General features: G+C 47.0%; 1 protein-coding gene and 2 pseudogenes across 1 annotated transcript; 2 read left to right on the top strand and 1 right to left on the bottom strand.

The window, feature by feature from the left end:
* Positions 1-2,953: 2,953 nt before the first annotated feature.
* LOC122677079 lies at positions 2,954-35,974 on the top strand (annotated as a pseudogene).
* Positions 35,975-37,262: 1,288 nt separating this feature from the next.
* LOC122676812 lies at positions 37,263-37,925 on the top strand (annotated as a pseudogene).
* A 1,916-nt stretch (positions 37,926-39,841) lies between these two features.
* On the bottom strand, positions 39,842-60,015 carry LOC122677837 (cytochrome P450 4B1). The gene is made up of 12 exons (XM_043878118.1): positions 59,799-60,015; positions 47,607-47,748; positions 47,381-47,425; positions 46,682-46,809; positions 45,737-45,861; positions 45,291-45,442; positions 45,030-45,136; positions 43,577-43,767; positions 41,710-41,843; positions 40,861-40,925; positions 40,677-40,759; positions 39,842-40,272 (listed from the first exon to the last, which is right to left on the bottom strand). The coding sequence occupies exons 1-12, from the start codon at positions 59,976-59,978 to the stop codon at positions 40,089-40,091; spliced, it is 1,536 nt and encodes a 511-aa protein (XP_043734053.1). The 5' UTR covers positions 59,979-60,015; the 3' UTR covers positions 39,842-40,088.
* Between the last annotated feature and the right edge of the window lie 11,285 nt (positions 60,016-71,300).

Genomic DNA, 71,300 nt, shown 5'->3' on the forward strand with positions numbered 1-71,300 from the left:
CTTCTCCTTTTCCAATCTGGATTCCTTTTATTTATTTATTTTTTCTTCTCTGATTGGTGTGTCTAAAACTTCCCAAACTATGTTGAATAGTAGTGGTGAGAGTGGGCGCCCTTGTTTTGTTCCTGACTTTAGGGGAAAGGCTTTCAATTTTTCACCATTGAGGATAATGTTTGCTGCGGGTTTATCATATGTGGCTTTTTATTATGTTGAGGTATGTTCCTTCTATGCCTGCTTTCTGGAGGGCTTTTTATCATAAATGGATGTTGAATTTTGTCAAAGGCTTTTTCTGCATCTATTGAGATAACCATATGGTTTTTATCTTTCAATTTGTTAATGTGGTGTATCACATTGATTGATTTGTGAATATTGAAGAATCCTTGCATTCCTGGGATAAAGCCCACTAGGTCATGATGTATGATCTTTTTAATATGTTGTTGGATTCAGTTTGCTAGAATTTTGTTAAGGATTTTTGCATCTATGTTCATCAGTGATATTGGCCTGTAATTTTCTTTCTTTCTTTTTTTGTTTTTTTGTGGCATCTTTGGTTTGGGTATTAGGATGATGGTGGCCTCATAGAATGAGTTTGGACGTTTACCTTCCTCTGGAAGAGTTTGAGTAGGATAGGTGTTAGCTTTTCTCTAAATATTTGGTAGAATTCACCTGTGAAGCCATCTGGTCCTGGGTTTTTATTTGTTGGAAGATTTTTGATTACAGTTTCTATTTCCATGTTTGTGATGGGTCTGTTAATATTTTCTATTTCTTCCTGGTTCAGTTTTGGAAGGTTATACTTTTCTAAGAATTCATCCATTTCTTCCAAGTTGTCCATTTTATTGGCATATAGTTGCTGATAGTAGTCTCTTATGAATCTTTGTATTTCTGTATTGTCTGTTGTGATTTCTCCTTTTTCATTTCTAATTTTGTTGATTTGATTCATCTCCCTTTTTTTCTTGATGAGTCTGGCTAATGTTTTGTCTGTCTATTTATCTTCTCAAATAACCAACTTTTAGTTTTGTTGATTTTAGCTATAGTCTCCTTTGTTTCTTTTTCATTTATTTCTTCCCTAATTATTATGATTTCTTTCCTTCTACTAACCCTGGGGTTCTTCATTTCTTCTTTTTCTAGTTTCTTTAGCTGTAAAGTTAGGGTATTTATTTGATTTTTCTCTTGTTTCTTGAGGTAAGCTTGTATTGCTATGAACCTTCCCCCAGCACTGCTTTTATTGAATCCCATAGGTTTTGGGTTGTCATGTTTTTGTTTGTTTCTATGCATATTTTGATTTCTTTTTTGATTTCTTCTGTGATTTGTTGGTTACTCAGAATCATGTTGTTTAGCCTCCATATGTTTGTATTTTTTATAGTTTTTTTTCCCCTGTAGTTGACATCTAATCTTACCACATTGTGATCAGAAAAAAAATGTTTGAAATCATTTCAATTTTTTTCAATTTACCAAGGCTAGATTTATGGCCCAGGATGTGATCTATCTTGGAGAATGTTCTGTGTGCACCTGAGAAAAAGGGGAAATTTATTGTTTTGGGGTGAAATGTCTATAGATATCAATTAAGCCTAACTGGTCCATTGTATCATTTAAAGTTTGTGTTTCCTTGCTAGTTTTCTGTTTAGTTGATCGATCCATAGGTGTGAGTGGGGCATTAAAGTCTCCCACTATTATTGTGTTACTGTTAATTTCCCCTTTCATACTTGTTAGTGTTTGCCTTACATATTTTGGTCCTCCTATGTTGGGTGCATATATATTTATAATTGTTATATTTTCTTCTTGGATTGATCCTTTGATCATTATGTAGTGTCCTTCTTTGTCTCTTTTCACGGCCTTTATTTCAAAGTCTATTTTATCTGACATGAGTATTGCTACTCCTGCTTTCTTTTGGTCTCCAGTTGCGTGAAATATCTTTTTCCAGTGCTTCATATTCAGTCTGAATGTGTCCCTTATTTTGAGGTGGGTCTCTTGTAGAGAGCATATATACAGGTCTTGTTTTTGTGTCCATTCAGCCAGTCTTTGTCTTTTGGTTGGGGCATTCAACCCATTTACATTTAGGGTAATTATTGATAAGTATGATCCCATTGCCATTTACTTTGCTTTGGGTTCAAGTTTACAAACCTTTTCTATGTTTCATATCTAGAGAAGATCCTTTAGCATTTGTTGAAGAGCTGGTTTGGTGTTGCTGAATTCTCTCAGCTTTTGCTTGTCTGTAAAGCTTTTGATTTCTCCTTCGTGACACTAGGTTTTCTTCATGTTCAGTTTCCACCATGGGAGCTTGCGCTGAGTTGGGCTTCTGCTGTGCTTGGCCTCCATCTCGCAGGAGCCAAGCTGAGGTCGTTTCAGCTAGGTTAAATTCAAGAAACAGCAACATAGATGTCAGAGGAGTGTGTAATATCCACGATTCTGTCTTGCTGCAGCAAAAATTTGAAGTGATGGATGGATTGGTGTTACAGCTCAGTTTTATTTGGAAAGCAAAGGAAAATACATCCTCAAGGAGTGAGGGCAGACTGATCCAAAAGACATGAAGAGAAGAGAAGCCAGAGGCTCAGTTTTGGCTCCTCTTTTTATATGTTTTTCCTCCTCCCCCTGAGCTTGCCCTGTGTAAACTGGGCTAGCCAGGAGGGCTGTTTTCTTCACCTGAGGTTCTCACTCCAGTCCTCGGAACTTCCTTTGTTCTATTTTCACCGGTTTTTTCCTTTCTTTGTCTTTTAGCCACTGCTATTTTGGACTCCTTTTTCCTATTCAAACTACTTAACACTTACATTTTGTGACAAAGGAGAGATGGTTTAAATTAAAAAAAAAAAAAGCCAACAACTACTCTGGAGGCCCAGGTCTGAGCTCTGCCTTCACCTTCACCCTCCCCTATGTGGGCGGGAGATCCTCCCAGACCAAGCTAGGTGCTCCAGGAAGGTCAGCCACAGTCAGCGACAGTCAACGATCCAGAAACCACTGCACCATGAGTGTCTGTACGCTGAGCCCCACCAGTGCCTTGGGCAGTGTCTCTGGGCTTCTGCAGGTGATCTCCCTGCTCAGCCTGGTTCTGCTTCTACTCAAGGCAGTACAGCTTTACCTATGCAGACAGTGGCTGCTCAAACCCCTTCATCAGTTCCCATCTCCTCCTTCCCACTGGCTCTATGGGCACAAGCAGGAGGTAGGATGGAGCTGGACTGGGGATTGGAAGGGCCACTAGGGGCAGGGATGTAGAGCATGGTTATGGTCAGTGAGTTCATACCTTGTCCTGTGCTTGTCTGGAAGCACTGACATCAATCTGATGGATCAGCCCTGTGGGTTCACTGCCCGGCAGACAACAGAGAGATATCTAAGACAGTGTCAGGTCACAGGACAATAGCTCACCTGCTGGGTAGTGTTATGTCAGCTATAAGACAAACCTGCTTGCCTTGATCAGACTGAGGGATTTTGCAACTTGTGATTTCAGTTGTTGGCACACAGGAGTAAGGTTTCCAGGATGGGGCCAGGTAAAGAGAACTGACATTCGAGTTTCACCATCAACAGGGTGAGTTTGCCTGCCTGGTGTCCTTTCTCTGGACTATGAAGGACTATGAACTCTTGGAACTGAGCCTGTAGTCCCCCTCACCCCCAGCACCGAGCACAGAGGGGTGTCAGTCCATTGTGTGGAGGGACAGAAGGAGGAAAAGGAGCAGCTTTCAGGCTGGGAGGGGCAGCATTGCCACACTCATTGGCAGCACTGGCCTGTGAGGTGGGGGATCTCTGAGCAAAGTCAGATGGAGAGGGGTCACCAAGGGTCTATGGCTTAAACAAGTGTTAGGTGACAATCACAGATTGCAGAGAGCTGAGGCCCCTCTTTCTTGGCTGCATGATTAGCGCAGAGTGGAGACAAAGACAAGAACTGGAAACATCTAAGTCCCATGTGGGCTGGCCCAGTATCTCTCTCTCTCCTTCCTAATTTCCTGCACCGCAGGTTACTCAGGGTCCACCCCACCTGCCTGTGCATTCCAGCCTCTGGGAGTTGGCTCCCATGGGCCCTCTCCTTGGAAGGACCTTGTCCCTCTTTTCTATCTACCAAGGCCCAACCCCAAGCCATCTCCTCTTAGGTACTTTTCTTGGTCACCCAGGAGTGAAGAGGAAAACTCTTTGTCTTTTGCAGATCCTTCTCATAAGGCAGAGCTGACTAGATTCAGCTATTTCTATCTGCAATGTCATAGCTATGAGCTCCTTCAGGGACAGCCTGCCTCTGGTTCATCTTTGTAACCCAAAAGCATCTTGGTAAATGATGACTTGATTAATGAGCAAGTTCAGGACAAAGCTTTCTAAGACTGGTCTGAGTTAAGCACCCTTCCCAAAGCTTCCCTGAGGCTTCATCTTCCCTCCATCACACATTCATGCTGCCCTCCTGTTATGGCCACTTGATCTCTCAGTCTGCTCCACTCCCCTGCAGGCTCCAAACAGACAAGCATCTAGAGCTGCATCCTAGTTCAGTGCCTTAAATCTGTGCCTGGCACACAGTAAATGCTCAATAAACACAAGCTTAGTGAAAGAACATGACCCACAGTAGACAAATTGCCTCAGAGCTCCTGAGTCCTGATGGGAGAAGGATGCAGGCAGAGATCAGATACAGAAGTCATTGAAATAAAGATGATTTGACTACAGAACATGCTGGGAACCAACCGTTGATGAGAAATCCAGACTTAACAAAACAAAGCTGAGTCTCCAAAGTTGAGGAGAAGCAGTTGCTCTGTGGCGAAGAGGACGGGCCACCAGCTAGAGGGAAGAACATAGGCAAAAGCCTTGAGAGTGAGCAGGTGGAGCCAGTGCAAGGAGCGCTGGCAGCAGCATCGTGGGGGCAGAGCAGTGGGTCCTGTGAAATTGCCAGCCCTACAAGGGCAACAATAGAGACAGTAAAACATAAAGGAAAGGGCTTTGTGGTCCACACTCAGGAGTGTACAAAGATTCCTCTAGGCAATGGGAAGTGCACAAATGTTTCTGAATATTAATAAATGATATGAGATTTAAAAATCCAACTATTTTCACAATCTTATTTCAAAACCATTTTCATATATATGCCCGGAATCTGTCCCACAACTATGCACACACTCAATATGTAAAATAATATTATACACACACATATAGTTTAACTTTTCTCACTTAGCCATATATATTCTAAATACCCTTTCATATTAACATTTACATGTATGCTGTGACAGTATTGAAGATATATAACAGTCAGTATGGCAAAATGAAAATAATCATAGCTTAATTTTTTAAATATAGTCTATTTTTTCTTCTTCAAATAAAAAATAAGACAAAACTGTTTACCAAGTGATATGAATTATCATTAATTGCTCATGCAAATTTTATCCAAATGACTTCCAAAAGTTTTGTGCACCAAGGAGTCAACCCCTGATGTAGGTATCTGTAAGCAGTTTGTAGTGGTGGCCTAGGTCTACCCAACAATGGGAGAGAATCTGGTCTAAGCATCAAAGATGGACAGCCAGCAAGGTCTGGATCAGAGCCCAAGTCATAAGAAATAGTTCTAAACTCTTAGTTCTGCTGATGGATCCAGAGTAATCTCCTGATACCCCATCCTAACCTTGACATGACTCCAACCCTGGCACTGAAAGAAGGGTTTTATTGATTAGTCTTTCCTTTGCTTACAGTTCCAAGATGACAGTGAGCTGCAAGCCCTACTGAAAAGGGTAGAGAAATACCTGAGTGCATGTGTTCGCTGGCTGTAGGGGACAATGGCCATAGTTCTGATCTATGACCCTGACTATATGAAGATGGTCCTGGGGAGATCAGGTGAGAGGGAAACCCTCAGCAGGAGAAAATCTTCCCTTGAGTACATGCCCCTGGGTGTGAAATTCCAGAAGAGACTGGCCCTTCAGACATCAAAGCCTGAACTCTTTCAAACATTCCTCAACCCACGGGCCAGACTAAAGACAACATTATTTACTATTTCTAAATGCTCAAACACCTGGGTGAGGCTGCTTTCTCTTTTATTTCTTACTTTTTATCTTATTACAGCCAGATTGAGATGATCCCAGATCTGAAAGACAATTCCCTATCCACGCTGATCAAGGTTGAGCACCTCTCACAGTTGCTTCTCCTTGGTCATGGGATGGACAAACCACCACAAATTATAGTACACCCACAGGTTCTGTCTTATTCTAAGGCATTGAAAAGAGCTAATGTTTCATGGCAATTCACCATTCTTGGTCCTGTGGATGTTCTGTTCCAAGAACACTGAGTCTGCTTTCCTGGGCTCACAGTGACTATCTGGACAGAGAGAGTCAGGGATGGGAGGCAAGTGGGGGGTATATTGAGACAGACTGCCATCTGACAAGCACCAGAAAGGGGAGGAAGCGCATGGCCTGGACCTCAGCTGCTCTGGGGGCTCTCTGACATTTTTGGTCCCCTCAACTTTTCTTCCTTACTTTTCAGGCCCAAAGTCTCATAGTATCTACAGATTCCTGATTCCCTGGATTGATAAGTACATTTAAATACAGCAGTGTTCCCCCTACTAGTTAGGTTAAAAAGAGCTTCCACTTTGCATAATGGAGAACTGCTGCCAGGCACCCAGTTACCACCTCCATCTCTGAATCAAACCTTATTTCTCTCCTTCCAATGCAACATTCATCCTTTGTAATGGTACTGAGAGCCCTCCTGAAGCTGAACCTCTTCATCTCTTCTCTGTTATTTCCAATGTTCTCAGCCTGACTTTTAGATAAGTACTTCTATCACCTGCCCCCCCCCCCCCCAACTACTGTTTATCCACTTCTATCTCACTGCTGTCATAATCATGTCAGCATGACTATGGGACAGAAATACTGGAAATTCACATCCCTGAAACGTACTGCCTTTCCAACTCTTGCTTTTCATGAGCCTTCTCCTGACATACTCGGTTCCTCCCAAGTTGGCCCCAGTGTCCCCGATGCCCATATACACCCATCTGTGGTCCAGGGAAAGGTTTGCTGCTGCTGGAGGGGCAGACGTGGTTCTAGCACTGGTGGATGCTGACCCCAGCCTTCCACAATGACATTCTGAAGCCCTACATGGGACTCATGGCCAACTCTGTCCAAAGGATGCTGGTGAGTTCAACCCTTGTTGCCAGTACCCACTCACATTCAATAAAATTGACAAAGTCTGCTCTCAGACACTTGTGTCCCTCAGACAACCATCAGATACAGTCCCCAGAATGATGAATTTAGAAATTCATAAGAGACAGTGCTCACCAAAACTGAATGGGACAGAGGAGCACTCAGGCACCAACTTGGATCCACAATTTGTTCCTCAACAAAGGAAAGGAGGTTATTCAGGGTGCACATTCCTCTCATCTCCAAGTCTTCAACACAACAGACTAGAACAAGGACAGCAGCACAAATTGGCCATGACTGGCTTGAGCAATGACAGATTCAATGGAAGAGTAGACATCCCAGAATGTTACTCAGGTGGGCTCTATGTGGGTTCAGGACTTCTTTGTAGCACTGAGCCACCCATGGGAGCAAATGAAGTCAGGTCTACACTCAAAGAGTTGGATCCTCACAAACGTCATCTCTGATCCAGACCAGGTACCACCTGGGCTCAGCTAATATTGGATAAATGAAAGGAACTGAAGTAAGTCAAGCCCATTCCTAGGAGCCCTAAGAGAGCTTCTTAGGCTTTTCCTTGCCCTTAAATATTTGCTTACTAGTGTTGGACATCGCCTGACCAACTGTCGATTTCAATTCCCCCTTCAATTCCCCGCAAGAAACTATGCTCTTTGCTCTGCCACAAGATATTTATCATCATAAGTTATTGCTAAAATTCAGAATTCAAATATTGTGAGAGAACATGTCAATTTATATAGTAAAATATTCATAGAAAACTGGCATCATATCACATACATACGTTATAGCCTCAGTTGCTAAAGCACATCTGCTTAGAGAGTGAGGAAATCTCAAGCAAATAAGTAGAGACAGAGAGGGACTGGCCTTGTCAGCACAGGCCTTCTGGGAGAGCAGAGCAGAGTCAATCCGCCTCCCTCCACAGGACAAGTGGGAGGAGCTCATCAGCCAGGACTCACATGTAGAGATCTTCAGACATGTCTCCTTGATGACCCTGGACACCACCATGAAGTGCACCTTCAGTCTCCAGGGCAGCATCAAGACTGACAGGTCAGTGACAGCACTTCAACGGCAGGGTCCCATTGTCACCAGTTGGGGAGGACTTATCTGAGAGCCAGTCAGGGCAGCAGGGATGTTTCTCAGCACAAAAATTAATGTAAAGAAACATGGACCATGGTCAAATACCACTCAGACTATTCTTGACTCAGTCACAGGTCCCTGATTCCTACACAGGGAAAAGCCTGGCCCCTCAGGACACTTGTAAATACTGAGGATTTTCAAGGGTAAGACAGAAATGACAATGCCTCAGTGTTGCCTGTCCCTACTGACTGAGGAATCCTCGACCCAGAGCCCTAATCCCTCTCCAGGTCAGAGGCCCCTCAACTCCAGTCTCTTCTGCATCCTCTCCCTTCAGGAACTCCCAGTCCTACTTCCAGGCCATCAGGGATCTCAACAGTCTGATATTTTGATATATATTGATCTCAACAGTTCTGATATTTCCCAAATGAAAAATATATTCCACCAAAACGACTTCATCTACAGGCTGACCCCTGAAAGCTGGAACCATCAGGTCTGCCAGCTCGCCCATCAACACACAGGTTCTTCTCCTTCTCATGGGCTGTTCCACACACCTTCATCAGGCACATGTGAAAGGGCCTGGCCTTGACCCCTCATGCAGAGCCCAGACTCCTGCTTCCTCTTCAGGAGCTGACACACACCTGCATGCTGCAGGGACCGGGAACCCAGAGGTCAGGGTGTCAGGTATTGAACAGGGAGTTACAGGAGTCACCATGTTGGTGATGACTGAGTGAGACCCCCTCCCAGCAGCATTCACACAGAGTCTCCATGGGCTGTGTTACTGCAGGGATTGCTGCCTGGAGTAGATGACACTTGAGTTCTCAGTCCTAACATACTCACCCAGTCCCACCCACATCCACATCCACCTGGCACCCAGACTGGGCCTGAGGGGCAGATAGGTCTATGGGGATGGCAGATGGCATATGGGCCCCCAGAGTCCTCAATTCTGGCTGGGAATCACTGTTCTGGGACAGACACAGTGATCAAGGAGAGGAAGGCTCACCTGCAGAAGGAGGGAGAGCTGGAGAAAGTGAGGAGCAGGAGGCATTTGGACTTCCTGGACATCCTCCTCTTTGCCAGAATGAGTGTGAGCAAGAGAGGCCTGAGCCTTTGGGCAGAAGTACACAGGAAGGGCAGACCCTGCACTCTGGCCCTGCCTCCACAGATAGAGAATCGGAGCAGCTTGTCTGATTAGGACCTCTGTGCCGAAGTGGACATGTTCATGTTCAAGGGTAACGACACCACAGCCAGTGGCATTTCTTGGATCCTCTATACACTGGCTTCCCACCCTGTGCATCAGCAGAGGTGCCAAGAAGAGATCCAGAGCCTCCTGGAGGATGGTGCTTCCATCACCTGGTGAGTGTCCAGGAGATGGAAGAACCCTGTCCCACCTGAGCTAGGGAGAATCCCTGGTTGTCCTATCCTGTCCACCCTTAGATGCATTTCTTTTCAGGGACCACCTGGACTAGATGCCCTATACCACCACGTGCATCAAGGAGGCACTGAGACTCTACCCACCAGTGCCCAGCACAGCCGGAGAGTTGAGCAAGCCCATCACCTTCCCTGATGGACGCTCTTTACCTGCAGGAATGGACGTCACCTCACCACTCACCTAAGGCCACTCCAAGACCACACAGGACCTCAGAGCCCCACATGGGCTCTTCCAGTTCTGGAATGGCATGACTATGTTTCTGTCTCAAGATAGTTAATATTTGCTTTGAAGTATGGACAACTTTTCAAAAGTGCTTGATGCAGAATCTGAAGCAGCAAATGCTCAATAAGCAACTGCTGGACTTTGAATGTGGTCTTGTAATGGAGTCCTAGAGTTCTAATTCCTTGAGCTGTAAAGGCTTGAAGCAAAAGTAGAGAGAAACAGGTGGAGATTGTTTTTTCCATATGGGGTCTAAGGAGGGAGCTCAGTGAAATCACTGCCAGGGTTCACACGGGGTCTTCTTTTTGAGGCCTTCCTGTGGATGGTAGAGAGCATCTGATGATCTGCCATGGCTGGAGGCCAACCATCAGCTCCCCTCCCAGTGGGCCTGAATCCCAGCCCTGCCACTTCCTAACTGTAAGATCATGGACACATCTGTTAACTTCTCAAGGCTCAGGTGCTTCTTCTCCACCTGGGGATAAGATGGCCTTCCTTGAGGGCTGTGTGAGTACTAAATGAGCTACTGCTCATTTCCAAAAGGTTGTGATGGCACTTGATAAATGTGACTTGTCATCTGAGTTGCTCCTGTGTATAAGCCTCCAATTCTTTAACTTCTCAGTCCTGGGCCCCAGTTACCTACTCCTAATCAGTGATCATGTGATTTGTCACGCCCAGCCCACCAGTCTTGCAAGAGCATCATTTCATTCAGAGTGATGGAGAGTGATCCCAGACACTTTGTGCCAGCACATGCCCGCTGTTCCATGGGGACCATCAGTTTCTCTCTCTCCTCCCTTCCCCACAGGATTCATACTGATCCTCTCCTTTCATCACAACCCAAAGATATAGTCAAACCTGGAGGTAAGATGGTAGAGGGAGGAGTGAATGGGATGCTCTCTCCACACCAACCCCTTCTCCTGCTCCTCCTCTGGGATTCTTGTCCCCTGGTAGACTGAGGCAAGGAGTTTGACCCCATCTGTCCTGGCCCCGGTGCTCTCTCTGCAGATGTTTGACCCATCCCGGTTTGCACCAGGTTCTACTTGACATAGCCATGCCTTCCTGTCCTTCTCAGGAGGATCCAGGTGAGGCCTCTGTACTTGGGGAAGCAGGTGTCACTGGTTGCTACCCAGTATGTGTGACTGTCTACATTCAGATGTGGTGCATGCAGTTTTGTCCTTGTATGTTGATGTGTTGAGAAGAAGGCATGGGTCTCCAGGTATAAGAAGGCTTTCAGGACCCGCCACAATGACTTTGATCTCCTGACTTCTGCAATGACTGGCCACATTTCCATGTCAGTGCTGTTTCAAAGTATTCTGGGGATTTCCTCACTTTAGGAGTATGACTTTTCAGCATCAGACGTTTTCATGAAACTTAATCTTCAGATGCTTATTTCTTTGCAATATCAGTTATCTTAAAAGGTAGATGACTCTTCTCTCTTCCCACATTCTTAGTCAGAGTACTACCTTTTCTGCTTAAATCACCAATCAGCCTCTCATTGTATATATTATGTTTCCATGGATTCAGACTCCCAGCTCTCTTCCTTCTTCCCAGCTGTCCTGGGGGTTCAAATCATATTAGTGATCAGTTACAATTGCCCTTTGAAGAAAGTTACACAGTCAGTGTGTTCTCTATTTCTGTGGGGGACCCTAACAAATCTTTGACTAAATATTCATATAAATGTGATACCTTTTCAAGTTTCCCAAATTCTTTATATGTATGGTGGGTTATACACTGCACTCCCAAATTATACAGTGTCTAATGTTGGCAAAAAAGTATAAAGTAGAGGACAAGCAAGTAATTGTGAGAGAAAAATCCACTATTTTGTATTTAACACAAGCATTTGAAAATTTTTTGCATGTAAATACAAAGCACGCTTTAAATGATAATTAAGTGAATGACACATCCAGAATAACTATGGTGAAAATTGTAATTTCATCCCCTGAAACAGTAACTTTCATAATGCAACTTCTTAGTAAGAACGTTTTTTCTTTTTTTCTGAATCTACAGTTCTGTGAAATTTTCAATTGGTGAATCAACCTTCACAGAACAGGTTTGAAGCCAACTGTCTTCCTGAATTGGTTCTAGGATTTTATTTAAACCAGGGTCCAGCCCTTCCTTGTAGACATGGCTGCATGTCATGCAGTTGCCACTAGAGGGCAGGAGGGACTCAGCAGCTTGATTCCTAGGTCAGAATTAATACATACCATACTGTCACTCCATTTAGGTTGTTTTCAATTCAATTCAGTTCAGTTCAGTTCAGTCACTCCGTCATGTCCGACTCTTTGCAACCCCATGCTTTGCAGCACGCCAGGCATCCCTGTCCATCACCAACTCTCTGAGCTTACCCAAACTCATCTCCATTGAGTCGGTGATGCCATCCAACCATCTCATCCTCTGTCATCCCCTTCTCCTCCTGCCTTCAATCTTTCCCAACATCAGGGTCTGTTCAAATGAGTCAGCTCTTTGCATCAGGTGGCCAAAATATTGGAGTTTCAGCTTCAACATCAGTCCTTCCAATGAACACCCAGGACTGATTTCCTTTAAATTTTGTTTAAATATGAAAGTATGTATTAAGCATGTCTCCATATGCCAAGACCTGTGCTAGGAGATGGGAACACAGAGATGATAACGCTGTCCTCCCTCAGAGCTCACTATTAACAAATCAACATGTCTACTCAAGAGAGACATCATTCACACATCCACTTTTTCACTCATTCATTCATTGAGCAGACTGTGGAAGGTTCGAAGATCTTGACACTGTGCTAGGCACCGATGTGATATGTCCTTGAGTTAACACTAACAGTGCCTTGAGGTGCCTTGAGGAGGGAAGAGGTGCAGTGAGCAGAGGTGATGAAGGTGGTGGTCACTGGATTGAGCCTTGAGCTTGTGGTCTGTGAAGGTGGGGGAAGGAACCACAAGAGAAGCTGAGTTGAGGAAGAGGAGCTGTGATAGCTTACAGTAAACTGTATTGGATTCATCATCTCTGAGGAAGAGAATTTCGCTTTGGGACCAGAGAGGTGGCTTTAGTCACTCAGAGCTTTGTGTGGCAGAAGTTTTATTACTCTCACAAGGGACAGAGAAAGCTTTTGACATAGACATCAGAAGAAGGCAGAGAGTGTTGCTAGTCTTAACAACGGATTTATATACTTTTTCAAAAGAATGTCTCAAGGTTGTAGAGGTCTTATCAGACCCACTTCCACAATATATATCTTAAGATAATAGGATTAGTCAGAAGGTTCCTGTTAAGAAGGAGAAACATGTCCTGGATCAAAATACATTGCTGTTATGCAATCATTAGTACAAGCTTAAGGAAAAACACCCTTGAGCAAGATTTGGCCACCTTGTGAAGAGCTGACTCATTGGAAAAGACCCTGATGCTGGGAGGGATTGGGGGCAGGAGGAAAAGGGGACGACAGAGGGTGAGATGGCTGGATGGCATCACCAACTCGATGGACATGAGTTTGAGTAAACTCCGGGAGTTGGTGATGGACAGGGAGGCCTGGCCTGCTGTGGTTCATGGGGTCGCAAAGAGTCTGACACGACTAAGCGACTAAACTGACTGACAACTGAGCAAGACGTGTTTTGCTTTGTTTTGTTTTCTGTAATCATTAGCTCTGGGCTTAAAGAAATTTAGTCTTAGGCAATTTAGATTGTTACCATAACAACTAAGAGCTTAAGAAAAAAATGTATTATGTGACTAAGATGAAGGAATGTAAGGGGAAAAAAGAGGTCTGTCCCTTTCTCCTCCTTAAGGGCCCTGGTATCCTTATCAACCTGCGTAAGAAGAAGTTCTCTCCGCTGGACAGGACCCAGATGAGTAAGGAGCAATCCAGAGAGAGCTGTGATGCAGCTGTGGCACTGGGTGGTGTCCTCCTTGTGATGGGGCACAGAACAGGCCTGGAGCTGCTGTGGCTTCAGTAGAGAGAAGGGATGCAGGGAGGCTGAAAAGGTCAGGTAAGGAGACCAAAGGATGGTTAGGGGGTCACTTCTAGGGTAGAATAGGAAGATTCCAGAACAGATTGACTGAAGGGCTGAGGGGAGACAGGAGACCAGTCCATTAATTAACTGGGAGGCAAATGGTCCAGCAGGTTCAGGGTCACTAATTCGTGTCCCAACAAGGAAGTTGTCTGTTGCCATTCTGATTCCTTGCACAATCCTCTCTTGTCCTCTCTGGAAATGGGAACCCCTATTTGTCTGCTATAGAAGATAAGGGCCTGAGCATGAAGCCCACCCAGCCCCATAGTGTCCTGGCCTGGCCTAAAACCAGAAACTGCCTGTGAACCAGTGAACAAAGTTCTGATTCACATTTCCTGACTTGCTTGACTTGATTATGTGCTTAGAGCACAGGTGCTCCCCAACAGGATTTCCTGCTGAGAGCAGAAGGAGGAGTTAGGAGCTAGTATTTAGAGAGGTGGGCTTTGTCAGAAGACAGGGGAAGAGTGTGGGCCAAGGCCTAGGTGGCAAGTTCAGTGTGACCTATAGGGAAGGTATCACGGCTTGGTCATGTGGAGGACAGCCCTGAATCCTTGTCTTCAGCAGGGGTCAGAAGCCTCTGCTCACTTCCTTTTCCCATCCTGACCCAGAAACTGCATCGGGAAGCAGTTTGCCACGAATGAGTTGAAGGTGGCTGTGGCCCTTTGATTTGAACTGGGACCAGATCCCTCAAGAGTCCCAGTGCCCATTCAAAAAACTTGTGTTGAAGTCTAAAAATGGGATCCACTTGTGGCTCAGGAAGATCCTCTGATCCTTTTGTGGACAGCACAAGCTCTGAGGGCCCTGCCTGCCAGCCTGCCTTGTTGTGTCTCTCTCCTGTCCTTGCCTCTTTGCCCACTTCCTGCTTCCATCTGCCCACCTACCAGCCCACCTCATCTCCTGTTTCCTGCCCAGAAGACTTTCTGCCCTTCTCCTCTCACTTTTCTGTAGGCTCCCTATCTGCTTATCTCTCCGTCTGTCTCTGACCCCCTGTATCTCTCACTGGCCACCTGAATCCCAATCATCAGCCCTCCTCCATTCTGTCTACTTTCTCCCTGCGTTTCTCCCCTTCAGCCTGCCTATCTGTCCCTGTATTCATTTCCTTTTGTTGATAAAATAATGTATCACTGCCTCGGGGAATAGGCTCTGACAGCTCTGGAGTGAGATATCTGAAATAGGTTGACCTTGAATAACCAAGATGTTGGCGGGCCCTCTCTCCAGGGATCTAGGACAGGGTCCCACTCTTTGCCTTTTCTGCATCGGGAGCTGTAATCCTTGCATTCCTTGGCTCCTGGGCCCTCCTCCACATTCAAATCCAGCAGCATCTTCAAATGTCCCTCTGCTTCTGTCTTCGCATCACGTTCTCTTTAATCATGACTTTGTGATTAGATGAACAATTCAGATAAGACAGGCTTGTTTTCCTGATCTGGGGTTGAGGACAAGGACACCTGGGCAGCTGTGGCTGGACCTGCAAAGTCCTGTGTGACTACCATCGGCCTGTCCCCCACTCTCTCCCATGTGTGATGAGTCTTCCCATGTATCACTCATATGGCTTCCCCTCTCTCGCCCTCCCTGGATAAAGTTCACAATGTCATATGGAGTGTGTGTGTCTTCTCTGAAAGGAGCTGGGAAGGGAGAGGGAAATGATAGGGAAAGGGAGGGAAAACAGCGGAGAGGATGAGGGGAGATAACACCTGCTCTGTGGGACTGGAACCCCAGCAGGGAGAGTATGTCCGACCCCCCTGCAGCCTCACACTCTGGGTTCCCTCATGCCCCCACACCCTGCCCAGCGTCTGAGGCTTCTGTGACAGCTGAGTCAGGAGGAAGTTCTCATCTCCAAAGGCTCAGAGGGAAGACGCTCACACCAGCACCTGTCGGGGAAGGAACCACCCTGCTCTTCTGTGGTAGCTTTCTCACCACATCTGTAGAGGGGCCCAGCCAGCACCCACCCTGTGCTGAGCAGGGAAGACTTTACAGACTTGTCCAGGCACAAAGGTCTCCACCCCAGAAGAGATTTGAAAAGAGCCCAGCCTGGCCATGTCACCAGCCCCCTGGCAGCCCTACCCCACAGGCAGAACCTCAGGCTCCTCAGAGGCCACAAGTGATGGGGGCATGTGTGTACTGGACGGCCTGGGAGGAACCAGGTGGGCACAAGTGTTAGCTGCTGGGAGAGGATGTCCGATCCAAATCCAGGACAGCTGGTGGTACCTCCCACACAGGACAGCACCTTGGGGTCTCTGGTCTTTCTCCTCAGCCACCATGATGGAGGAGGGGCTTCTTCAGCCCTGGTATTCCCAGAGACTGGGAGGGGGTAGTCCTCCTGACACGGGCACTGACCAGAACAAGGCCCGTGCACTCCTCCTCCAGCCTCTCTGCACCCAGCCCCGCTCTCTTCTGGCTCTGCACCCAGGTCCTCCTCCCACCCACCCCTGGCCTTCCTAACCCAGGGCCCTGGTGCCAGAGGAGACTTCCTGCAGCCCTGGGGCTGCGCTGCTATGGTGCCATGTGCCTCTTGAAGGGGCCTCTCCCCAGCCAGTGCCTGAAGCTGGAACCTTCAGACCAGTTTCCCTTTTCCCCCCACTCACCCCAGGCCCTAGGGCTCAGGGCTAGTTCATCTGCTGCAAGGATGGGCCAGATGGACATTCTGGGCTAGGTGGAGCGTAGGGCAGGAGAGTTGACTGGGAGGGTCCTAGACAAGAAGCTTCTCAGGCCCCCTGGTGTCAGGAGGCACAGAGGGGCTTTAGTTGGTCACACTGAGAGCACATGACAATGGACTCACTCTCCTTTCTGTTCTTAGGGCTGAATCAAGATGCTGAACCAATAAAGGAAAATCCAGTCACTCAGAGTGTGGGGAGGAAGAGCTTCAGAACCTTGAGAGGAACCCAGGACAAGGAGGGGATGGATGGGCTGGGAGGGGGTTGAGTGTAACTGGTTACCCGCCCCTGACCTTTAGTTTGGACAAGCCCCCAAAATGTGGCTCCATAGGTTGTACATGAACCACCTATCAGGAGATCAGGCATTCAAGGAGAGTGTTTGGGTCAGAGTTACATAGGGTGGAAGAGCAGGTCAAGAGGAATCTTAAGGCTCCTGAGAGAGCTGGCTTCCAAGTAGATTCATGGATATCTTTGGTGTTTTACTTGGAATTGTAGGCATTGGATTTGATCTTAACAGAGAGAATTATGAAATAGTGATATAAGTCACTAAAGATGAAACTTCCCTCACCCCTTCCTATTTTGATCTGATCTCCATCTCTTTTCAGTACCCACTGCTCTAAAAGCACTCTCTACTTGCTGAACTCTTATTCACCCTTAAATGCCCCATTCTTTTTTGGTCAGGGGAACAGGTCAGTGTTTATTCCTGGACCACAAGAATTATTTTTATTGTACTAGGGTAAGTTTCTACCTTTAATACAGCCTGTGAGCTCAAGAAATATTTGATGAATGAATGAATGACTGAAAGACCATTCCTGGGAGGTATGTAGGAAATAAATTATTATCCCACCTTTCAAAATAGAAGCTGAGGCTCAGAGAGGACAAGTCACTAGCTTCATAAGTAGTAAAATTGCCCTGGGGCTGGGCCTTCTGGATCCAAGGCCAGTGCTCCATCCACTGGCACAGTCATCCAGGACACACTCCATAGTGGATGGGACAAGCCCTGGGAAACTATTCAGAGGAGCTGAGGTGGGCAGTTCTGAGGTCCAACAGAGAAGGATTTCAATTTCACCGGGGTCTCTCAGAGTCTGTTTTCTGCTGACAACATCACTTTTCCTCTCTGAAGTTAGTTTTCCTCTCTGAAATGGGGATGATAATAAAACAAACCACATCTACTGAAAGTCTGTCAAACCAAACTGTGACTGACAAGTTTCAAGTCAGCTCTATTTGCAGCTGTGTCTCAGCACCAGACAGATAGCATGGCACATTGCAGCTTCTCATTAAATATTTGGTAAGAAATAAGGAGAAGGAAAAGTGGGGGTATGCCTGGCCATTGTCACTGTCAGCTAAGAAAGCTTTTCTCCCACTCTTCCTGAAAGTGTATCCTGCACAATCAACTCTGGAGTCCCAGGTCTGAGCTCTGCCTTCACCTTCACCCTCCCCCAGGTGGGCGGGGAGATTCTCCAGACTGGGTGCTCAGGGAAAATCAACCACAGTCAGGGAGAGTCAGCAATCCAGAGCCACTGCACCATGAGTGTCTCTGCACTGAGCCCCACCAGAGAAGCCTGGGCAGTGTCTCTGGGCTCCTGCAGGTGCTCTCCCTGCTCGGCCTAGTTCTGCTTCTGCTCAAGGCAACACAGTTCTACCTGCACAGACGGTGGCTACTCAAAGCCCTTCGTCAGTTCCCGTCTCCTTCTTCCCACTGGTTCTATAGGCACAAGCAGGAGGTAGGATGGAGCTGGACCAGGGATTGGGAGGGCCGGGAGGGGTGGGGCTCTAGGGCACGGTCATGGTCAGTTAGTCCATGGGACAGAGGCTTGCTGTGTGACCAGCACATGACTCCATGAAGTAACCCAGCTAACCTCTCAGGTCTTGGCTCCTCACCCAGTCCTGGGGACTCATTCCTCCCAGGCCCTGTGTTGGTGTCCACGTGTCTGTCAGACACTGCCTCCTCAGGGAGATCTCAGGCTGTCCTGGAAACCCTGCCCTTTGAGGACAACAGCTGTTCCTTCCTGAGTCTCCCCGTTCTCCAGGCTGAGCACCTTCAGGTGTTCTCACAGGCTTCCAGATACTTCTCTGCCCCATCCCTCAATCCCACCCTTCCTGCCTGGCCCTGAGCTTGCCTGGGAGCACAAATGTTAGTCTGACAGATCAGCCCTGTGGGTTCACTGTGTGTGGAGACAACAGACAGGAATCTAAGACAGTGTCATGTCTCAGGAAAAGAGGCTCACTTGCTGGGTGGGGAATTATATCAGCTGTAGAGACAAACCAGGTCAGTTTGTTCAGACTGAGGGATTATACGGTCTCATGATATCAGTGCCTAAACCCTGACATGTTCCTAGCACAGAAGAGTGAAGCTTCCCAGGATGGGGCCAGGTGAGAAGAAGTGAAATTTGAGTTGCCTGCCTGGTGTCCTGTCTCTGGACCATGAGCTCTTGGAACTGAGCCTGTAATCCCCCTCACCCTGAGCACTCAGCACAGAGCCTGCACAGAGGGGTGTCAGTCCATTGTGTGGAGGGACGGGAAGGAGGGAAAGCAGCAGCTTATAGGCTGCGAAGGCCAAGCAGCTCCCCACCCAGCACTGGCACCACTAGCCTGGGGGTTGGGAAGCTCAGAGCAAAGATAGAAGCCACGTGGAGAGGGGTCGCCAAGGGTGTGTGGCTTAAACAAGTGTTAGGAGACAGTCAGGAGTTGCAGAGAGCTGAGACCTCTCTTTCTCTGCAGCACGATTAGAACAGAGTGGAGCCAGAGACAGGAGCCCAAACCCCATGCGGCCTGGCCCAGTACCTCTCTCCTTCCTAATCTCCAGCACCCTAGGTTACTCAAGATCGTCCCCATCTGCCTATGCATTCCAGATTCTGGGACTCTGCTCTCATGGGCCCTCTCCCTGGAATGCTGTTGTCCCTTATGTCCATCTACCAAGGCCCAACCCCAAGCCATCTTCTCCAAGATGGGTCACTCACAAATGAAGAGGACAACTCTTTTTTTCCCTTGCACATCCTTCTCCTAAATCAGCAATAACCAGATTTAGTTATTTTAGTCTTCAGTCTTCTAAAGACTATTTTAATCTTTAGTCTTCAGTCTTCAATACTATGAGCTCCTTCTGGGAGAGCTTGCCTCTGGTTAAACTTTGTAACCCAAAAGCATCCTGGTAAATGATGAGTCAAAGAATGAGCAAGTGGAGGAAAAAGAGCTTTCTAATGTCCAAGTCTGAGTTGGGCCCCCTTCCCCAAAGCTTCCCCATAGGCTCTGTCTTCCTTCCATCACACATTCATGACCCCCCTCCTGTTATGACTGCTTAATTTCTCAGTCTCCTCCTCTAGCCTGCAGACTCCAAACAGATTAGCCACATCCTAATTCTGTGCCTTAAATTAGAGTCTGGCACAGAGTAAATGCTTGGTAAACACAAGCTTAGTGAAGGAACATGACCCACAGTAGACAGATTGCCTCAGAGCTCCTGAGTCCTGATGGGAGAAGGATGCAGGCAGAGATGAGATACCAAAGTGCAGAGGGTTGCTCTGAGTTACACAGAAAACACTGAAATAAAGATGATGTGACTACATGGAATATGCCTGGGACCAAATGTTGGTGAGAAATCCAGAGGTGACCAAATAAAGCTGAGTCTCCAAAGTTGAGGAGAGACAGTTGCTCTCTGGCAAAGAGGTGGGCCACCAGGTAGAGGGAAGAATGTGAGCAAAGACCTGGAAGATGAGCAGGTGAACCCAGTGCAAGAAGCGCTGGCAGCAGCATCTTGGGGGCAGAGCAATGGGTCCTACAGAATCGCCAGCCTGTCAGGGCAAGAATAGAGAGAGTAAAATCAGAAAGGAAAGGGCTTGGTGGTCAACATTCACGGGAGTACAAAGGTTCCACTATAAGATGGGAAGTGCACATAAATTTCTGGATATTAGTAAATTAAAATGAGGCAAAAAGTTCACATATCAAAATTTTAGTTCAATACAATTTTTATACGTGTACATCCAGAAACTGTCCTGCAACTGTGTACATACTCAATTAGCAAAATAACATTATATAGATACAATTTAGTACTTACTTTTTTTAAGCAGTCATATACATTCCAAACATTCTTTCATATTAACAAATGTTTACATACATACTGGGATAATAGTGAAGATATATAATAATCAATATTAAATTTAAATATGAATTTAAATCATAAGTTTAAGTTTGCCATTTCTTCCTCCACGGAATCATCCCAACCCAGGGATAGAATCCACGTCTCCTGTGTCTCCTACATTGCAGGCAGATTCATTACCTGCTGAACCATCAGGGAAGCCCTTTAAAATATAACCTATTTTATAATCTAAATAAAATTATATGACAAAACTGCTGACCAAGTGATATGTTTTATCATAAATTGCTCATGCAAATGTTGTAAAAATAACTTCCAAAAGTTTTGTACACCAGGGGTTTTCCTGGTGTAAGTTTCTGTAGGTAATTTGTTTTTTGTTTTTTTTTTTCTTTTTTTTTTTGGATGATTACACTCCAATTTTATTTTATTTTTTCATTTATTTTTATTAGTTGGAGGCTAATTACTTTACAATATTGTAGTGGTTTTTGCCATATATTGACATGAATCAGCCATGGATTTACATGTGTTCCCCATCCCGATCCCCCCTCCCACCTCCCTCCCCATCCCATCCCTCTGGGTCTTCCCAGTGCACCAGCCCTGAGCACTTGTCTCATGCATCCAACCTGGGCTGGTGGTCTGTTTCACCCTTGATAGTATACTTGTTTCAATGCTATTCTCTCTGAACATCCCACCCTCGCCTTCTCCCACAGAGTCCCAAAGTCTGTTCTGTACATCTGTGTCTCCTTTTTCTGTTTTGCATATTGGGTTATTGTTACCATCTTTTTAAATTCCATATATATGTGTTAGTATACTATATTGATCTTCATCTTTCTGGCTTACTTCACTCTGTATAATGGGCTCCAGTTTCATCCATCTCATTAGAACTGATTCAAATGAATTCTTTTTAATGGCTGAGTAATATTCCATGGTGTATATGTACCACAGCTTCCTTATCCATTTGTCTGCTGATGGGCATCTAGGTTGCTTCCATGTCCTGGCAATTATAATCAGTGCTGCAATGAACACTGGGGTGCACGTGTCTCTTTCAGATCTAGTTTCCTTGGTGTGTATGCCCAGGAGTGGGATTGCTGGGTCATACGGCAGTTCTATTTCCAGTTTTTTAAGGAATCTCCACACTGTTCTGCATAGTGGCTGTACTAGTTTGCATTCCCACCAACAGTGTAAGAGGGTTCCCTTTTCTCCACACCCTCTCCAGCATTTATTGCTTGTAGACTTTTTGATAGCAGCCATCCTGACTGGCGTGAAATGGTACCTCACTGTGGTTTTGATTTGCATTTCTCTGATAATGAGTGATGTTGAGCATCTTTTCATGTGTTTGTTAGCCATCTGTATGTCTTCTTTGGAGAAATGTCTGTTTAGTTCTTTGGCCAAATTTTTGATTGGGTCATTTATTTTTCTGGAATTGAGCTGCAGGAGCTGCTTATATATTTTTGAGATTAATCCTTTGTCTGTTGTTTCGTTTGCTATTATTTTCTCCCATTCTGAGGGCTGTCTTTTCACCTTGCTTATAGTTTCCTTTGTTGTGCAAAAGCTTTTAAGTTTCATTAGGTCCCATTTGTGTATTTTTGCTTTTATTTCCATTACTCTGGGAGGTGGGTCATAGAGGATCCTGCTGTGATTTATGTCAGAGAGTGTTTTGCCTATGTTCTCCTCTAGGAGTTTTATAGTTTCTGGTCTTACATTTAGATCTTTAATCCATTTTGAGTTTATCTTTGTGTATGGTGTTAGAAAGTGTTCTGGTTTCATTCTTTTACAAGTGGTTGACCAGTTTTCCCAGCACCACTTGTTAAAGAGGTTGTCTTTTCTCCATTGTATATTCTTGCCTCCTTTGTCAAAGATAAGGTGTCCATAGGTGTGTGGGTTTATCTATGGGCTTTCTATTCTGTTCCATTGATCTATATTTCTGTCTTTGTGCCAGTACCATACTGTCTTGATGACTGTGGCTTTGTAGTAGAGCCTGAAGTCAGGCAGGTTGATTCCTCCAGTTCCATTCTTCTTTCTCAAGATTACTTTGGCTATTCGAGGTTTTTTGTATTTCCATACAAATTGTGAAATTATTTGTTCTAGTTCTGTGAAAAATACCGTTGGTAGCTTGAGAGGGATTGCATTGAATCTATAGATTGCTTTGGGTAGTATAGCCATTTTCACAATATTGAGTCTTCCAATCCATGAACATGGCATATTTCTCCATCTATTTGTGTCCTCTTTGATTTCTTTCATCAGTGTTTTATAGTTTTCTATATATAGGTCTTTTGTTTCTTTAGGTAGATTTACTCCTAAGTATTTTATTCTTTTTGTTGCAATGGTGAATGGTATTGTTTCCTTAATTTTTCTTTCTATTTTCTCATTGTTAGCATATAGGAATGCAAGGGATTTCTGTGTGTTAATTTTATATCCTACAACATTACTATAATCATTGATTAGCTGTAGTAATTTTCTGGTAGAGTCTTTAGGGTTTTCTATGTAGAGGACCATGTCGTCTGCAAACAGTGAGAGTTTTACTTCTTCTTTTCCTATCTGGATTCCTTTTATTTCTTTTTCTGCTCTGATTACTGTGGCCAACACTTCCAAAACTGTGTTGAATAGTAGTGGTGAGAGTGGACACCTTTGTCTTGTTCCTGACTTTAAGGGAAATGCTTTCAATTTTTCACCATTGAGGATAATGTTTGCTGTGGGTTTGTCATATATAGCTTTTATTATGTTGAGGTATGTTCCTTCTATGCCTGATTTCTGGAGAGTTTTTACCATAAATAGATGTTGAATTTTGTCAAAGGTTTTTTCTGCATCTATTGAGATAATCATATGGTTTTTATCTTTCAATTTGTTAATGTGGTGTATTACATTGATTGATTTGCGGATATTAAAGAATCCTTGCATTCCTGGGATAAAGCCCACTTGGTCATGATGTATGATCTTTTTAATATGTTTTTGGATTCTGTTTGCTAGAATTTTGTTAAGGATTTTTGCATCTATGTTCATCAGTGATATTGGCCTGTAGTTTTCTTTTTTTGTGGCATCCTTGTTTGGTTTTGGTATTAGGGTGATGGTGGCCTCATAGAATGAGTTTGGACGTTTACCTTCTTCTGCAGTTTTCTGGAAGAGTTTGAGTAAGATAGGTGTTAGCTCTTCTCTAAATTTTTGGTAGAATTCAGCTGTGAAGCCATCTGGTCCTGGGCTTTTGTTTGCTGGAGGATTTCTGATTACAGTTTCGATTTCTGTGCTTGTGATGGGTCTGTTAAGATCTTCTGTTTCTTCCTGGTTCAGTTTTGGAAAGTTATACTGTTCTAAGAATTTGTCCATTTCTTCCAAGGTGTCCATTTTATTGGCATAGAGCTGCTGGTAGTAGTCTCTTATGATCCTTTGTATTTCAGAGTTGTCTGTTGTCATCTCTCCATTTTCATTTCTAATTTTGTTGATTTGGTTCTTCTCCCTTTGTTTCTTGATGAGTCTGGCTAACGGCTTGTCAATTTTATTTACCTTTTCAAAAAACCAACTTTTAGCTTTGTTGATTTTTGCTATGGTCTCTTTTGTTTCTTTTGCATTTATTTCTGCCCTAATTTTTAAGATTTCTTTCCTTCTACTAACCCTGGGGTTTTTCATTTCTTCCTTATCTACTTGCTTTAGGTGTAGAATTAGGTTATTTATTTGACTTTTTTCTTGTTTCTTGAGGTAAGCCTGTATTGCTATGAACCCTCCCCTTAGCACTGCTTTTACAGTGTCCCATAGGTTTTGGGTTGTTGTGTTTTCATCTTCATTCATTTATATGCATAGTTTGATTTCTTTTTTGATTCTTCTATGATTTGTTCATTATTCAGAAGCCTGTTATTTAGCCTCCATATGTTGGAATTTTTAATAATTTTTTTCCTGTAATTGAGATCTAATCTTACTGCATTGTGGTCAGAAAAAATGACTGGAATGATATCAATTTTTTTGAATTTACCAAGGCTAGATTTATGGCCCAAGATGTGATCTATTCTGGAGAAGGTTCCATGTGCACTTGAGAAAAAGGTGAAATTCATTGTTTTGTGGTGAAATGTCCTATAGATATCAATTATGTCTAGCTGGACCATTGTGTCATTTAAAGTTTTTGTTTCCTTGTTAATATTCTGTTTATTGATCTGTCCATAGGTGTGAGTGCGGTATTAAAGTCTCCCACTATTATTGTGTTTTTGTTGATTTCCCCCTTCATTCTTGTTAGCATTTGCCTTACATATTGTGGTGCTCCTATGTTGGGTGCATATATATTTATAATTGTTATATCTTCTTCTTGGATTGATCCTTTGATCATTATGTAGTGTCCTTCTTTGTCTCTTTTCACAGCCTTTATTTTGAAGTCTATTTTATCTGATATAAGTATTGCGACTCCTGCTTTCTTTTGGTCTCCATTTGCGTGGAATATTTTTTTCCAGCCTTTCACTTTCAGTCTGTATGTGTCCCTTGCTTGAGGTGGGTCTCTTGTAGACAGCATATATAGGGGTCTTGCTTTTGTATCCATTCAGCCAGTCTTTGTCTTTTGGTTGGGGCATTCAACCCATTTACATTTAAGGTAATTATTGATAAGAATGGTCCCGTTGCCATTTGCTTTGTTGTTTTGGGTTCACGTTCATACAACCTTTCTGTGTTTCCTGTCTAGGGAAGATCCTTTAGCATTTGTTGAAGAGCTGGTTTGGTGGTGCTGAATTCTCTCAGCTTTTACTTGTCTGTAAAGCTTTTGATTTCTCCATCATATCTGAATGAAATCCTTGCTGGGTATAGTAATCTGAGTTGTAGGTTATTCTCTTTCATAACTTTAAGTATGTCCTGCCATTCCCTTCTGGCCTGAAGAGTTTCTATTGAAAGATCAGCTGTTATCCTTATGGGAATCCCCTTGTGTGTTATTTGTTGTTTCTCCCTTGCTCCTTTTAATATTTGTTCTTTGTGTTTGATCTTTGTTAACTTGACTAATATGTGTCTTGGGGTGTTTTGCCTTGGGTTTATCTTGTTTGGGACTCTCTGGGTTTCTTGGATTTGGGTGGCTGTTTCCTTCCCCATTTTGGGGAAGTTTTCAGCTATTATCTCCTTGAGTATCTTCTTATGGCCTTTCTTTTTGTCTTCTTCTTCTGGGACTCCTATGATTCGAATGTTGGGGCGTTTCACATTGTCCCAGAGGTCCCTGAGGTTGTCCTCATTTCTTTTGATCCTTTTTTCTTTTTTCCTCTCTGCTTCATTTATTTCCACCATTTTATCTTCTACATCACTTATCCTATCTTCTGCCTCTGTTATTCTACTGTTGGTTCCCTCCAGAGTGTTTTTGATCTCACTTATTGCATTATTCATTTTTAATTGACTCTTTTTTATTTCTTCTAGGTCCTTGTTAAACATTTTTTGCATCTTCTCAATCCTTGTCTCCAGGTTATTTATCTGTAACTCCATTTTGTTTTCAAGATTTTGGATCATTTTTATTATCATTATTCTAAATTCTTTTTCAGGTAGATTCCTTATCTCCTCCTCTTTTGTTTGGCTTGGTGGGCATTTTTCATGTTCCTTTACCTGCTGGGTATTTCTCTGCCTTTTCATCTTATTTAGATTGCTGGGTTTGGGGTGGCCTTTTTGTATTCTGGTAGTCTGTGGTTCCTTTTTATTGTGGAGGTTTCTGCCAGTGGGTTGGGCTGGGTGTTTGGCTTGTCGAGGTTTGCTGGTTAGAGAAGTTTGTGTTGGTGTTCTGTTGGGTGGAGCTGGATTTCTTTTCTCTGGAGTGCAATGGAGTGTCCAGTAGTGAGTTTTGAGATGGGTCTATGTGTTTGGTGTGACTTTGGGCAGCCTGTATATTGACTCTCAGGGCTATGTTCCTATGTTGCTGGAGAATTTGCATGTTATATCTTGCTCTGGAACTTATTGGCTCTTGGGTGGTGGTTGGTTTCAGTGTAGGTATGGAGGTTTTTTTATGATCTCTTATTAATTAATGTTCCCTGTAGTCAGGAGTTCTCTGGTGTTCTCAGATTTTGAGCTTAAGCCTCTTGCCTCTGGATTTCAGTCTTACTCTTTCAGTAGCCTCAAGACTTCTCCCTCCATACAGCACTGATAATAAAACTTCTGGATTAATGGTGAAAAGACTCTCCACAGTGAGGGACACCCAGAGAGGTTCACAGAGTTACATGAAGAAGAGGAGAGGGAGGAAGGAGACAGAGGTGAGCAGGAGGAGAAAAAGGGGGATTCAAGAGAAGAGAGACAGATCTAGGCAGTACTCTGTTCCCTAAGTGTTCTCTGCAGCCCAGAATACTCACAGAGATTCACAGAATTGGGTTGAGAAGAGAAGGGGGAGGGAGGAGATAGAGGTGATCTGGGGGAGAAAAAGGAGTATCAAAAGGGGGAGAGAGTGATCAAACCAGTAATCACATTCCTGAGTAAAAATGGGTACTGAAGTTTGGATTCTTAAATGTCCAAAGTTGGTATCAAATACTGAAAAACAAAGATTAAAAATCTAGAGTAGAGGTTAGACTCTTAAAAATACAATAGTAAAAAAACACAAAAACATTTAAGAAATATATATGGAGTTCACTTTAAAAATAGGGTCCTTATTTTTTGGGGGGGCAGGTTATATTGGGTTATAAAAATGAAAATTGAGGAGTAATAGAGGACTTAAAAAAAAAGAAAGAGAAAAAAATTTTTTAATTAAAAATTAAAAAATAGTAGTAAAAATATACCTAGGAATTTCTCTGGAGCTGTTGCGGGCAGTGTGGGTTCAGTTCAGTTTCAGATAGCTCCTTGTTCGAGCTTACACTTCTCGCTATCTATAGGCCCCTTCCAGTGTAGTCTGTGTTAACTACAGGGATTTTAATCTGTTGCACCTGTCACTTCTGAAGCGGTTCCCTTTGTCTCTTTGGCTTCTGTTTGCAGGTCTCTGCAGTGTCTAATTTCTGCCCTGACACTCGCCGGCAGAGGTGGTCTCTTGTTTAGGTTTGCTTGTTCAGTCGTGCTGTGGGGAGTGGGGGCGCTGCAGACAAATGTCACTGGCCTGTGTGGGGAGCACTCACGGTTTTCCGGCCACACTGGGTTTGCCCCGGCTCGGGGCGGGTGTGTGTGCTTTCACCGTCTACTCTGCTCAGGCTCCAGGCTGCTCTCCAGGGAGCGGGCCCTGCGTTGCGTGCACTTCCCAGGCCTATGCCGCTCAGATTCAGGTTTTCGGGTATTCCACAAAAGCACAGACTCGGTTGGGCCTGCGTTTTGTGCCTTCCCTGGTCAGAGCAGCTCAGGCAGCCAGGAGCTTGACAAGCGCACTCTCCCCGGGTGCAGAGCGCCTTCTCCCCTCCCCGGTCCCAGCCTCAGTTTCCATGTGCGACCCTCCCAGCGGATGTCAACCATCCAGAATCTCAGGAAGTCTTTGGTTAGAAACTGGAAGCTTGTTTGCGGTTTGGTAGGGGATGCCATCTCTGGGGCCGAGTTTGCCCTCTCTCCCCTCCCCTCTGCCTCCTGCCTCCGGCGGGGGATGGGCCGGTCTGCCGCCAGCTAGCTCTTCTCTGGCATTTGCTCAGTCCTTCGTTCTGGGAACCGGTGGGTAGTGCCTAAGTTTAGGGCTTTTCCCAACTTAATTCTTTCTCTCTTGCTATCCCACAGTTTAAGTTGCTATCTCACGTTAGCTCCCTCCAATTGCCCTCAGGGCATTCGGGCCCTGTCCTTACCATAAGCACTGCCGCCCGCTCCTCTCCATTCCGCCCCCACTTGCTGGTGGCGGATGCGAGCGTCTGGGGTACTTTTCTGCTGGGAGTTGCTTTTAGGCATGTAATCTGTGGGTTTTATTTATTTTTCCTCCCAGTTAGGTTGCCCTCCGAGATTCAAAAACTTCCCCCATACCCGCCAGTGAGAGGGTTTCCTGGTATTTGGAAACGTCCTCTATTAAGACTCCCTTCCCGGGACGGATCTCTGTCCCTAACTCTATTGTCTCTCTTTTTATCTTTTATATTTTGTCCTACCTCCTTTTGAAGACAATGGGCTGCTTTTCTGGGTGTCTGATGTCCTCTGCTAGCAATCAGAAGTTGTTTTGTGGAGTTTGCTCAGCGTTCAAATATTCTTTCAATGAATTTGTAGGGGAGAAAGTGGTCTCCCCATCCTATTCCTCCACCATCTTAGTTCCCTCCCCATCTGTAGGTAATTTGTAGTGCTGGCCCATAGGTCGACTAGACAGTGGGACAGAATCTGGTCTGAGGACAAGGATTTCGGGTCAGAAGAAATAGTTCTAAACTCTTAGTTCTGCTGGTGCATTCAGAGTGATCATCTAGTACCCATCCTGCCCTTCACCCCCACTCCAGCTCTGGCAGTGAAATAAGGGTTTTATTGACTTGTTTTTCCCTTGGTGACAGTTCCAAGAGGAGATCAAGCTGCAACCCCTACTCATACTGCAAAGGGTAAAGAAATACCTCAGAGCCTGTGCTCACTGGATGTGGGGAACTAACGCCCTGACTAAATGAAAGTGGCCCTAGGAGATCAGGTGAGATAGAAACCCACATCCAAACAGGAGTAAGTCTCCCCTCTTGGGTACAAGCCACTGGGTATGAAATTCTACAAGAGACTGGCACTTGAGACATCAAGGTCTAAACTCTTCTTTAATCAGCTATGTGTAAAGCCTCCTCAGACAACCACTTTGCTTTCTTGCATTTCTTTTTCTTTGGGATGGCATTGGTCACTGCCTCCTGTACAAGATTACAAACCTCCACCCATAGTTTTTCAGACAATAAAGTGTCTAATCCTTTGAATCTATTCATTATTTCCACTGTATAAGGGATTTGATTTAGGTCATATCTGAATGGCCTAGTGGTTTTCCCTACTTTCTTCAATTTAAGCCTGATTTGGCAATAAAGAATGATCTGAGCCCCAGTCGGCTCCAGGTCTTGTTTTTCCTGACTGTATAGAGCCTCTCCATCTTCAACTGCAAAGAATATAATCAATCTGATTTAGGTATGGCCATTTAGTGATGTCCGTGTGTAGAGTTGTCTCTTGTGCTGTTGGAAAGGGCTGTTTGCAATGACCAGCAAGTTCTCTTAACAAAACTCTGTTAACTTTTTCCCTGCTTCATTTTGTACTCTAAGGTCAAACTTGCCTGTTACTCCAGTATCTAACTTCCTACTTTTGCATTCCAGTACCCTATGATGAAAAGGACATCTTTTTTTTTTTTTTTTTTGGTGTTAATTCTAGAAGGTCTTGTAGGTCTTCATAGAATCAGTCAATTTCAGCTTCTTTGCCATTAGTGGTTGGGGCATAGACTTGGATTACTATGGTGTTGAATGGTTTGCCTTGGAACAAGCCAAGATCATTCTCATTTTTGAGACTGTACCCAAGTACTTCATTTTGGACTTGTTTGTTGGTTATGAGGGCTACTCCATTTCTTCTAAAGGATCCTTTCCCACAGTAGTAGATATAATGGTCATCTTACTTAAATTCACCTATTCACATCCATTATAGTTCACTGATTCCTAAGATGTAAATGTTCACTTATGCCAGCTCCTCTTTGACTACATCCAACTTAACTTGATTCATGGACCTAATATTTCAGGTTCCTGTGTAATATTGTTCTTTACAGAACTGTACTTAACTTTCACCACCAGATATATCCACAACTGAGTGTCATTTTTGCTTTGGCCCAGCCACTTGATTCTTTCTGGACCTATTGTCCTCCACTCTTCTCCAGTAGCATATTGGACATCTTCCTACCTGGGGGGTTCATCTTCGGGTGTCATATTTTTTTGCGTTATCATACTGTTCATGGGGTTCTTGCAGCAAAAATACTGGAGTGGCTTGCCATCCCCTCCTCCAGTGGATCACATTTTGTCAGAACTCTCCCCTATAACTCATCCATCTTGGGTGGCCCTGCGTGGCATGGCTCATAGCTTCATTGATTATAAAAGCCCCTTCAACACAACAAGGCTGTTATCCATGAAGGGAAGATATCTGCTCAGTTCAATTCAGTTCAGTTGCTCGGTCGTGTCCAACTCTTTGCAACCCCATGAATCACAACTCGCCAGTCCTCCCTGTCCACTGCTACATACTGCCAAATAAAATTCAAGATTATCAACTTATATGAGAAATCTGAGAACAAGGAAAGACTTATCAAATTCATTTGGACTCTCCAAGGAGTGAGACAGGCACAAGAAGCCTCTGCTGATCCCTTGGCTCTAGTTCCTCATAGCTTTCAGGCAAAGAAGAGAAGCCCACTCTGGGTCCCTTTGTGGTCACCATCAACTTAAAAAGTGCACAACATAAAAGCTGCTAGTTAAGTTTTGTCTGGATCAAAATGAGGACTGCAGCACAGGAGACAGCACCTCAGATAGCTCTGAGAAAGTGCTCCAGGGAAGCATGGCAGGGATATATCTATATATATATATAGCAGAAAGTTTCTGGTAGTTACAAGGAACAGTCATCACCCAGAAGGGCTTTAGTGCTTTTCTAAGTATGAGGAGACACAACAATAGGGCTCATAAAATCAGCTCCTGAAAATATATAACTATCTGATGATCTGTTCTACCAGTTTTTCCCCAAGTACAGAGTTCCTCATTTCTTCTGTCTACCCTGAACTATTTTCAGGGGATATTGACGATCAGCAGCTGTGGGAGCACATGATTTAACCCCTGTAGAGGAAGATGGCAAGTGCCAATGACACAGGCCAGTTTGCAATTGACAATATAAATGCATATATGACACCTTTTCTAGTTGTCATAATTTTTTAAAATTAAAAAAATTTTAGACTGTAATGAGCTGACTGAAGGATTTTAGTTTCCCACCAGGGATGGATCTAATAGACAGAGGGCCTGAAGAACTATGGATGGAGGTTTGTGACATTGTACAGGAGGTAGTGATCAAAACCATCCCCAAGAAAAAGAAATGCAAAAAGGCAAAATGATTGTCTGAGGAGGCCTTACAAATAGCTGAGAAAAGAAGAGAAGTGAAAGGCAAAGGAGAAAAGGAAAGATATACCCATCTGAATGCAGAGTTCCAAAGAATAGCAGGGAGAGATAAGAATGCCTTTTTAAGTCATCAGTGCAAAGAAATAGAGGAAAACAATAGCATGGGAAAGACTAGAGATCTCTTCAAGAAAATTAGAGATACCAAGGGCACATTTCATGCAAAGATGGGCACAATAAAGGACAGAAACAGCGTGGATGTAACAGAAGCAGAAGATATTAAGAAGAGGTAGGAAGAATACACAGAAGAATTAAACAAAAGAGATCTTCATGACCCAGATAACCACGATGGTGTGACCACCCACCTAGAGCCAGACATCGTGGAGTACGAAGTCAAGTGGGCCTTAGGGAAACATCACTGTGAACAAAGCTAGTGGAGATGATGGAAACAGCTGAGCTATTTCAAGTCCTGAAAGATGATGCTGTTAAAGTGCTACACTCAATATGCTAACAAATTTGGAAAACACAGCAGTGGCCACAGGACTGGAAAAGGTCAATTTTCATTCCAATCCCAAAGAAATGCATGCCAAAGAATGTTCAAACTACTGCATAATTGCTCTTATCTCACATGCTAGCAAAGTAATGCTCAAAATTCTCCAAGCAAGGCTTCAATAGTAAGTGAACTGAGAATGTCCAGATGTTCAAGTTGGATATAGAAAAGGCGGAGGAACCAAAGATCAAATTGCCAACATCCATTGGATCATAGAAAAATCAAGCGAATTTCAGAAAAACATCTGCTTCATTGACTACGCTAAAGCCTTTGACTGTGTGGATCACAACAAACTGTGGAAAATTCTTCAAGAGATGGGAATACCAGATCACCTTACCTGCCTCCTGAGAAACCTGTATGCATGTAAAGAAGCAACAGTTAGAACCGGACATGGAACAACTGACTGGTTCCAAACTGGGAAAGGAATATGTCAAAGCTGTATATTGTCACCCTGCTTATTTAATTTATATGCATCATGTGAGTACATGATGTGAAATGCCAGGCTGGATAAAGCACAACCTGGAATTAAGATTGCCAAGAGAAATATCAATAAACTCAGATACACAGATGACACCACCCGTATGTCAGAAAGCCAAGAGGAACTAAAGAGCCTCTTGATGAAAGTGAAAGAGGAGAGTGAAAAAGCTGGCTTAAAACTCAGTATTCAAAAAACAAAGATCATGGCATCCTGTCCCATCACTTCATGGCAAACAGATGGGGCAACAATGGAAACAGTGACAGACTTCATTTCGGGGAGCTCCAAAATCACTGCTGGAGAAGGAAATGGCAACCCACTCCAGTATTCTTGCCTGGAGAATCCCAGGAAAAGAGGAGAGCCTGGTGGGCTGCCACCTATGGGATCGCACAGAGTCGGACACAACTGAAGTGACTTAGCAGCAGCAGCAGCAGCAAAATCACTGCAGATGGTAACTGCAGCCACAAAATTAAAAGATGCTTGATCCTTGGAAGAAAAGTTATGATCAACCTAGACAGCATATTAAAAAGCAGAGACATTGCCAACAGAGATCTGTTTAGTCAAAGCTATGTTTTTTCCAGTAGTCATGTATAGATGTGAGAGTTGAACCATAAACAAGGCTGAGTGTCAAAGAATTGATGCTTTTGAACTGTGCTGTTCAAGAGTCCCTTGGACTGCAAGGAGATCAAACCAGTCCATCCTAAAGGAAATCAGTCCTGAATATTCACTGGAAGGACTGATGCTGAAGCTGAGGCTCCAATCCTTTGGCCACCTGATGCAAAGAACTAACTTATTGGAAAAGATGCTGATGCTGGGAAAGATTGAAGGCAGAAGGAGAAGGAGATGACAGAGGATGAGATGGTTGCATGGCATCACTGACTCAATGGACATGAGTTTGAGCAAGCTCCAGGAGATGGTGAAGGACAGGGAAGCCTGGCATGCTGCAGTCCATGGGGTCACAAACAGTGGGACACAACTGAGCGACTGAACAACAACAGCAGGAGTTCGAACCTGTGCCCCTTGCATTGAGAGAACAGACTCTTAACCACTGAGCCACCTGGGAAATCCCATGTCATAATCCCAGGATCTAGAGTCTAATCTTGGCAGAGAAAGAATAAAATGGAGGGATACCAAGCGCTTTAGAGAAACTATTTTGTATTTGACACATGTATTTGAAAAGTTAGTGGCGTAAGATATAAAGCACACTTTAAATAACTGTTGTGCAGAGTGATACACTCCAAAATGACTGCTGTGAAAGTCTTCAAGGGCTACAGATACTCCCTGAAACAGTCATTTCCATAGCTTTGTAACTACTTATTAAAACAAGCTTTTTCTGAGTCTATAATTCTGTGAAATTTTCCGTTGGTGAATCAATCTTCACAGAACAGGCTTAAAGCAGTTTCCCAGAATTTGCTTTAGGATTTGGTTTCTGCCAAGGTTGTGTTCTTCCTTGTAGACACTGGCTGCAAATCAGGCAGCTGCCACTTGAGGACAGGGGGTATTACACAACTCAGTTCCTAGGGCACAATTGATATTTAATTTTTTTCAATTCATTTTGTTCAAATATAAAGCTATTTATTAAGCCTGTCTCTGTATGCCAAGTCCTTTCTTAAGAGATGGGGGGGAAAAAATGAAAGGCATTTTCCCTGCTTTGAAGAGCTCACAATCAAGAGACAAATACTGCTATCTAAGACAGACAGGCAGAGTTCTCATGTTGTAGAGGTTCTGCCTTATAAGACAGAAATCATATGTTCATGACTTCTTTACTCTTTCATTCACTAAGCAGATTGTAGAAGGTTCCATGTTTCTGGCACTGTCCTGGACACTGCATGGTGATGTGGCCTTGAGTTAACATTAATGGTGTTTGGGGTCCAGGAAGGATGAGGTGCAGCCAACAGAGGGGATGGGAGTGGGTGGTCACTGGCTTGGGCTTTGTGCATATATGGCTGGCAGAGGTCAGGGGAGGGGACCTTAATGGCAGTTGAGTCAGGAAGAGGAGCTGGACAGACCCCAGGTGAATGAGGAACAATCCAGACAAGGCTGTGATGCAGCTAGGCACTGGGATGTGTCCTCTCTGTGATGGAGGGCATGGGAGGCCTGGAGCCAATATGGCTTCAGTAGAAGGTAATGAGGCAAGGAGACTGAAAAGGACAGATGACGAGACCAAGGGATGGCAAGGGGGTCATTTCCAGAATAGAATAGGAAGACTCCAGAGGCAGATTGACTGAGGAGGACAAACAATTAATTGGGAGGCAAATGGTCCAACAGGTTCAAGGTCACTAACCTGTGCCCTCTCCAGAAAGTCTCGCAGCTGCCATTCTGATTCCTTACCTAGCCCACTCTTGTTCTCTCAGGGGATTGGGAACCCTGTTGGTCTGCCTTCGATGGTGACAGCCTGGAAATGTGGCATTCCTTACCCCCTACACTGCCCTGCCCAGCCTGAAACCAGAAACTGCCTGTGGGTGAGTGAACACAGCTCTGATTTACATTTCCTGATTCACCTGACTTGACTCTGTGACCTAGTGTGCTGATCCTCTCCAACAGGATTCCCTGCTGCTGAGACCGGAAGTAGGAGTCAGGAGTCCTCAGAGACGTAGGTATTGTCAAAGGTCACAGGGGAGCATGGACCAAGGCTTGCGTGGCGAATTCAGTGTAGCCAGTAAGAAAGGGATCAGGGCTGGGCCACATGGAGGACAGCCCTGAATGCCTGGTTTCTGGTCAGTGGCCAATGTCTACCTAGCTCAGAACAGGGTTTGAGACCACTTCTCATTTCATTTACCCTGCTGGCCCAGGAACTGCTCTGGAAAGCAGTTTGCCATCAATGAGATGAAGGTGGCCATGGCCCTGACCTTGCTTCACTTTGAGCTGTCACCAGATCGCTCCTGGGCCCATGTTCATTCAAAGACTTGTGTTGAAGTCTAAAAATGGGATCAACTTGCAGCTCAGGAAGCTCCTCTAATCCTTGTAGGAACAAGGACAATCTCAGAGGGCCCCGGCCTGCCATCCTGTCTTGCTGTCACTCTCTCCTGTCCTTGCCTGTTTGCCCACTTCCTGCTTTGATCTGCCCGCCACCAGTGTGCCTCATCTTCTGCCTCCTGCCCAGCTGACTTTCTGTCCTCCTCTCACCTTTCTAGAGGCTCCCTATCTGCTCATCTCTCCATCTGTCTCTGACCCTCAGTATCTGACCCACTGTCCACCTGTATCCTGATTGTCTGCTCTCCTCCAGTCTGTCTAGTCTTTCCTGTGTTCCTCCCCTTCTGCCTGCCCGTCTGTCCCTGTATTCACTTCCTTTTGCTGATAAAATAATTTGCCACTGCCTTAGGAACTTAGAACAACACAAAGTTATTCTCTGATGGCTCTGGAGTGAGAAGTGTGAAAGGGGTTTCCCTGGACAAAATAACATGTTGGTGGGGCCCCTCTCCATGGATCTAGGACAGGATACCACTCCTTGCCTTTTCTGCATCTAAAATTACAATCCTTGCATTCCTTGGCTCCTGGACCCTCCTCCCTACATGAATCCAGCAACATCTTCAAATGTCCCTTTGCTTCTGTCTTCACATCACCTTCTCTTTCATCAGGACCTTTGTGATTAGATGAACAACTCAGATAAGACAGGCTTGTTCTCCTGATCTGGGGATGAGAACGAGGACACCTGGGCAGCCGTCGCTGGACCTGCTAAGTCCTGTGACCACCATCGGTCTGTACCCTGCTCTCTCCCATGAGTGATGGGTCTTCCTGTGTGTCAGTCACGTGGCTTCCCCTCTCTTGCCCTCCCTGGATATAGACTGTGTGTGTCTTCTCTGAAAGGAGCTGGATGAAACAGAAGAGAGAGGAGGGGAGGGAAGACAGTGGAGAAGAGGAGGGGAGATGACATCTGGGGAAAGTGTGCCTGGCCCCCCTGCAGCCTCACACTCTGGGGTCCCTCATTCCCCACACCCTGCCTGGCATCTGAGGCCCCCGTGACAGCTGAGTCAGGAGAAAGGGCTCGTCTGAAAAGGCTCAGAGGGAAGGCGCTCACACCAGCACCTGTCAGGGCAGGAGCCTCCTGCTCTTCCGTGGTGGCTTCCTCACCACATCTGTAGAGGGGCCCAGCCAGCACCCACCCTGTGCTGAGCGGGGAAGACTTTACAGACTTGGCCAGGTACAAGAGTCTCCTTCACCCCAGAAGAGATTTGAGCAGAGCCCAGCCTGGCCAGGTCACCAGTCCCCTTCCTCACAGGCAGGGCCTGAATCCTCTGAGGACAAGAGTGGGTGGCTAAATTGGAAGGCCTGGGAGGAACCAGCTGGGCACAAGGCTTGGCTGTTGGGAGCAGATGTCAGACCCAAATCCAGGACAGCTGGTGGCACCTCCCCCCACAGGACAGCACCTTGGAGTCCCTGGCATGCGGCCTGGCCACTCTGAGTGAGGACGGGCTTCTTCAGCCCTGCCATTCCTGGAGATCATGTTGGGGCCTGTCCTCCTGACCCTGGGCACTGACCAGAACCAGGCCCCTTGAACTCCTCCTCCAGCCTCTCTGCACCCAGCCCTGCTCTCTTCTGGTTCTGCACACAGGTCCGCCTCCCTCCCACCCCTGCCCTTCCTAGACCAGGGCCCTGGTGCCAGAGGAGACCTCCCAGCAGCCCTGTGCTGTGCTGTGATGTTGCCATGTGCCTCCTGATGGGGCCTCTCCCCAGCCAGCACCTGCAGCCGGGACCTTCAGACCAGTAATCCTCTCCCCATCTCCAGGTTCCTAGGTCTCCAGGCTAGCTCATTCTGCTTCTAGAAGTGACCAGGGGAAGGCTTCCTTCTTCAACAGGGTTGGATCACACTCTCGCTTGCTCTCTTTCTATGGCCATCTTGGTTCTGCACTCCCCATACAAAACACCCGGTGAAGCCACAGAAAACGTCCCTGCCCTAGAGCAGGAGTTGCCACAGTCCCAGGCTGAGACAAGGTCTGGAACAGAAATCAGAGCTTGAGAAACAGGATTCTACGCAAGCAACCACACAAGCCCAGCTGGCAGCAGCAGCTGAAACTGATGAAGAACCAGTCAGGAAAGCAAAACAGAGCTGGAGTGAAAAGAAGGGATGGAAGGCTATGTTCAAACTAGGTCTTTACCAGGTACAGGGGTTACTAGAGTGACTAGCCAGACATCTAAGAATATCCTTTTTGTCATCAAGAAACCAGATGTGGACAAGAGCCCAGCTTTGAATACTTAGATAGTTTTGAGGGAAGCCAAGATCGAGGATTTATCTCAGCAAGCACAATTAGCAGCTGCTGAGAAATTCAACGTTCAAAGTGAAGCTGTTTCCAAAATTCAGGAAAACACACAGATTCTAACTGTATAAGAGGAGAGCAAAGAGGAAGAGGTTGATGAAACAGGTGTGGAAGTTAAGGACATAGAATTGGTCGTGTCACAAGCAAATGTGTCAAGAACAAAGGCAGTCTGAACCCTGAAGAACAACAGTAATGATATGGTAAGTGCTATTATGGAATTAACAATAACCATCTGAATAAAGGACCTTTTTTTGGTGCTTCAAAAGAGTAACTTCAGCTGACTTTGAAGTTTGTACTGTTTCTAACATTAATAAAGTTAAAGATTCTTGTTGAATGGGGAAAAAAAAAAAGTGGCCAGTTAGACACTGTGTTTGACCAGGAATGGAGCAGTAGAGTTAGCTGGGTATGCCCTAGACAGGAAGTTTGATGGGTCCCCTGGAGCGAAGTGGCACAGAAGGGGTCAGGCTTGTCACTCTCAGAGCATGGGGCGACAGGAATTTTTTCTTCTATGCGGCCAGCCATGAACATGAGTCGTAATCACAGGATTTTACAGGAGCTGAAGAGAATGACTAAGAAGAGACCTGGCTTGTTCCAGGCAGTAGGAAAGACCCCAGTTGCATCCATACTCCTACGTGCATCTGCCAGGAGTATGGATACAACTGGGGTTGTACATGTCATATACATGTATCAACTGGGGTTGTACATACACAGGCATCCCTGTGCAACCTCAAGCTATATGTGCCCCTTACACATTCCACACTCTGCTCACACACATGTGCACAAACCCTGGATCCTATGAGGCAGCAGGATCTCTTTGGAGAGCTGGTAGGATTAAATGGAATTCATCTTTGGTGCCCACTGGTCCCCCAGCTCCCCTCTCACAGGGACCTTCCCCATTCCCTCTGACTCCAGAGCTCTCAGGGGCATGTGCCCTCAGAGAGAGATGCAATTCTACCCATAGAGTCTTAGTCAAAAGAGGGCAGAGTCAGGTTCTTTCCCTTAGTGTTTAAGTGGGATAACAGCTTCTTCCAGTCCTCCCTGACTGGCCTCCTGGCAATCCAGGGATCAGAGGAGTAGATGCACCTTAGACTTGAGTTCCACCCATGGGTCAGAGATGGATGGTACGCTGAGCTCTGCTTCCCGGGGTTGCCTACTGAAACCATTTCTTCAGTCGTGCAGATAAAGTTCTGTCCAGGGCCAGGACAGAGGGGAAAGTGGGTGGCATGGGAGACACTCTGGTTAGGCCTCAGCATCCCAGCCTCAGGTGAGCAAGGAGATTTGAGTCTCGACAAGGCTTTGTAGGAGTGAGCATGAGGCCCATGGCCCGACTCCCAAGCCTGTGACCTTCTTCTCAGACCTTCTTCATCAGCAGCAGGAAGGATGTGTCTCCAGATGGTCTATCCCCAGGGCAATATAAAGACATCCTCAAGTCCCAGGGCCAGAATTCCCCCTCTCTTGCCTCTCCCCTAAAGCCCAGTTCCCTTTCTTCCTGTCCAGTTCCTGGACTGAAGCCCACTAATGGCTTTAGACTTGAACCCTAGAGGTGTATATGCCCCCAGCCATCAGGCAGGGACTACTTTGGGAAGAGCACTAATTCCCCACATGGCCCCAGCCTGAGTCCTTCTCCAAAAGTCCCTCTTTGCATCCTCATACCTCACCCTGCCTTAAAGTCTGATTCGAGCACCATCTCTTCCAGGAAGTCACCCTTTAATGTCACTCTGCCACCTTCCCCAGCCAAAACTGACATGCCCAGGGCACCAGGCAATAGTGATACAGACGCTGACTATGGCAGGAGTGCCCCAGAGACCAATCTCAGAAGGGGCAGAATTTACAACCATGAAACCATAGTCCATATTCCTCAACCTCAACAGTGGTTACCAGGGAGTTTTCTCTAAAAATTCATTCTTATGTATTTTTGGTTTAAGCAGTTTTTCCCTATGTCTGTTATATTCCAGACACATACACACAAAGTTAAACAAAGAAACAGATCTCGGTAAAGGGGGCAAGCCCTGAAAGCCATCTGTCTATCATGTGGAGTGGATGAGTGTCTGATCATAACCACCAGTCCCAAGGCACAGATTCCATGTGAATGCTGTGTAGATTTTAGAAAGATGGACAATTTTGGGAGATCAATAAAGAATCTAGAAGCAAGTAGGTATTCAGCATGTTTGTTAAATGAATGAGTGAGCTCTGGAACACATGTGCAGTAAGCATTTATAGACATACATGTTTACATGGCATTGCCTTTGAGGTGATTATCTATCAGATGCCTATTCTGCTTCTAGTCCACAAGCCTACAGCAGAGAGGGGAACACAACTACTCTACAACCAGCTTGGAGAGGGCAGCGTCCAGGAAGAGGCCACAGATTGGGCTCTCTGGGGTCCTCATCTCAGCAGAGCTACTTCTCAGAGCCCGGGCTCAGAGGCTTCAGGTGGAGGTGGATGCCATTCTTGGAGCGTAGGACCAGTTGGGGCATCTGGATGGGTGGCTTCGAGGGATCCGGGGCAAACTCAAAACGGAGCAAGCAGAGGGCTATGACCACCTTTACCTCGTTCATAGCAAACTGCTGGCCAATACAGTTCCTGCAATGAGCAGCACAAAATGACATCAGGCTATGAGATGTCCAGAGTGATGAAAACTAGCACTCTAAGTGTCCAACAGAAATCAGTCACTATGGATGAATCATTGGCTGATTGACTGATTGGCCTGGGCTTCAGAAGCAGATCTTGGGGGCATAGTGAGGGTCCCAGACTAGGTAGGTTCACACTGTGGGTTGTGACTTAGGGGTCTCTCTTGGAATGACTCACCCACCCCACCTGCCAAAGACAAGAGTATGCTAATGACAGGAAGAGGGTCCCTTAAACTGCCCTCACGTCAGGGTCACCACACACCCAGCATGGCCCTCCTCATCCCAGAGTTCCCCCAAAGGATGTTCCATGACATCCTCCATCCTCACCTCTGGACAGGGACATTGGGCTCTCCTTACCTGGGCCCAGCAGAGAAGGGGATGAAGGCAAAGCTGTGGCGTCCAGCCACATTCTCAGGAGAAAAGCGCAAGGGGTCGAAGACCTGAGGGGACCAGGCCTGCTTGAATATCTGCCAAGTCCCAGGGCAGGCTGACCCCACAGAAGCACACCCCCCCCCGAACCCCAAGCCCAGGGATGGCATACCTCAGGGTCAGGCCACACTGTATTATTCCTATGGAGGGCATAGATGTGCAGAGAAATCAGGCTGCCTGTGGGCAGAGCAGAAGCCTGGTGACCAGACAGTCCTGGGACAGCCAAGCCCACCTCCTCACAGGGTCAGAATCCCCTAACTGGTGCCCCTAACTAAGCACCAGTCCCTCCCTTAGCACTGCCAGTGACAGAAAGTTCATAACCATCCTCAACACATCAAAGTGTGTTGATCAACAGCACACCTACTTCCTTATAGCCCCAGCACCAGGTGTAGGACCTGACACAGACATTTGTAGAACAGAAAAGGAAAAGAGGACTGAACCCACCCCACCACGAGGAAGGACAGGCAAGGATTATTACCCACTTTCTCCTTTCCATTAACTGACTCTCAAGGGAAGTAGTTATTCATAATATTATGCCATCAGCAGTAACAACTACCATTCATTGGGTGCTTATTATTATTGACTCAGATCCAGAGTCAAACACTCCTTACAAAGCTACCACACACGGTTGTATAGCTTGTACATTGCCCAGCATTATAGTCTAAGTGAATGACACCTCCTGAAGCTGTTCAGGGCACAATCTGCTTGGTGGTACATGACAGCCCTGATGAATTTTGTCTCTTTAATCCTGACAACAGCCCTGTATGGCAGGGACCCTTCTCACCCCCAGTTCATAGGAGACAGAGCAGAGGTGGAGAGGTTGGTGGATTTACCCACACATTGTGGAGCTAGGACTTTGATGCTGGCCGAGCACAAAGCCTGGTCTCCTCCCCTCTGGTACATGGGTAGAGAGAGCACCCACAAGGACTCTGGCTCCACCCCGAAATCTGCCCCATCCCACCTGCAGGCAGAGAGCGACCATCCACAAAGTCGACAGGCTTGCTGAGCTGGCGGTACACCTGGGGCACAGGCGGGTACAGGCGGAAGCTCTCCTTGATGCACATGGTCAGGTAGGTCATCTCCGCCAGATCGTCCCTGGCAGCAACACAAGCAGGTCTTTGTGGACTGGGGAGCAGCACAGTCCTGCGGGAAGGCAGGCCCAGCCAGAATCCCCACTTCACCGCCATCACACATCAGGGAGTCAGAGGGACACAAGCGCTCCAAGTGTCCAGGCCGGAGGTAGAGTGAACGCTCAGGTGCAGGGGCCTGGCTCCACTTTTCTCCATCCCTCCCTCATCTTCCCTGCTAGGAAGGGAAAGTACAGGATCCTAGGGGTGTATGTGCACCTGGCCATCAAAGGCAAGGTCACTCTTTCAGTGTCCCGCAGAAACCCCACAAGGGACAGTTCTTTAGGTTCTGCTTCATTCCCCATGGAGCTGGAATGGAAAGGGGTAGGGGCTGACATACATTGGCTGAATGAAGTAATAAATGCCAAATAATAACGAGCTTAGAGGGGGTGAGTAACTACATATAAATAGATGGACAGATAGATAGACAGATGGATAGATATTTCTATCTTGCCACTTGGAAGTTCAGACCTCAAATGTGCTCCAGCTATAATGACTGTGCAACAGCTTACTACAGAGCCCCAAATTCTAGGGTTTATTCCCCCAGTCCTCATTTTTCATTTGTGTTCTACATTTAATTGAATGTGTCCTTTAAGTTGCTTCAAGATTGAGATGGAATAAAATGAAAATTAAATAAATGTTTCAACTCCCTCCCTTCAGGCTGTGTTCACACTGTTCCCCAACCCAGAGCACCCCGAGCACCCAGCTCTCGCCCTTGGCCTTTCTGAGCTTCACACATCTCTTTAGAAAGCCAACTTGGGCCCACCACTTTTGACTCCTCTGTTCTGAACATGGGGCTGCTCAATCTTACCCCACTCTGTGGTTTTCTCTAGCTTTTTGCTTCTGCAAGTTTGTCCTTCTAAAAACTCCCCCAGGGCAGTATTGGCCACTCACCCTCAACCCCCACACTCCTAACAGCATCTAGCACTTGGCTGGACACCCCAGGATGCTTCCAACCTCTGACCAGTAAAACCACATCCTTCAAATCCCAGATCCTGGAATTCTAAGTCAGTCTCCCTCAGTGAGTCTAAAGTTTCTCCCCTCGACTGAGCATTTTCTGTGGCCCCTGCTGTGTCCTATCCCTGGGCTGCAGGTAACACAGGACTCGAAAGCCCAAGAGGAAGAGGCAGGCAGAGGCGGGGCAGAGGGCACAGGCAGGAGGGGGGCCAGTCAAAATTGCCAAAGATCATTCTCCAGAGAGAGGTCAGCATCAATCAGTGTCATGATAGTGAGCTCAAGCTTGAACGAAGAAACAAAATAGTTGTAAGTTTCTAAGTGATGAAGTTTGGGCAACAGCCTTTTCTTCTTCATCAGAGGAGTCTAGAGGCTGCACATGGCCATCCAAAAGCAGGTGGGAGGGAATCAGCTCTTCCTGCTACCCCAGCTCTGTTCATCCTCAGTTTTCAAATCCTTTCCAGTGCTCCCTGATCTATCTGGGAACCCAGAAGAGTAGCCAGGTTCTGCCACCAGAGGGAGCCAACCTAAAAGTCAGCCTCTTGACCACCTTTACAAGACACATCTGAAAATGGTCTGAGGTGAGAGAAAGGGCTCGGGGCTGTGTCCATGCATAGCTTCCCCCCAAAATCCACAGTCTGGAGGGGAAAATGACAAGGGCTAACTGCCCTCGCCTGGTTTCCAGGATGGCCCTGTAGGTGCAGCTCTTCCCTCGGGCAGACTGGGCTCACCCACAGCCTCACTCACCACTTCAAGGAGTCCCGGTCCCCAAGAATCTCTTGAATCTCTTCCCGACAACGACGCTGGTGCTCGGGATACAGGGACATGCAGTAGAGAACCCATGAGATGGCACTGGTGGTGGTGTCATGGCCTGCGAACATGAATGTGTTCACCTCGGCCCGGAGGTCTTCATCTGACAGCTTGATGCCTTCTTCATCCTGAGTCAGGAAAGCACAATGGGACAGCCCAAGGCATGTGAGGTAGGTTCCAACAAGGCCTTACAAGAGTAGCTGTCAAATGAAGGTCTGGGAGAGGGAAGGAAATTCCTTTTCAGACTAGGGGTTCGGACCATCCTCTTGATTCCTATCTGTTCTCCCAAGGCCAGCTTGGATGACTCCTACTCCAGGAAGCCTTCTTTGATCCCTCTGGCCAAATGACTTGTGACCTTACCCAGTCCTATCAATTTGGCTCACCTGACACGCACAATGCCTTCTGGAGGAGGAAGAGGTCTTTGTCAACATCTACCTCCTGTCCCTGCCACCTGTGAGAGTCAGGAGGCCAGGGCTGGGGCTTTCTCAGCGTCTGCATCCCTAGCATGAGAACTAATGCAGAGTAGGGCTCAGTGAGCTTGTGGAGTGAAAGGACCAACTGAATGAGTGAATAAATAAATGCTGCTGCGGGTGCTCAGTCACTTCAGTCATGTCCGACTCTATGTGACCCTATGGACTCTAGCCCCACCCAGGCTCCTCTGTCCATGAGATTCTCCAGGCAAGGGTACTGTAGTGGGTTGCCATGACCACCTCGAATGAATGAATGAGTAATGTATTAAGTCTAAGGTTCTAGGTTGCTAAGATTCTTCACAGTCTTCGAAGGCTGGAACTGGTCTTCTGTTTCATGTAGACCCAGTCTCCCTGCCACTATATCTCTCCCCAGCACCACACCAGTCACCTTCCCACCTCTGAGCCTTTGCTGATATATACCATGGGACAAGGGCTTCCCAGGTAGCTCAGTTGGTCAAGAATCTGCCTGCAATGCAGGAGACTCCAGTTTGATTCCTGGGTCAGGAAGATCCCCTGGAGAAAGGATAGGCTACCCACTCCAGTATTCTTGGGCTTCCCTGGTGGCTCAGACAATAAAGAATCCACGTGCAATGCTGGAGATCTGGGTCCAAGCCCTGGGTTGGGAAGATCCCCTGGAGGAGGGCATGGCAACCCACTCTAGTATTGTTGCCTGGAGAATCCCCCAAGGACAGAGGAGCCTGGCAGGCTACAGTCCACGGGGTTGCAAAGAGTTGGACATGGCTGAGTGACAGAGCACAGCCCAGCACCACAGGACAAGAAACGGGTCATATTTGCTGGGGAAAGAGAGGAAAGATGCTTAACAGCCCCTGCTGCTGTCCAGGGAGCCCTGTCCCAGGAGGACAGCCTGAAGACCCGTGTCAGGGTCTTTCTTAGGCAAGGGTGGGTGACTGCACACTCACCCGGGCCCCCAAGAGAATGTCCAGGAAGTCTAGGTGCCTCTTGCTCTGTATCTTCTCCCGCTCTTTCTCGTTCTGGAGAGCTGCTTTCCGTTCCCTGATGACCTGGTCTGGGCCAGGAGCACAGGGTGTCACTGCCTGGGGACCCACCCTCTGCCCAAGAGGGGAACAGAGGTCTTGCAATGGGAGGGGTCCCCCAGGGGCCGGGAGGAGCTAGACCAGGACCTAGGCCTCCTGTGGGAGGGCGGTGCAGGAAAGGCCCACCTGCGTGGTCATGGGCCACCTGGCAGGCCCGCAAGAAGCGGCGGCCATGCGGGGTGAGAAAGTAGATGAAGTCATTGTGGTACTGGAAGGAATCGATGCGCTGCTGCATCAGCAGTGTGAGTTCACTGACTGCCAGGTAGTAGTTACTGTCCCTGCACAGTGGAGGGAGGGAGAGATGCTAAGACCCTGACCCGCAGCAGAGCCCCCGAGGGAGTGGAATCCAGTTCCAAGCACTGCACTCTCTGCCCGTCCTCTCCCCACCTCCCACGAAGCCCCATCAAGCCTCCCATGAAAGCCATGGGAAAGGCCCAGCTCCACCTGAGCTGGGGCTCCCTAGAGCAGGACCCCCCCCTCCTCTCAGACCAGGGCCCAGGAGTCCTGTCACCTCATACACCCTTTGAGCCGACCCGGGTAGAGACCGTGGTCAGCCCCCAGGGCCCGCTGACCTGTCGTTCAGGCCGCTGGTTCCTTTGCCAAAGGTGCATTTCATGAGCGAGTCCAGCGCCATGTGGCCCACATCACAGAAGATGTCAAAGCTCTTTTGCTCACGAGCCTTTTTCTCCCATTTGTCCTAGAGCCCAGAGATGGAAGGTGATGTGGGGGAGGGAGCCCGCCAGGCTGGGTGTCCCACCTTGCCCGCAGGACCCACCACTGTCCTCCCCACACACGCTCCGTGTCCCTGGCTTGGCTTCCATCCTGCTCTTATGGGTGGGGAGTGGGGGGTGGTTCAGGCTCGGAGGGCAGAACCCACAGGCAGCCTCACCCAGCACACACAGCCAGGGCAGCTGTGTATGAGGGAAGAGGAGGGCCAAGAGGTGGTAAGCTCCCCAGCACAGTCTGTGTGCGTCAGGCCTGCAGTGATGCTGGGGGGTCGGGAAGGGTGTAGTCTCTTGCAAGCAGAAAGGCTAGCCCAGGTAATCTAGCGGATTATCCAGCTGTGAGGCTCTGAGCCTAACTCCTGACCCCTGACCCCCAGCATCCATTTCAGAGTTACCCTTGACATTATTTCAGGCAGTTGTGCTAGGCCGAGGATGAGGAGACACATTTTAGATATGAAAGGTCTTCCTAATTCTCAAATACAGGCAGCCCTCCAGTCTGCTACGGTAGGAGCTTTCTTGGGGTCTCGCAGAGGCCCTTTGATGTGGGAAGAGGGAGTGCTGGTCTCCCGGTGGAGACAAAAGCTAGGGCTGTCGGGCAGCTTGGGGCATCAGCACGTTGTCAGCACACAGCCGGCAGTAGGTATCAGGCAGAGCAAGGCTCACACTGCTGCTGCAGGCAGAACAGGGCCTCGGGCCTCAGCAGTTCTCCTCACTGCCCTCTCCCAGGAGAAACTGGGGGCGGGGGGCTGGCCCTGCAGCACAGCCTCCAGGATCCTGGCACAGGGAGCTCACCAGCATGACACGTGCAGACTCGGCGAACACGGCCACATAGGGCTTCAGCACATCATAGTGGAAGCCAGGTGTGAGCAGCTTGCGATGCTGGAACCACTTAGGCCCTTGGAGAACCAGCAAGCCTTTCCCTGGGGAAGGCATGGGAGAGGGACAGCTGGTCAGTTCACACAATCCTGCCCCACCCCTGGCAACCTGGGATCAAGCACATGCCACCCCGCCTAACCCTACTCCCATCCTCCTGATCAGCCTGGCATCCAAACCCAGGTCTGCCTTTCAGTCACCCAGCCTCACAACCTCTGGTGACATCAGCCTGGGTCCTGTCTTTCCACACTCCTTTCCACGGGTCCTTGCCCCAGCCAGCACCACCAGTAAAATCTCCTCCGATCACCTGTAGTGCCACCTCCTCCAGGAAGCTGTTCCTCACACTAAAACATTGCCCAGAGCCTTTGCCCTGCCTGCCCAGGAAAGAGGACACCCTGGCAGGACAAGTTGCCTGAGCTCCACCTCTCAGGCAGCCCGGAGTTCTCCTGCCTCCTCCGCTATTTCCTACTGAGAAGCTGAGCTTAGGGTGGCAATGTGGGGCCAGGTGGTCTGGTGGATGGAGTAACCATAAGAGTGGACACTGGGCAAGGAGGGATCAGGCAGGGAAGGCTCCTGGTCACCCAGCACCAAGGACAGGGAGGGCAAGTGCCTACTCACCAATCCACTGGAGGAAGAAGTCATACAAATCTGGGGCCTTAGGGTCTATAACAGAAAGAGAAGCTTGGTCAAATGGGGACTGGGGGATTCCTGGAGGATGTTTGGTGATTTATAGGGTAGGGACCTCACCTGCCCAGATTTAGGGTGCAGGCCCAGGACCCCTCCCCACATGGCATCCTGAGCCCTCTGCTCTCAGGAAGCTCCAAATTCTCCCAGGAGTCCTTACCTCCTCGACTGTATACAGCTTTGGCATAGTCAGGATCATAGATGTTCAGGAAGCCAAGAAATTGTCCAAGCCAGAGTTGGTGGGCGTAAGGGAACTGGTGAGTCCAGGACACCACCTTGTCCAAACTCCCGGTCTGCTGGATCTGAAATAGCAACAGAAGGCCAGGCCACTCAGGAACCCAGCATCACCAGCCAGGCCAGCAGGGAAGAGAGGAGACTGCCTGGGAAGGTGCAGGGAGCACCCCTCCCTCCTCCTGCAGTCCTTCCCTCCCAGCCAGTCACAGTCCTACACATCTCTGGGCTCAGTCCTCTCTCCAGCCCCAGAGCCACTGCTCTAAGTTCAAGCCATGCTTTATTGCCCCTGGGTAAGCACAGTAACCCCAAACTGGTCAGCTTACTTCCATCTGGTACCTGCCACCAACCTATCTCCACTGCAGCCAAAAAGAGGTTTCTTTCAGCATCAAAGTTTTCATTAGAAAGAGAATTCCATCTTGTTGTTCGATATACCTCAAAATCACCTCGATTCCACCCCTAAATCATGGGGCACTTTTTTTTTTTAATTGAGGACATACTATGTGCAGAGCACTGACTAGATGTCTCAGGGGAATGAGATAAACATAGTCCTTCCCATTCACTCTGGGGGGGAAGAGTGATAATAAACAAGTCAACAACAAAGTAAAATGACTGCAGACAGTAGTAAGTACTAACAAGGAAATAAGCGCAGTGCTGGGAGAGAGACTTAACAGGGAGACCCTGCTGAGATAGAGGAACCCAAGAGGGACTCTTGTTGGAGAGGACATTCAAGGTCACACTGAAGGACGATACTGGAGCTGACCGTGTGAAGAGTAAGGGAGAGCACTCTGAGGCAGAGGGAGCAGCAAGCAGTGTCTAGAGTAGGAAAAAGTGTGGTGTGTCCCAGGAGCTGCCACTAGATGGGGCAGTGGCTGGAGACGAGGCGGGAGAGACCAACTTTGGAGGTTTTTCTGACCACATCTACTCACCCAGAGCTGCCTTATGTGAGTGCGGTATATGATAAATACCCTTCCAAGATATGCCTTTTTTATTTAAGATATTTGATGGCTCAGATGGTAAAGCATCTGCCTACAATGAGGGAGACCCGGGTTTGATCCCTGGGTTGGAAAGATCCTCTGGAGAAGGAAATGGCAACCCACTCCAGTACTTTTGCCTGGAAAATCCCATGGATGGAGAAGCGTGATAGGCTTCGGTCTATGGGGTCGCAAAGAGTCGCACACGACTGAGTGACTTCACTTTTTTCACAGTGTTTCCAACAACTGCCTAGTATTCCACTTCAGGGGTATACCATTATGTATTTATCCATTTTACCCTATTTTGAAGGAGCCTTTTAGAAGTACACTTTAAACTCTCCAGTGGCCTGCCCATGGGTTAGCGCCATAGTTTGGGAGACAGTATAGTAACAACTAATCTTCATTAAGCACCTGCTGTGTGCCAGGCCTTCTTCTAAGCACCTTATAGCTTGACTCATCACATCCTCAAAACCATTCTTCCCATTTCAGGGAAAAGTGAAGTTTTTCAGTCGTGTCCAACTCTTTGTGACCCCATGGACCATATCCCACCAGGCTACTCTGTCCAAGGGATTTTCCAGGCAAGAATACTGGAGTGGGTTGCCATTTTCTTCTCCAGGGGATCTTCCTGACCTAGGGATTGAACCCAGGTCTCCCGCATTGTAGGCAGACGCTTTACCATCTGAGCCACCAGGGAAGTAAGAGGAGCCTAAGTACAGAGATCTGAGGTTGCTTCCCAAGAACTCACAGCAATCTTTGGAGCCTGACAGACCTGGGTTTGAATATTGATTTCCCCTATCTTTCAGATTTGTGAACTTCGGCAAGTCACTGTGGCATTAATGAACACACAGGCAGGCATGTCATTAGTTGAGGTCATGTGGATCCTGGGCAAGGGAAGCCCTTGACTGACCAGAAGTTTCCTCTCCTTCAAACCTTCCCTCCCATTCCCAATATCTTCCTCCAAGCCTCATCCCTGCATCGCCTGCACACATCCTCCTCCTCAATGCCCCTAAATTGCACTAAACAGTATGGTCTGAACATGCCCTAAGGTACTTCCAACTGTGGGTAAAGCATTCACCAAACTTTGTCTCATGTTACAAGGTAAACTGACCCTTGAGTTACACTCTCCAACCCATTCCCCCGGAAACTTGACAACTGTAGAACATCAACTGTGTTGCTAGGCAACATAGCTATGGCCCAATGAACCCTGGGAGGTAAATAACATCTGGACTTGGAAGAACCATGAACACCTGATGAGAGCACCATGCTTTGGGCTTCTCTGAGTGTGGTGACTCTGGTAATGTGCATGACCTTGCAGGACACTTGGGACTGCTAGTGGACACAGGGATTCAGTGGGACTTGGAGATTCGAAAACAAGCTTGACCCACATCCAGGATGGGGAGCTTGTCTCCCTGCCTTTGGCTGGCCCCTGAGGAGCAGACAGTGGCTGATGGCTATGAGGAGGTTGTGAGGAATGCCTGATGTCGCCTTGCTGGCTGGCTGCCCACATCCTTGGAGGAGATGGATGCTAACTGTGCCTCTGGTAGCCTTGTGAGTCTGAGTGCTTGAAACTAAGTTGACCTCTTGGGGTGTGGCATCATCTCTGAGCATTTGTTATATACCATTCCTCGCTCTTTGTACACCCTCTACCCAAGAAAGCCCATTGATGTTCTGTCTGTACCTTGGCATCCAGCCTGAAGGACCTCTCCAGGGACCTCTCTAACCTTCCACCAGCTGACATCTCTGCCTCCTCTGGACCTCTCCAGCCCTACTAGGGCCTTACCCGTATTCTGCCTTGCTTTTTATCTAAGACCCAAAAAATTTAATAAAACTAACATTTGGCATTCACTGAGTATTTGATGTGTTCAGATACTGAGCTAATGCTGCATGCAAATTCTTTTATTTAACTCTCAGGAAATTCTATAAGGTAGGCACCTTCATAATCCCTACTTCAGAGTTGAGAACAAGTCAACTATGAGAAGCTTAGTCACGCAGCTGGTTCTCAATAGACCTGTGATTCACACCCAGGACCCCTGACCTGACCCCACCCGTGGGCCGTGAGTTTTGCAAGAGCACAGGTCATATGTGGGGCATCCCTGGGTCACTATGGAGCTCAGCAGGGGGCTCCGGATACAGAGTATACTTGATAAACAGTGTGCTGGATGAACAGAATGAAAAAGGAGCTGACAAAGAAGACCAGAAAGGAGGGAGAAAGCACACAAAGCATCTGGCTAGTCTAAACATTGGCCAGAGATAGGCCATCTCATGAAGAACCAGTCCAAGTCTCACTCAATCTGGGGAGTCCAAGAAGAAAGGCCACCATTAGCACTTCCTGTGTGGTAAACAGTACTGCAGATTTTCTTTTTGTTTTCCCAGATGACCCTAGCCTGCCTACCCTGGCTAAAGTCCAGATTCACTGTTCATTTCCACATTCTTTCTCACGAAATAGGGGATGGGAGGGGACAGATATTATTGTGTATCTCCCATAAATCAGGTGCTACAGGAGTGAATTCATAGATCACTTCAGGTACCTAATACAGAGCAATTATTCCCATCTTACAGATGAGAAAACTGAGGCTCAGAGGTGTGAACTGACTTGCACTTTGCTTGTAGGTTAGTAGTACTCTGACTCGGGTTAGAGCCCCACGTTCTCTTCCCCATACTGAAACCTGTCAGGGTTGGGTTGCTGTGTTCAGCTATATAAACTGTACACTGCACAATCCTAGGGTGTGCCGTTCATGACAAGGTCTGTGCAAGGACTGGCCCAGCTTTTCCTCCTTGTAAAGTTTCTTTTCATAGTCCTCACCCACTCAATTAATCTATGTTGTATCTTCCAGGAAACAACCTTGAAGAAGAACACAGGACATTTGAAAATTTAGCCCCAGGAATCCTTGTCTAGACCAAGCCGCTTCTCCCAAAGGGGGACTGGGCTTGGCTACTTTGGCCTCCAGCCAATCATCTGTGGTTTTTCTAGGGTTCCTCTCCTTCCAGGCCCTCTGTAGAGTCCTGTGTAATCTCCCCATTGAGCCTTTCCCCCTCTGCCTCTGAACTCATTATTCTGAGTTCAACCCAAGGGCGTTTTAAGAATTTCACTGCCCTTGTGAACACAATGTCCAAAAGGTTACAAGTGAGCAACATTATCTCTGCCGATCAGTAAAAGGGGACCTTCCTTCTGGTGTCCCTGACCTCTTTCTTGCTTCCCTCTTGTTTGGTATCCCTGGAAATAATCCCTTCCTCCCGTGTCCCTCTTATTTTTCCATCTGTGCTCCTGGGTTTTCCTTGCTGACTTTTTGATTACCATGACAGTGTCCTTTCTCTCCATCCCTCTCAAGTTCAATTGACAGGGGACAAGAAGAGGCTTAAATCACAAAGTCAGACTCACAGAATCTCAGGGTTGGAAGGAACCCTTGGCTGATCTGGTTCATCTGTGCCTCATGTTTCTCCTCATTAGCTGTGAGTATCCCCCTGGCCCGCAGCATCCCCACCCAGGACGGAAGATTTGACCTCATGCTGACACATAGCACACGCACAGCACATACACAGCCTGAGCAAGCTTTGCCTCCCCACACCCAGATTTCTTCTGCATGCCCTTGATCACCCCAGGAGCCTGGCAGGAGTGAGGATAGCTCTTGGTACCTGGCCCCACTAGTGGAGCGGTTGCCCCATCAAAAGGGCTGGGGCATCCTCTCTCAAGGGGTCATGGCTCCTCGGCTAGCTTCTCTGGGTTACATAACTGGACATCTCAGATCAGTCCTCAGATGACCCAAGTTGGGACGCCTACAGGACTCTGAGGTCTAGGCCAGCTTGTTTTTCTCCAAAAGGAAGGAAGCAGGAAAAGAGCAAGTCGTGGAGATAATTCACTGACCCTGGCTCCAGAGCCACACGCCACTCGTCCTCACATTTGCAGCCATTTTAGACATCGCCAAGAATAAACAGGAGAGAATGGGAAGAGCAAGCATGGGCACCACTTTCTTCTCTGCCTCCTCAGAACTGGAGGAAGTTTTGCTCTGAGGAGTAGATCTGAAAGAGATCTCAACATTGCCACACCACAGTCCTTCTTTATGGGTGGGAATGGTACATTCCAAAGACAAAGATGACCATTCCACAGGAGTTAGGCCGACTGGGATTCTGACAGAGGCACTTTCTGCTCCCCCTCCTTTTAATGAGCCTGCCCAAGTCGTCAGTCAGTTGAGCCAAATCTCAGAAGGTGAGTGTTCAAGAAACAAGAAACCCGCTTAGCCAGTCTGCTGCAGCCTCAGCTCTCCCATGGGGAATAAACAAATCTGTTCACAAAATGGGGTAGCAGTTCAGAAAAACAAATTGTTAAGGAGGGGAGGGGATGGGCTTTCCTCTTCCTCAGCCTGCGCGGCTCCCTTGACGCAGGTCATGCTGATCTCCGGTTCCCAGAACCCAGAGTTGCCTGGCCCAGCTCCTTCGCCATGTGGGAACTTCTGCCCCCAGAGCTCGAACATCTCAAGCAACCAAGAACTTACTGCTTTTCAAAATGTAGTCCCAACCATCTCTGGATCATCTTAATTCTTACTTCCCTGGCAGTCCACTGCTGAAGACTCCCCACTCCCAGTGCAGAGGGCACGGGTTCAATCCATGGCCAGGGATCTAGGCTCCCCCATGCCACACAGTGTGGCAAAAAAAAAGAAAAAGATTTAAAAATTAAATAAAATAAAAATTAAAAAAGACTCCTTAGTCACCGAACTAAAAGCTGCCAGCTTGTGGCCTTCCCCATGAGTGTGCAGTCTGCTCTCTGGGGCTACACAGGCTTCTACTGTCGCTTGGGAGTTGGGGGCCAAATCCTCCTGGGTCTGCTCTCCTCCAGTAAGGACATTCCTAGATGCCCTAGGGTGCTATAGTCTTCCCCACTCCATGTGCCCTGCCCCGCCCCATACACACACCAGATTCATGAGCACTCAGCATGTTTGTGAGCCCCAGGCAGTGTCAAGGACAGCAAATCTGTGTAGTCAAAGCCAGAGGGGTTGGGAGTGCTTGACAAGAAGCAAAAATTGAGATGAGGCAGCATCCCTGAAAAAAAACCATGAAAATCAGTGAGAAAAAAAAGACTCAATTTACACAAACTCTTTGGCGATTCAGCTATGAGAATGAGCAGGGAGCCATGGGGAGCTTGGAGGAAGGGATCTATGCGTGATGCTCCAAGGAGCAGAGAAATGGTTTCCCCCAACTCTAGAGACAAGTAAGTGACTTTATCCTCCATCTTCCCTTTCAGAGAAAAGTATACTACTGCACATGTATCTGTGAATGTATGTGAATGCATAACACATGGAAGCAACCCCTGGCTCAACAGAAGGAGCTTGGGAAGCTTTGGATGAGGTTGACACAGGTCATCTCGACTCTTCTAGCACCACATATTGGCTGGGAAGTATGGTGGGCCTTGCCCAGTGACACACAACTCTCAAGTCTAGGTTTTTCAGTCCCAAAGCCTGCGTATGCTTGGCCTCCAACACCTGTCTCTGTCTTCAGCACCAAAGATAAACTCCAGCACCAGGAATAACCAGGTTGGAGCGGAGCACAGGAAGCAATCCAACACCTAAGAAGACAGAAGGGCAGAGATCCAAGAGGCACCCAGGAGTCCAGGGGAGTGTAAACATTGGCCCTCACCCTGTTGAGTGGCTTTGCTGCCCAGAGTTGGGTCTCCCAGGGATACACTCACACATTCAACAAACGGGCATGGAGCACCCACTCTCAACGCCAGGACCTGGTGCTAGTTCCCAGGGACATAGTGTGAACAGGACAAAGCCCTGCCCTCCCCAAACTTACTTGCCAAGTAGGGGGAAAGGAAATCAACAAGAATCAAATACATCAGGCATACAATTTCAGGTAGTGGCAACTCTTGGAAGAAATATAAAGCAGAAAAGAGGTGCTATTGTAGACAAGGGATTAGAGGATCAAGGAAGCCCTCTCTTAGGTGACATTTGAGCAGAGGTTGACAGAAATACCTTCTAGAAAGCCTCATATTATTGGCCACAATCTGCCCCTCAAAAAATTCTTTTTCCTCAACTATCTCTCCACCCCTCTACTCCTTGCTCCTCGTAATGCAGCCTTGCTCTGTTTCACAGAGAAAAGTAGAACCTTTCAGAAAAGAGATCCCTTTTCTGATCCCTAAAGTCAGCTATCAGACCTGAAGAACCACTGCCTGCTCCCAACTTTCTCTCCTATTCCAGCAGAGGAGGTATCCAGGGCTTGTCCAAGGTCACTCCCTTTGGATTTCAACCCTCCCCTCAGGTACCGTCAGTCCCTCATCTCTTGCCTAACACAGATCCCACCCTCTCCCAGCTCCTTGCCATTTGGCATTTAAAACAAGGTCAAGTCTCTCGCCCTTGACCAAACAAAGCCTCCTTTGGTTCCGCTTCCTCCTCCAGCTAACAACTGTTGCCCTCCTCCCTTCATAACCCAATTTCTCAAATGGGCTGCCTCCCGGGTTTCCACTTGCTCCTGCCTCAGCCCCCACCTCTCCAACAGCAATGGGACATGGTCAGCTCCCCCATCTCTCTTGAGCTCTCTCCTGGTTGTCTTCCTCCCTCTCTTGATGCCCCATCTCAGCAGCTCCTCACCTATCATTTGTTAATCAAAAACTGAGGCTCCCCAAAGTCCAGCCTCTAGTCTGCTCCCAAGCTGCACCGTCTCCCTAAAGGCTCTCACCTACTTCCATTGCCTCCTCTGGCATCTACCTGACTGGTTCCTAAATGGATCTCTCATCCCAGCTTACCTTTCTCCTGAGCTCCAGAAACATGACCAGTCACCCCCTCGATATTTCTGCATAACATCCTCCAGGCCCCTCAAGCTCAGCATTTCTGAATGTGAACACAGCATGTTTGCCCCCCAAATCTGCCCCTCCTCACGTACCTAGGGATGGAAACACCATCCATGCTGATACCAACCAGAAACAAGGAATGATGTTTTCTCTGAGACTTATATTAATACTGAGGGAGACGCCCTGTGGAAGCTGCCCCTCTCCCCTGCAGATCCACGAAGAGACTTTTACATTGGAATCAGCTAACCAGAATTCAGAGAACCAAATGTAGCTGTTCTGGGGTTGGGGGCTGGTGTGGGGAGGAGGGAGGTCCTGCCAAGAAACACCCCAAATCCAGAACCTAAGGTTCCCATACCCAGACACTGACAGGTGCTGTCAATCCCTGAACCCCTGCTTCCTGGGTCTCAGATCCCCACATTTCTACACATAGACAGACACAGAAATTGATTCCTCAAGGCTACATAGCACTCTTGCGGCTCAGGGATCCTTTCTCTCTTTAGGTTACTTTGCCAAATTCTGCGCTGAGTCAGCTGTGTTGATGCCACAGTCTAACAAAGCTCCCATAGCAATCCTATGTCCCCCTTCTCCTGGTACATGAAGGGAGTCTCCCTTACATCTCATATCTGGCCACGGTGAAGGCGTCAATGCCTCCTCTTCCCCCATGCCCACAACACCAAGACAGCCTGTTCTGCCTCTCATTTCCCTCATCCAGCTGGCTCATGTCATCAACAGTGCCCCAGCCTCCACCCTACTCTCCCTGCCAATCTAGCCTTTACCCAGAAGCTAAAGTTTATCTTTCTACCACACAAATCTGAGCTCTTCACTCCCTTGCATTAATCCACTCCCTGCTTCCCTGTTGTGCTCACAATAAAGCCTTTTGACCTGGCCTATGAGGTCCCATGTGATCTGTCTCCAACCCCACTCCAGTTTTATTTTCTCCTCTTTGCCCTCTCTCTCACCCCTCCAGAAGCGCAGAACTACCCATGCAGGCACATATAAGACTTTGAGAGACAAACATTTGTTGAACAAATTAATTTCTTAAACACACAGTGCTCTTTGTGGCCTCTCCCTTTGGTATCATAATAGGTATCATCTTCCTCCCTTCCTTCCGCACTTTCATGGACTGCTACATCCAGATTCTTCTCCATCTCGGCACAGCAACCCCTCCCTGGGCCCTAGGATCTGGAACACTGTGCTGTGTTATCTCTCTCTCGCAGACCTGGTTCCCCTAGGGCCCAGCTCCAGTCTTGTTCCTTCCTCCTCTGGCCTCAACATAGGGCCAGACCCAGAGTAATTGGTCAGATAATGCTAGCTGCTTGGGAACAAAAGGACCTTATCTGGCTCCCGAAGACTGGGTTGATTTAAGAGGAAGGAAGAGGATGAAGAAAGCAAGTGCTTCCTTGTGTTTTGCAGCAAGAGTCTGCCTACGATGACTGACACGTGATGTCTATCTGCCCAGCAGTTTGCAGGGTGAAGTGAAGTGAAGTCGCTCAGTCATGTCCAACTCTTTGCGACCCCATGGACTGTAGCCTACCAGGCTCCTCTGTCCATGGGATTCTCCAGGCAAGAATACTGGAGTGGGTTACCACTTCCTTCTACCTATACTTTATCTCTGTCGATCCTCTTCCAACCCAGCAAGGTAAAAAGGCTTTTCTCAATGTGGAGAAAAGGAAATGGAAGCACAGAGAGGAAGCATGGTGAAGGCCCATGACCAATGTCTTTTGAGTGAAAACAAGCCACATCCCCAGGCCAGCGCTCTTCACTAACCTGCACATGGTCAAGGGAACCATCCTAGCAATGAGCAGGACCAGGGAAGAGGGCTTTTATAGTCTCAGGAAATCACCTGCCCTGGGCTTGGAGTTGGCATTCTCCTTTCTCTCCTTCCAACACAGATTAGAGCCTTGGGCCCCTCCCTGGGGCCCCAACTTCCAGTCAACAATATGGCTGAGCACCTATTATGTGCTGGGTCCTCTCTGGGCCCCAGAGTGGAATGAGGTAGACCCTGAAAGAATCCCCCTGCCTCAAGGTGATGCATTCTAAGAATTGAGGGGGCTGACCGGTAGAGGACAGACTATAACTGGCAGCCAAGAGGGGAGAAGTGAATCCTGAAGGACATCTCTTCCCGGCCCCTGGGGCCCTTCCTTTTACCACCAGTCCTCCTCCTTCCTTTCCTACTTCCATCACCATGAGGCCCGAGAATCAAACATGCAGTTACTCTGTACAGACTGACCATGTCCTGATCAGTCATGGACTGATCAGCAGACAAGTCCATTCATCTGAGAGCAGAGGTGCCAAGCCCTGGAAGAATGCAGGGGTGTTGAGCCTGCCATGGTTCCCCAGGAAATATTTGTTGTGTCTGAGAGAAACCACCCCTCCAGGCCTTGCCCACCCTTCCTGGCGCCAAGACCCTTCAGATACTTGTGTGAGAGCCAAGACGCCAAAGCTAAGTTGTGTTCCAGGTCCTTAATATATTCTCAAGGTGAGGGCAGGAGCATCCGGGGGAAAGAGGGCAGACAGCACTGATATGGGGGTCACGGAGCAAGGTCTCTGTCCAAGGAAAGCCCACAGGCTGTTGGCAAATCCAGCTTTGATGGAGGCAAGGAGAAAAGGAGGAGACACGAGAGGAAAGGGATTGAAGGTCTCCCTAAAAGCCTCTCTTTCCCACATTTGGGTCATACCTCAACCTTCTCATGAAGAAAACATCCCTGTACTTAATACAGCCCCTCAGATAACTTCTGACCCCTCCACTTGTCTTCTCCATCATTGTCTCCTCTGTTGATACCCTGCCCTACTCTCCTATGCTCACTGTCTGTTCATCCAGTGATACCTACTTTGGGGAGGCTTGTGCTGTACCCTGAGGGGACAGGGAAGAATCAGACCAGATCTCCATGGTCAAGTGAGGATGATGAACAAGCAAACAGAAGATGACAACCATACAGGACAAGCGCTGAGATACCAAAGCTGGGGCTGATGCAAAACACTGGTGAGGCACCCCAGCCCCTAGGAGCCTGGTGGCAGCAAAGGCTCTGGTGTCTGTTTTCTCCCTAGAGAGTAAGCTCTTTGAGAGCAGAGCCTGGGTCTGATTCATCTTCCAGACCTTTCTGTCCTTTTCTGGGTGTGTCTAGGATGCAGGTATGTTACTAGGCCATCCTAAGATGACAGTTATTTGTAGAGACTTCTTACCTGAGCTTCCCCACTGGTTCAACAGTAAAGAAACTTCCTGCCAGTGCAGGAGACGCAGGTTCGATCCCTGGATTGGAATGGTCCCCTGGAGGAGGGCATGGCAACCCACTCCAGTATTCTTGCCTGCAGAATCCCATGGACAGAGGAGCCTGGCAGGCTGCAGACCATAGGGTCACAAAGAATCAGACACAACTGAGCGACTGATCACATTCTTGATCCCACCCGGAGGTAAGGCTTATCCTGAGTGTCAATCATGAAGGAAAGGCAATTCCCTAGACTCCTTCTGGGAAAAGTTTACTCAGGACGTAGTAGAAGTCTATATTCCTCCCTCAAAACCTTAACTTCTGGCAGCTATACTTACTTTTCCAAGCCTGGCTGCAGATCAAAACACTTGGGGGTGTTTTTTAACTTGGACCCCTAGCTCCAAAATGTTAGAGTCATCAGGGCTCAGGGGCCAAGGAATCTGCTTCTCCCAGATGATTCCAATGCAGCTGGCCCTTTCTGTGTGTTCAGAAACCTCTACTCTAGATCCTCATGGAGGTAGGAACTAAGAGCTCTTCCTGACATGGGGTGCTAAGGGTCCCCACCGCCCTGAGATAACTGGGAAGGATGAGTCAGAATCTGAACCAAGGAAGTTGCCTAGCCCCTGACCCAGTCCATAGGCATGGCAGGGAGAACTCCACCTCTGGGGGCACCAACTTTTTAAATGGTTCAGGAGGTCTCTCAGGGGAGAACACTTGTCCCCGCCTTCACTTCTATTTTCTGCCCTCAAAAGGGAAATATTTACAGTGTACAGAACAAGAGGATACTGATTAAGCTCTAAACAAGATTGCCTAGCTGGATCAGACTATCCGGGGAACTTTTTCCCCCAGGTTATCCCTGAGACCTTAGCAGAGCTCTCTCTGAACTTTGGGCCTCAGAATGATGGGGAGGAGTCTGTGGCCCTTCTGGATTCCAGCTTTTAAATGCCGCCCCCCATTCCCCACCCCCACCTGAGGCCAGCTTGGAAAGTGAGAGTGGGGGGGGGCACCCAGTGGGAAAGATGAATTGGAATCACGGCTCACAGAACCCCATTCCTCTGCCCAAGCATAGGATCTCCTTCCATGGCCCCCAGCAGGTTAGGCCAGACTCCCAGATGGGAAGGAGGCTGGTTTCTTTCTCTATCCTCTGCCCAGTCACTTACCTCAAGGGCATGCCCAAAGAGCCAGTGGGTGGGGGGCCCTGAGAATCTGTCCATAGCCCTGGCTAGCATCTGCCTCCGCAGCAGCAGGCGAATGAGCTTAAGGAAGACTAAGACCGAGACCAGTCCAAAAGCCCACAGGCTCAGGTGGGAGAGACTCAGGGAGAGCAAAACAGGCACCATGGCTGGAGTCGCAGTCGCCCAGGTTTCTGCCTGCCTCCTACTGCCCTCAAGTTCCCTTATACTATGAGCCCTGGCACCCTGCCAGCTCCCACTCCAGCCACGCCCTGCAATCAGAGACAGCCCAGGCTGGGCTGAGCTCCACAGGGCAGAGACAACAGTCTCCAAATTCACAGACAACAGAGGAGACAGCCTGGCTGATTTTTACCAAAACTCAAATGAAGAAAACTAGATAATGGGCTTCAAAGAAACGAGGCAATGGGTTCCTTAGAGGAACAAAGAGAAGGCAATGCTTGGTATGATCACTGGCACGATAATGACTACCTTTTCATGTAAGCCACCTTGGATGCTTCAGGTACTTGCCACACACTATCTCATTTAACCCAAACAAGGTCAGAAATGTTTGTACACACAAGTTTGTATTATGATCTTGGGAGTGGAGTTGGCCTTTCTCTGACCTAGGCTCTCCCTTCTAGGGCTTGAACGTTGCTCCTGAAGATGACTCAATGAAACAAAAAACAAAAAGGACTTAAAGCATCATGAGCCTGGTGTAAATGCAAGCTCTCCCAACAGTCCATGTTCAAAGGGAATAATGGAAGCTCTCTTGCAAGAAATCACAGGCAAGCTGAGCCTCAGTTTCATTATCTGGAAAATGAGTTTTAAAAGCAAGCACTGAGTTGGGCTGTCTCTGACCCAGGCTCTGCCTTCTAGGGCTTGAACCTTGCTCCTGAAGGTGACTCAATGAAAAAAAAAAAGGACTTAAAGCATCATGAGCCTGACAAATGCAAGCTCTCCCAGCTGTCCGTGTCCAAAGGGAAAAATGGAAACTTTCTTTCAAGAAGGCACAGGCAAGCTGAGTCTCTTCATTATCTGGAAAATGAGTTTAAAAAGCAAGTACTGATGACCTTCTTGTTTGAGTTAAATGAGATAGTGTGTAACATTCAAGGTAACTTGTGTGAAAAGGTGGTCGTTATTATGCCGATGGCTACACAACTCATCACATATCCTGCTGTTCACACGGTGGCTGAAATCTGGCAATGATCCTCACTTCTAGCACCAGAGAGAGGTCACCACATTGCCAGAATCCGAGACTCGCCAGCATTCAATTCCTAGGCCCTGATCCTACCAGCTACCCCTTGCGCTACCTTGGCAGTGTGATTCTTGAAACTAAAATGTGCCTTCCTGGAGCTTTCACTGGCTATGCCCTCAAGGACCCAGTAGAAAATGTCAACTGCAAAGAAAAACTTAGAGATAACCTCCAATCCAGTAGTTACCTGGGTTAAGGAGATAGAGACATTGAGCCTCTGCCTTTACCCAAATGCTTTCCAAAAGCTCTTCTCCTCCAGAAAAGCTTCCTCCACACCCTTCCTCGATGTCAGAAACACAAACTAGAGCCAGTCTTCTAACCATCTGCAACTCTTCTTGGGTTTGTTCACATTTTGCCTTGCAGCAATTGTCTTATCTAGAATGCTTGTCTTGGCCTCAAATCTCCCCATTCTACTGCGTCAGAGGTTGGGCTGGTCTTTTCCTTTGTTTTCATGGCTAAGCCAGGACAGACAGGATACAAGCATTCAGTGAAACCTATGATCAGGTGGATGAGTGAAAGGATGGACACCCTGGAGGGTTCTGTAGGCCCTGGGTTTTACTGGAGTTAGGAGAATATTGGCAACATGCACCCACTGCACTGCCCTACTTATACCCATAGTTCAGTAACTTTTCAAGGGAGGCTTTGTGTCAGGGTTCTCTCCTCTTCCCCAGCACCCAGCACAGTAGACACTTAATAAATAATTGTTTGTTGAATGGATTTTGACAGGATTGGCTCTTATAGTGGGAGATAGGGGGAAGAGAAAGTGAGAAAATGTTGATTGACCAATGCGAAATATACTGGAAATGCCATACTGGTACCTCCCTGGACAGTGAATTTGGCCCCTCTTGTGGCTGGGTCCCAGGGATCGCTGCCTAGTGAGGAGCCCAGAGCTCATGACCGTCCTCAATTTGACACTTAGTATGCTTCCTTCAATTTCCTAGGGATGTCAGACATATAGAGTGAGTGATAAGTGTGAATTCTTGATAGGAGTGAGGAGGTAGCAGATTATATCCAAGGAAAGAAAAGAAGTGTCTAGAACAATAGTCCTCCATCCTGATTCACATTGGAATCATCTAGAGAGTTTCAGAAACATCTGATGTTCTCAATGCATCCCCACCTCTGAGCTCACCTGCACCTGTCTTCTGCTCATATGACCTTCTTCATGGGGCTGTGGTGAGGATCCTGAGAGCGTGACAATGGTCTGTGCTCATTGCTGGTTTTCTCTGCTAGTCAGAGCCCGAAGTGAGTTGGGGGAGGCAGAGGGGGAGGCAGGGGGGATGGCTCCTCTACCTGGAATCTGGGACTCCCAAATCTGTGTGGTCAGCCCACGTCCTTCCACTTGTGCTATGTTTGCTCATGAGCATTCCCAACCAGCTCTGGCCAAGTATCTTGGTCCTGAAAGTGTGAGATATAGGGGAGGCAAGTGTGAAGCGTGTGGATGGGGAAGGCAAGAGGAATGTGATAGGGTTGGGCTGGATCAAAGCTGGTTGTTCCGCAGGCTCTGTCCAGAGAGAGGTGAGGTTATTCCAAGGTGTTCTGATCCACCCTAAGATGGCTTTGTCACAAGGACAGCTAAGGATGCAGCATATTGGAGGAAGACTTGGGTTAGAATCCCTGATCTTCCCAGGACGCCAGACCCTAGCCCTTTCACCTAAAACAGTATGGTAATTTAGGTTCTGGGTAAAACAGAGAGCTGTGTAATGTTCTGAAACAAAACAAATGAGTAAGAGATGCCTCAACCCTGGGAAAGATAGATACAGTGTTGGCAAATAGGAGGAGAAAGAGAGGTGGGGGAGCAGAACAGATAAAACTCAACAGACACAAGTTACACACAGCAAATGAATCTGTTGGTGCCTGAGAAGATAAACATCAAAGAGGAGATCAGCAGACAAGAGGAGCCAAGAATGGTGCCAGTTTTCTCTGATCAGTCATCAAACTGATTCATTTGTTTACCGACATGTATATATTGAGTACCTTCTATGTGCAGATATTTCACTAGGTACTCAAATGATAAACAAAACAGACAAGGAGCTCACATTCTAACATTGTTCTGCCAAAAATAAATAAATAAATAAAGACTTTTCCCAGTATTCCCAAGAGCTTGGGTCCAGAACTCAATTCCGCTGTCTGCCAAGTGACCCTGTTCCTGGGAAGACGGCTTCTAGGAAGCCCAGTAAACTGAAGATTCTTGAAAGAGAGTCGGGAAATATGAGTTCTGGTTTTAATTCTGTCTGTGAGTCACTGAGTGACCTCAAATGAAACCCCACTGCCATTGGTGACTCTGTTGCCCCCTGTCATTGCATTAGATGGTGTCTGGGGGTTCGTGGAGGTGTGGTGAAGATCCTGAGATAATGGCAATGCTCAGTGCTCTCCAGAGGACAAGTGATGGCACCTCTGCTCCAGCAGTTTTTTTTTCCATTTAATTTTACTAGTTGGAGGCTAATTACTTTACAATATTGTAGTGGTTTTTGTCATACATTGACATGAATCAGCCATGGATTTACATGTATTCCCCATCCTGATCCCCCCTCCCACCTCCCTCTCTACCCGATTCCTCTGGGTCTTCCCAGTGCACCAGGCCCGAGCACTTGTCTCATGCATCTCACCTGGGCTGGTGATCTGTTTCACCATAGATAGTATACATGCTGTTCTCTTGAAACATCCCACCCTCACCTTCTCCCACAGAGTTCAAAAGTCTGTTCTGTATTTCTGTGTCTCTTTTTCTGTTTTGCATATAGGGTTATCGTTACCATCTTTCTAAATTCCATATATATGCGTTAGTATACTGTATTGGTCTTTATCTTTCTGGCTTACTTCACTCTGTATAATGGGCTCCTGTTTCATCCATCTCATTAGAACTGATTCAAATGAATTCTTTTTAATGGCTGAGTAATATTCCATGGTGTATATGTACCACAGCTTCCTTATCCATTCGTCTGCTGATGGGCATCTAGGTTGCTTCCGTGTCCTGGCTATTATAAACAGTGCTGTGATGAACACAGGGGTGCACGAGTCTCTTTCCAGCAGTTTTTATAAGCCATCTCACTGCCTCCCTGCCTGCCAGTGTGCTCTGGCCATTTCTACAGCAGCCAGCTGCACACATATGTAACCTGTTGGCACCTCACCTCTTTCTCATATCTCTCATTTTCTGTTCCTGCATCTGCCAAGTGAGACACCTGGTGGGGGTCTGTACAGTCGTGCCATCACAGGTGCACACACCTGTTTGGACCAGACAGCTAACCCTGGGGCAAACCTTGACTGTGGGGGAAGGAGAACCTTCCCCCCAAACACACACCCATCTTGAGTTCTTGTGGCTAGACTAATAATAAAATTGATGCAAGACAGATTAACAGGAAAAAAAGAAACCAATTTGATTTCTGTGTTCAGAGGTCTCATAGAAATAGAACTGAGAAGTGACCAAAGCAGGCAGCTTTTCTGATTTTTAGACATAGAAACAATAGATTTGAGAGGAATTTGCAGGAAAGAAACTTAGGTTTGGGTACTTAACTAGCAAGGAATTTCGGCAAAGTTTGGGCTTGGGTATGAAACTGAGCAGAATCCTATGGGGCCTTCCTGGGACAGGCCTTTCCCCCATATCCTCTGCTTTAGCTCCTCTCTGAAGTACCTGGATAGCAGTATTTGATGCACATTTCCTGAGTTGTTTTACAGATGTGAAAAGCCCCCACCAGGGGCTTTCCAGATAGCTCAGTGATTAAGAATCCATCTGCTAGTGCAGGAGACATGGGTTCAATCCCTGGTGCAAGAAGACCCCTCATGCCACGGAGCAACTAAGCTCTTGTGGCATAACTATTGAGCCTGTGCTCCAGAGTCTGGGAAGCACAATGACTGAGTCCACGTGCCACAACTACTGAGACCGTAAGCCCTGGAACATGAGCTCTGCAACAAGAAGCCAGTGGACCACAATTGGAGAGGGGCACCCACTCACAGCAACTAGAGAAAAGCCCTTGAAGCAATGGAGACTCAACACAGCCAAAAATTAATTAATTAATTAATTTTAAAAAACAAACAAACAAACCCAACCAAATGGAAGATGTTAACTTCTTGATGCCTAAGGACTGGTAAGGTTAACCTCTGTGACACCACCCTGTTCCCTCACCATCAGCCAGAGAGCTGTGTAAGCTGATCCCTTATCCTGTGACACCACCCCTTTTCACCTGGCTTTTAAAATTGCTTTTCCAAAACCCTTTGGGGAGCTTGGGGCTTGTGAGAACCTGAGCCACCCATGTCCTTGCTTGCCCCTGCAATAAACCTTTCTCTGCTCCAAACTCTGAGTTTCAGTTTGTTTGGCCTCACTGAGTGTCAGGCACATGAACTTGGGCTAACCATTTTGGCAAGCCAGCCTAGGAATCAACCCTAGCTAGGGACAGCCCCTTCCCTGACTGAGCCTCCAGCAGCTGCTCATACTCATTTCACTCCAAGGATCTCAGAAGAACTATCCCCAACAGGTGCCAGCCATCCAGGACACGAGGCAGTTTGGAGCTGAGAAATATCCAGAGCTGTGGTCCATATTAGGTGTCATTGGGTGAGTTGCTCCAGCTTTCTCAGGCTGGGAATTCTCTCCATTCCATCTGGGCTGCTTCCCTTTCAGGAATTGAGCCACTTGGTCTGTCCTCTTTCAAGAGCCCGCCCAGTATGTTTGGAGGCCTCTGCCTGGGAGTAGGAGTGGAATTTCAGACTATACTACCTCTGATTTTCTTTCTGTGTGCCTGTAGCTTAGTTGTTGTTTGTGTTCTTGTGTGTATCATTTTGAGGTGAGCCACTTGTGGTCCATTCTCTTTCGGGAGCCAGGCCACTCTGGGCCTCCGTCTGGGAATGAAAGTGGAAATTCTGGACTATGCCTTGTCTGATCCTCTGTTTTGGGACCTTATGTTTGTTGTTTGTGTGTGTGTTAGTACTTGCATTGACCAGTTGAGATCTTTGGTGAATAAGGGGCTCGTGAATGATGAAGCCAGAGTATCTTCTCCATTGCATTGATTTTGCCTTTGGAGAAGCAATGGTTGGGAATTTTTTCCCTTTTGAACTAGCCTTGGTCATTCACTCAGCTTCATCTCCAATGGGGGCATTGGTAGGGGTTCTTCTCTTTTGGACTGATGGGGCACTGGTTGGGAATCTTTCTTTTGGGGGCTAGGAAACTGTGACCCCAAAAGAAAAATTTGGATTGCCATTTACTTGATATTTTATAAAATGGCTGTGAATAATTGTGAGTGATCAGAACTCTGTTCCCTCTTATAGCCCCTGGGATGTCTTTGCATAACTAGGAGCTCTTTATGGGCTTCCCAGGTGGCTCAGATAGTAAAGAATCTGCCTGCCAGTCAATACAGGGAACCCGGGTTTGATCTCTGGGTCAAGAAGATCCTCTGGAGAAGGAAATGGCAATCCAGTATTCTTGCCTGGAGAATTCCATGCACAGAGGAGCCTGGCAGGATACTGTCCATGGGGTCGCAAAGAGTCGGACACAATTGAGCAACTAACACACACACACACAGGAGCTCTTTAGCTATGCTCCCTAAACAAAAGAAAATGCCTCAATACTCCCCAAGATCTGGAGAGCAAAGGTCCCTAACAGCTTGATTTTTAATCAAAGTGGGTCTTTTGTAATTGCTTTTATCTTGAGGCTTGGATTACCATGATACTGAATGGTTTGCCTTGGAAACGAACAGAGATCATTCTGTTGTTTTTGAGATTGCATCCAAGTACTGCATTTCAGACGCTTTTGTTGACCATGATGGCTACTCCATTTCTTCTAAGGGATTCCTGCCCACAGTAGTAGATATAATGGTCATCTGAGTCAAATTCACCCATTCCAGTCCATTTTAGTTCGCTGATTCCTAGAATGTCGACATTCACTCTTGCCATCTCCTGTTTGACCACTTCCAATTTGCCTTGATTCATGGACCTAACATTCCAGGTTCCCATGCAATATTGCTCTTTACAGCATCGGACCTTCCTTCTATCACCAGTCCCATCCACAACTGGGTATTGTTTTTGCTTTGACTCCATCCCTTCATTCTTTCTGGAGTTATTTCCCCCACTGATCTCCAGTAGCATATTGGGCACCTACCGACCTGGGGAGTTCCTCTTTCAGTATCCTATCATTTTGCCTTTTCATACTATTCATGGGGTTCTCAAGGCAAGAATACTGAAGTGGTTTGCCATTCCCTTCTCCAGTGGACCACATTCTGTCAGACCTCTGCAGCATGACCTCTCCGTCTTGGGTGGCCCCACATGGCATGGCTTAGTTTCATTCACAGTGGCTGCGACAGACAGTGCAGAAGCACAGCCAGAAGAGCTACCCCATGTCTGAGGTCAGGGGCGGTGGCCCAAAGCCTTTGACTGTGTGGATCACAATAAACTAAAACTTCTGGAAGAGATGGGAATACCAGACCACCTGACCTGCCTCTTGAGAAACATATATGCAGGTCAGGAAGCAAGAGTTAGAACTGGACATGGAACAACAGACTGGTTCCAAATAGGAAAAGGAGTACGTCAAAGCTGTATATTGTCACCCTGCTTATTTAACTTCTATGCAGAGTACATCATGAGAAACGCTGGGCTGGAAGAAGCACAAGCTGGAATCAAGATTGCCGGGAGAAATATCAATAACCTCAGATATGCAGATGACACCACCTTTATGGCAGAGAGTGAAGAGGAACTAAAAAGCCTCTTGATGAAAGTGAAAGAGGAGAGTGAAAAAGTTGGCTTAAAACTCAACATTCAGAAAACTAAGATCATGGCATCTGGTCCCATCACCTCATGGGAAATAGATGGGGAGATAGTGGAAACAGTGTCAGACTTTATTTTGGGGGGCTCCAAAATCACTGCAGATGGTGATTGCAGCCATGAAATTAAAAGACGCTTACTCCTTGGAAGGAAAGTTATCACCAACCTAGATAGCATATTAAAAAGCAGAGACACTACTTTGCCAACAAAGTTTCGTCTGGTCAAGGCTGTGGTTATTCCAGTGGTCATGCATGGATGTGAGAGTTGGACTGTGAAGAAAGCTGAGCACCTAAAAATTGATGCTTTTGAACTGTGGTGTTGGAGAAGACTCTTGAGAGTCCCTCAGACTGCAAGGAGATCCAACCAGTCCATCCTAAAGGAGATCAGTCCTGAGTGTTCATTGGAAGAACTGATGCTGAAGCTGAAACTCCAGTACTTTGGCCACCTCATGCGAAGAGTTGACTCATTGGAAAAGACCCTGATGCTGGGAGGGATGGGGGCAGGAGGAGAAGGGGACGACAGAGGATGAGATGGCTGGATGGCATCACCGACTCGGTGGACATGAGTTTGAGTGAACTCCGGGAGTTTGTGATGGACAGGGAGGCCTGGCGTGCTGCGATTCATGGGGTCGCAAAGAGTCAGACATGACTGAGTGACTGAACTGAACTGATCTGAATCACTCAAGTGATGTTGCCTATCCTTTAAACTATACATACTGGCCGGTCTCAGGGAGCCCTGCCCCCATGCTTGAATGTTAAACTAAAACAACTTTTTTCAGCCCACAGGAAACACCCTGACCTAGCTCACTTAACATTTGCAGGAAAGAAGAAATTAATATATCCCCCAAACCAGGAGATATTTGCAATAACTTATGATTGATATTGCCTGTTTTACAAATTTGTTGTTTCTTGCATTAACAAATGTATAGCTGAGCCTCTGATAAAATGATAATACATAGTTCCATATGAGATTAATGATAGTGTAACTCTAGATATGGGAAGAAGCAACAAGAGGGAACATTTTCCTGGACCATAAGAGACTAGTAAGACAGGTGGTCCAGAGACTTTAGGCTATTGTTAATAAGGTTTAGTTCAGTGACAGCACATTAAGTGGCCTTATCAGTGAAATCTTTGCCAGACTTGGGAATGAGCATTCCTAGTACCATGGAATGAAGTGGTCATGAAATGCTCTCAAAGCCATGGTCAAATTTATGACCATGAAGGGGCCCTGCCGACTAAAAACTAGCATTTTCCATCTACCTCTCCACTGTAGCTGCTGACCTTTAACACCCCCTAAAAGGAGTTCAGGTTGGAGATCAGGGACGCACCCTGTAGTCTGGGAAAAGGTGGCAGAACAGATCTTCAGATACATATTTTCAGATTCTATGAGCCCAAATTCTTGCATCTTCTCATATCTAGAAAAGCATTAAAACCACTAATGGTGACACCTGCGTTAGCCACTGAGGAGAGCAATACATTGGGAAGTAAAAATGGAATAGCTATGTCAGTTCAGATGTCAGCAGCCAACCTCAAAGCAGCGTCTGCTGGATTTCTAACTGAGCGGGATTGGGACAGGCCTTTCCTCCACATCCTCTGCTTTAGCAGTACCTAGATAACAGTATTAACAAATGTATAACTGAGCCTCTGATAAAATGATGATACATAGTTCCATATGAGATTAATGATAGTGTAACTCTAGATATGGGAAGAAGCAACAAGAGGGAATATTTTCCTGGACCATAAGAGACTAGTAAGACAGTTGGTCCAGAGTACCTAGATAACAGTATTAGAGACACATTTCCTGAAGTACCTAGATAACAATATTAGAGACACATTTCCTGAGTTGTTTTACAGATATGGAACCCCCTGCCCCCATCAAATGGAAGGTATTAACTACTTGATGACCATGAGAATATAGGCCTAGGCCTCCCAGAGCCTAAGGACTGACAAGGTTAACCTCTATGACTCCACCCTGTTCCCTCACCATCAGCCAATCAGAGAATTGTGCATGAGCTAATCACATACCCTATGATCCGCTCCCTCACCTGGGTTTTTAAAATGCTGTGCCAAAACCCTTCAGGGAGCTTGGGGCTTTTTAGGGCATGTCTCCTTACATGGCCCTGCAATAAACCTTTCTCTGCTCCAAACTCTGAGTTTTGGCTTGTTTGGGTCACTGTGCATTGAGCACATTACCTTGTAGCAACAGGTAGTAAATTAGTAAAGAAATGAACTCTCTGGCTGATTCATATCAACATATGACAAAAAACCACTACAATATTGTAAAGTAATTAGCCTCAAACTAATAAAAATAAATGGGAAAAAAAAAAATGAACTCTCAACCCTGATTCCATATCTCTGGGGATAAGAAAGAGATTTATTTCCTTCCACATGACAGTTTTATTTCCTACTCTCAAGGATACAGAGAGGAGAGCCAAAATGTTCTCCTTGCATACAGACTGTTTCTTAAATAGCTTTAATTCAAAATAATCAATATGCAATTGAGGCATATTCTGGGCCTGTCCTGAACCCTAACATAACCAGTGAAGAACAGGGGTAGTGGATAAATGAATACTCTCCCCTCCCATGCCCCAGGTAAGCAGTACTGAGGTGTATTCTAAACAGGTCCTCAGAGGGTCCCCCAGCAGGACTGAGCCCTCTTGCCTCCAGTGGTAAGTAGCTCAATAACACACCTCAGGCTGGCTTTGCCTTCTCTCCTGGTCACTCTTCCCAGCCACCCACCCCTCCTATTTTCTGGGGTGAATGATCTGCTTTCCCTTTGGGGGAGACCCAAGTTAAGACCTAGAGCTGTGTGACTCACAGTTATATGATTAAGTGCATGGGAAGAGCTGGGGTGACAGGTATCAGAAGCAAGGGGTGGGGCCTACATGTTATGCTATTTTATTACCCTGATTAGGTCAAATGGACCCCGAGTCAATGGTCAACTCTACCAGCCTGGTCCTGGAGAGTCAGAAACTTGGAAACCCTTTGTAAATGCCCAGTTTCCCAGGTGTAAAGAAAAGGGATATAGGTATTTCTCAATTGCTTCAGAATGCATAGGGGAAAGGGTGTGTGTGATACATCAGAGAAAACTTCATCTGACACTTCAAAAAGACCTATTTCCTTGTCTCTCATCGCCCCCCCCCCCCACTTCCTTCTCTTCTTTCCTCCTTTTCCTTTCTCTAGCCCATCAGGGATGATGACTCAGCACTTTTCCTCTAGGGACATCTAGAGCTATGAGCAAACAGGGTTTCTGTTCCCCTCTGGTGGAACCCAAGAAGGAGGGCGTGTTTCCCCACGAGGGTGACTCTTACAGCCCTCCCCTCAGGTCCTGTCCAGCTCCACCCCATGTGATATCCCCCAGATATGTTTCCAGTAGCTTCTGCCCTTAGAGATCTGACTGGGGCAGCCAAACCCCGACCTTGGTGTTCAAGCCATGTGCTGGCCAAGGTTTGCCTGGCCCCCACTACTTCCTCATCAGACACACTAGCTGCCTGGAAC

This window comes from Cervus elaphus, chromosome 20 (assembly GCF_910594005.1).
Source record: "Cervus elaphus chromosome 20, mCerEla1.1, whole genome shotgun sequence".
In the NCBI taxonomy this organism is placed as follows: domain Eukaryota; kingdom Metazoa; phylum Chordata; class Mammalia; order Artiodactyla; family Cervidae; genus Cervus; species Cervus elaphus.

Coding starts and splice junctions, on each gene's coding strand:
- LOC122677837 (XM_043878118.1), bottom strand. CDS start 59,978: ATGGTGCCTGTTTTGCTCTCCCTGAGTCTCTCCCACCTGAGCCTGTGG. Junction 46,810..47,380: donor CTTCTTCCTCCAGTGGATTG/GTGAGTAGGCAC, acceptor TGCCTTCCCCAG/GGAAAGGCTTGCTGGTTCTC. Junction 40,760..40,860: donor CAGTGTGGCCTGACCCTGAG/GTATGCCATCCC, acceptor TGGTCCCCTCAG/GTCTTCGACCCCTTGCGCTT.